At 38.3% G+C, this 62,553-nt stretch overlaps 1 long non-coding RNA gene and 1 pseudogene across 1 annotated transcript; one reads left to right on the forward strand and one right to left on the reverse strand.

The window, feature by feature from the left end:
- Positions 1 to 42,691: 42,691 nt before the first annotated feature.
- LOC130138382 (uncharacterized) lies at positions 42,692 to 45,770 on the reverse strand. The gene is made up of 3 exons (XR_008816786.1): positions 45,577 to 45,770; positions 44,245 to 44,807; positions 42,692 to 43,782 (listed from the first exon to the last, which is right to left on the reverse strand). It is a non-coding gene; the product is annotated as an uncharacterized LOC130138382 (long non-coding RNA).
- On the forward strand, positions 44,269 to 55,397 carry LOC115683022 (disease resistance protein L6-like; annotated as a pseudogene).
- The last annotated feature ends 7,156 nt before the right edge of the window (positions 55,398 to 62,553 follow it).

Genomic DNA, 62,553 nt, shown 5'->3' on the forward strand with positions numbered 1-62,553 from the left:
TATGTGCATGTATAAACATATATTCACATGTGTCTATTAATAATTTAATTGGTGGTAGCCTTGCATTACAATATATTATGCCATCCTCTAGCAATGAAGTAGATAATCTTATGCAACATTGTTCATTGATTTTCATTGGCATATTATGATTGGAAGTATAGTGAATTTATCCATTCAATTGCTTCTTATAGCATTGTTTTGTACTCATCTTAATTTAGCATTGTTTTGTGGATACTAGGTTAAGTGGTAAGATCTTCTTCTATCTTATACTTAGATATTTCAGTTACTGGGCTTTGACTCATCCCTTATTTTTTAGATTTGTAGGATGGATCACCCTCCACCATTGCGGTTTGGAGTTTTTGTATATTTTGACTATTATCAAGACGTGTTAGTACCTAAATCGGCGGTAGTTTATATTAAGTGTAGTTCTGTGGTATGGATCGACGTAGGGATACCGGAGTGTATCCCTCATTGATTTTTTGCTTGGTACTTCAATATCAACGAGGAGTTGGTTGGACTACTTAGAGGCTTTGATGGTCCCCCTGGTGTATAGATAAGTTTTTGGGTGCCGAAGTATGGGGTAGAACCGACCAAGACCGGACCTTTTTCCCAGGGTTAATGTGTTGTATTCTATTTCTTTTTGTACTTGTAACAATACTTGGAAAAGGGAAGATGAAGTCAAGTAGGTACATATAAATTATTCAAACTTGGCAAACTCATATTTCTTGTGCAATGTGATTTTTGTGCTTCCACGTGCCTAATACTAATAATAGTTTTAACAAAGGATCACATGACACACGTGACGTTTCTGTGGCATCACAATTTTCATCTTGATTAGATTCACCATCGGACTCGTATCTTTCCATTAAAATCACGTTTTGTGTAAAGTTTTTATGTGGCACTTTATCTCTATCTTTAAGTAGTTTCTTATTCTTAGACACACTCGTTGCCAATTAAAATAAACTGGCAAAGTCTTCGGCTTCAAATCTTTTTCTTATGTTGAATTTTAATCCATCGAAAGCCACATTAGCGAACTCTTTTTTCTAATAGTGAAGTGAGGCATCTATTTTTTGCCTTCTTAAATCGAGCAACAAATTGATCAACTGACTCATTATTGTAATTATAAAGTCTAGCCAAATAAGCGATTGTTACCTCAGGTATCATTCTATAAAATTGAGAGTGGAATTGTTTTTTCATCTTAGCCGAAGTATGGATCGAATGAGAAGTAAATTTGTATACCATGTAAAGGAAATTTTCGATAAAGATAAAGGAAGTAACCTTAGTCTTAAAAACTCATTTGTCCCTACTTCACCACATTGGGCTATGAATCAACCAACATGCTTGACAGTCGATTGTTCATCTTCGCTAGTAAAAATGGCAAAGTCGAGGGTTTGAAGCCACTAGAAAGAGGTTAATTGTTGACCCATTTGGGATAACGTTTCTGGTATGAACGTCTAATAATACCTCTATCCATATCAAAGTGTTGTGAACTGCTTCAGCATACTGCTATGGGGTTAATCGTGGATTTGGTTGGTCATCTTGCCTTTTAAGTGGTGATGTTGGTCTTGTCGGATTTTCTACATTGATCGGCATATTAGCCCCTTTTAAAGGATATTTCCTAATGCTTCTGATAGTTCACCTTCAGTTCCTTTTCCGCTTGTTGAAGTTACATAATCGTTACTATGGGACTTATATCGTTTTCTTTTTTCTAGCGTCCTGCTCTTATTCCATTCCATGCGTCGGAATTACGGCTTATCGACGGTGAGGGTAACTGGGAACTGCGCCTAATCAAGCAATGATTTAAATAATCAAAGGTGGCATGTGCTGTTCGAGGAGGTATATCCCTGCGTCCTTAAAAAATAACGAGGACCACAGCCATCTTTGGAGGACTCGCATAGTTTTGATGCATACTTAAGCCGCGTTAGCTCGTCCGTACATGTCACGCCGGATGGGAACGTAGCTAATAGCCTCGTCTTGAATGGATGGAAATAGATGAAGATGAAGGTGGTATACATAACTCAAATAAGACGAGCCAAAAACCTGCTATGTACAGTATTTCTTCTTCCTTCTCTATCATTATCATAGCCATGGTTTCTTTAGCTTAGTCCTGTTCATTCAAGATCAGTTTTCTGATTGATGTTAGATGAACACATGATTATATTAAATTAACCCCAATAAATAAGCCAGCTGGCGGGGAAATCTTTAATCCCCCTTTCTTTATATGCCTAATGTAGCTATTGAGATGATGTGTTCTTTTCATTCCGGTCAGTCCTTTCTGGATCAGCCGCGGCCTAAATCGAATGAGGAAAAAATTCTTATGCTTAAGCCTTCGATGAATGTGATTGTAGTCTTTGCCGTATGAGCGATTCTCTTGCTAAAGAGATGAGTTCAATTGGAAGTTCTCATGCTAAACCTATGTATTTTGCCGAAAGATTTCGAAAAAGACCGACATTTATTTGTATTTCCAAAATTACCAGCTGTTTTTATAATCTACTAACATTTATTTGTGTTTTTTTTACACGCATATACCAACACTTTTGAAATTTTGTTAATATTTTAATGATGTTATCAATATTTATTTGCGGGGATTAAATTACCATTATTTTGTCAAATTATTAGCTTGCATTCACCGGGTTAATATCCAACTTTTAAATAACTATCAACTCTTTTCCAATATGTCGCCAATATTAATCTGTGGAGTTTAAATTGTCAATTATAAAATGAATTATCAACTCTTATTTCACTACTTACTACTTTAATTCGATCACTATTAAAATAGGCATCCATTTTAATAATTTACCAATTTTTATATGTGCAACTTCCGGGCTGTGTTAAACATGCCAACTCTTATTCAACTCCATTGATCAATTAATTGTAGTAAACTATCGGAATAGTTGGTAAATTGGATGAACGTTGATATTAATAGTTGACTCAAATTAAGGTTGGTAATTTCGTATAAAAACTAATAACTTTACACGCTAGTTACTAAACGAAAATAAATGTAGGTAAGTGTCCGGAATGATTGGTAATTTTAAAAAGATTATATAATATTGATATTTTTCTAAAAGTGTCGATAAGTTACTTATATTTGACGGGCTTAGCAAGTTGTTAGTGAACCTTTCGTTGCAAACGAGATTTAACAGTTACCAATGCTTTCGAGTGTTGGTGCTTCCTTTCTGGATCTGCTCCGGCCTACGATTCTATGCGAAAATTCAAAGACGCATGAGCTTTCGATTAATGCAATTGTCGTCCATTGTCTGTACGTTGTTACTACGCATCGTCGTGAACGAAAACCGTCGCATGTTCTCTTATTTCGACACATACAAACTGCGAAGGGACTGATGATAGGTGAAGAAGGCCCATCCATTCCTTTAAACCTCTCTTGCCAAAGAGATGGCTTCCATTGGATGTTCTCGTCCATTTCATTCTTCAGTCTTCCTTCGTTTCTCAGCATTTGCAGAGAGAATCGATTCTTATAGCACCACCAAAATTTATAGTGAAGGAGTGGAGAAACTTTAAATTCTTCCGATTTGAAAATTCACTTCTATGAATAAGGATTTCATAATACAAAAAGTCCTAAATTGGTACGCGTGTGCCACATTTACCCCAAACTAATATTCGTGTTACAAAAAATTCCAACCTAATGCACTCGTGTCTTATGTACCCCAAATTAATTTTCGTGCCACAAAAAATCACAATCTGATATGCTCGTGCCACAATTACCCCCATTTTGTCCTAAGATTTTGGTAAATTTGTAAGAGATATACCTTAAATGGGAGTTTTTGTGACACATAAATTAGTTTGGGTTAATGTGGGATTAATGTACCGGTTTGAGGTATTTCATAAGACGAAAACTAGCTTAGGTTAAATGCAGCACGAGTTTGCTAGTTTGAGATTTTTGGTGGTATTAGTCCCATGTAAAATGCACAAACTCTATGCTTTCAAGCTCCATTTCTCTTGGTGAATAATAATACCATCGCATCGTCACATAGTTTTAATCGTACGTTTTCTAGAAATTGTACGATCAAACATGTCTCCAACCTGTCTCTAAAAAATCGCAGGCATGTGGACACTTAGGTTTCACCATTACGATTGACTAGAATATCGCTCTTTATCTAAACTTATACATTCTAATTAACTTTTACATAAGAAAACTATTCCATCGGAATTTGCCTCGACGACGAAGTACCTTTCACTGAAAGTCCTTCTTCAGTTTTTTATTAAAAGAGACATGTTCAATGTCGATTTTGAACAGGAAATATTACAAGTACACAAGGAGTCCGATAAATATACTTTAACGAAATTTAATCGACGTTAAAGTACACAAGATAAATGTACCACGTCGGAATTTAATAGATGATGAAGCACCTAGAAACTATAGCAAAGATATACGTCGAAATTTAATCGACGATGAGATATTTGGACACTACAGTTAAGATACACGCCGAAATTTAATTGACGACATGTATCTTTGTTGTAGTTTTTGGGTGCTTCGCCGTTTATTTAAATTCCAACGTTGTACCTTGATCTTGTGTACTTTAATGTTGATTAAATTCCGTTAAATTATATTTTTCAATTTCCTTGTGTACCTGCGATATTTCTTGTTCGGAGTTTCTACAAAACCTATCTCTTTTTAATAAAAAATCAAAGAGCAACTTTCGGTGAAAGGTATTTTGTTATCGAGATAAATTCCAGTGAAACATCTTTTTGGTACGCCCGGTGGGACTAGTATGGTTGATTTGAGAAAATATAATGGTTAGAGCAAGGAACTAGTTCGATCCTAGCAATGGCATCGGTAACAACCAGTCACCGAAGCATGACAATGACAGGGTAGGACGTGTTGGAGAAACATCTCAAGGAAATTTTGATGATCCCAAAACTATCCTTAGTGTAATATTTACTACGATGTTTACGAATGTTCATGATAATGTAGAAATGATAGAAGTGATATCCATGAAGGAGAAAGATCACAAGATTGTTCTATTTGTAAATAGCACCAACGGATCTAAAGATCAACTAGTGATGATGTTTAGTCGAAGCTGAAGATATCAGGCCATTGGTAATGTTAGAGCAACGAATCTTTGAGTATGTTCTTTGGCTCACTATTATAGCCGTTGTCAAAGTGGATATTCACGGCAGAAGAATTGAAAGTCACGTAGAGAATTAGAAATCGGGCTGTTTAATAGGTCTGTCAGAGCCGTAGTGACAGGACAACAGCAGAAGCTATTTTGGGTAGCCTACAAATGTTCAAGAAAATGACTGTATGGGCAGTTCTATTTTTGGACAGCAGCACCAAGAGTCATCTAACGGCTCCCTGCTTCTCTAAGACATCTCCAACAGGGAGATTGAAGATGATTATAAAAGAGAAGATCATTGAAGCCAAAATGTTAGACATGCACAATACAAAATCCTAAAATCTGCTCAAAGCTGTGTTCTTAGCTAAAAGCTTTTATTCGTTTGTTACTTTCATTATTGGATTCTTGTTGCCTTGTAATAATGTAAAACATCAAGTGTGCCAATTGAGAGCATCACATAATTCTTGATAGTGTGATATATTGTCTAAAAGGATTGGTGTGTGCTGAGTGTAACTTGTTCAGTAGATTATTATTGCTTTCTCACACGATTTGTGGCTTTTAGTGGTGAAAGTAGATGTAGGCTTGGAATAAAGCCAAACCAGTATATATTATTGTATGCTACCGTTTTTCTCTTGTTTACTTGCACAAGCACACAATTCGCTTAAGATCTTTGAAACATTAACTTGACCTAATCTTAGCCTATTGAACTAGGGTTGATTTTTATTTTGTGTGGACATATGAATTGTTGAGAGTGTAGAATTTGGTTTTTTATTTCATGAAATTACAAAAGATGGAGAGGAAAAAGTGAAAGAAGAAAGAACAATTATATTGAATGAAACCAGAAAAAAAAAAGAATGGCTTTGTGGATTCTTGACTATAATACGATAGTTTAATTTCACTTTTCTTCGAATCGTACTTATGTAGTTGGTTTGGTTTGACATCCAAATATCACCAACCGCCTTGCTCACCTTAGGGGTGCTAAGATGCCAATTAAGGAAGACGAAGACAAGTCTTGTGGCAGGTATGCTATCCCATGCACAAATGGCTCTTCAGGCCTTTATAAAGAGACTAGTTCTTAGCCACCAAGCTCCTCTTCGAATTTTGATTAGCACCTTGGAAATGCTTTATAGTAGTAGAATTCTAATGCACCGGTTCCATATCATGGCAAGTGTAGAGCATACTACCAGGACTAATAAGCACACATATGTTTGTTTGAAGAATTATACCAGGTAGGAAGGTAAAGGCGAAGATTTAGGGACTCAAAATGCACATAGGTTTTTATTTCTCAAGGCTTTTCTAGGGAGCAGATCTTACCTCCAAACCTTACAAGCATTACCTTATATAGGCACAAAAGTAGACAAACAATCAATTATCGGTGAAGTTCTGGATGTCACCAATAATTTAACACTCTTCGACTGACTACAAAGACTTTTACAACTAACAGGTGACTGATAGACTCGTAATACCTTCTCAGACGACAGTTTTTCTTCTTGATTGCACATTTTTCTTCTTGCTACAATGTTGCTACAACACTGCTACAGTGGTGAACAGTGACTGCTACAGTGATGAATAGTACATTGCTATAGTACTTCCTGACAACGAGCCACTTTTTTAACCGCGCTTGGTACGTCTTCAAAGGTTATATTTATGAATCGGTTTTTTGGTATTATCGTCATCATAGCTGTCCGAACTACCTTCGTCCTTTTGTCTCCTGTATTCTCTAAGGAGTCTTTCCACTTCTGTGATCTCTAGGTCCACGTCCTCATGAAGTTCTAATCACTTTTGTCTTTTTTGTGGAGACTCATAGGAAGTACCTGGAACGTCTGCAGAACTTGAGTCGATATCAGCTGGACATGATGGAATAGCTAGCTGGGGAAAGTTTTCTAATTCAAGTGACGAATTGTTTTTGTCAAGACCTAAATTGAGTGCAAGTTATAGCTCACTATAATCATACGGGTCTTGCGATAATGGACTTCTCCATAGATCCTGTGATTGAGGGGCTTGAGACGAGGATGAGGCAGCAGCATCTGAGGCAGCTTCATCCATATCAGTTTGCATAACTATGACATAATATTGTCCCAACATTATCTCAATCACTGTCTAATACCTGTGATAAGCTAGATGATCCCAAGACACGTTGCTAGAACCAGTTGGCCATACCTCTAGTGGTATCACTTGGTTGTATTGACATAGAAATCTCTGGAGCTCTCTATATTCCTGGGAAAGTGCCGAGATTTTGCACGGAAGAGTTTTGAAGAATTTATCTGGAATTGGCTTAGGCTCATACGTAGTTACTCCTATATCAGCTGGAGTTTTACTCACGTCTCCATTTGGACGAATAAAAAACCACGGCCTGTGAAACAGGACTATTGTATGCAACTCCGGATTGGGTCGACAAGCTCTAAGTTGTTCTTGAAACATGCATTTCCAAGCTTCCAATGATTTGAACCAATTAAGCATATCACCCAAATTCTTAAACTTCTTTTCTCCAAAAAGAATTCTGCCAATAATGAAAATAATTCTGGTTGTTGGGAATCTAATGGCTATGGTATAAAGATTGAACAAATATCAATAAAATCACTTGAATTCTTCTGCGAACTCGTCTTCAAGATTGAGGGAGATAGGATGGATGAAAGGATAATCTGGATACAGCCCACTGGGCATGAGACTTAATCCTCTGTATATGCTAAAAATCAGCAGTTGATATTTCCACATTAGTGATGGTAGATTTTTCAAATAGGGTGTTGTTTTAGATGTATGTAGGAACTTTCGACGGGTACTATCTACTGGGCCAAGAAGGTTTCATCTTGGTGGGTTTAAATCCTCCGAATGGATTTCGAGACACATACATGTTTATGGATGTAATTGGTGCAGCAAGTTCTTTTGGCCGCGATAAGAAATCTGCAAGCACATTCTTCTTTCCTGCTATATGCTTGGTTTCAAAAGAATAATTTGAAAACCATTCTGCCCATCTGAGGAGTTAAGGATGAGGAATTTGCTCTTGTTTGAACTTCAACATTTGAGAGAAAGAGGACATATCTAGTTCAACTAGAAAATGATGTCCAAGAAGATGAAATTCAAACTTCTTGACGCCATACCTTACCGCCAAGATTTCCTTGAAAGTAAAATGATAATGCATCTCGCTTTGCGTAAATCTTTCACTTTTATGTCCACAGATTTTATGCTTTCCATTAATTTCTTTAAAAAGAACAGCCGCCCAATATTCATCACTAGCATCTGTCTGTAAAATTCTCTTCCCAGTAGAAGGGATTTATAGAGGGGGAAGATATTGCAAAACTTCTTTGAGACGTGTAATTGATTTAGTCTGTTGAAGTCCCCAAGGAGGAGCATCTTTTTTAAGTATCTATTGCAGTGGACTCACCAATTTGGTGATTTTGGGAACGAAGTCTTTGATGTAATTGACTATCCCAAGAAACTGTTAAATCTGTTTGAGAGAAAGATTCTCATTAGGAAATTTTTACAATTCTTTGGCAATGTGGGGACCGGGATAATATGACCCGTCCTTAAGATGCATTCCAAGAAAGTCAATTTCTTGCTGGGCAATAATCATCTTTTTTGGGATAGCATAATGCCATATTTCCGGACCAATTCAGCAAATTGGCTTAGTAGTTTACAATGAGAATTCTCATCAGGACTGTGGAGGAAGATATCATCAATGTAAATTTGAGCATTAGCCAAAATAGGCTGGAAGATTCTGCACATGGCCTTTTGGAACAATGAAGGAGCAGTTTTAAGATCGAAGGAAAATACTGTCCACTGAAAATGTTTGGGGATGCAAGATCTAGTCTTGTGTCTATCATCTGGGTGAATTTCCAATTGCCAGAATCCAGCTTTAAGGTCAAATTTGGAATAGACTTTAGCTTGAGCTAGGCTGGAGAATAACGATTTTTGATGGGGTAATGAAAACTTATCGTCTTGGAGGAACTGATTGAGAGGTTGGTAATTGATGACCAGCCTCATTTTTCCCTTGTTCTACTCAGAACGCTTATTCACGTAAAATGCTTTACAGGACCATTGAGAATCAGACGGCTCGATTAATCCTTGATGGAGTAAGTCTAAACATTCTTTGTGTGCCAAGATCAAATAGTCTGAATTCATCTCTGAATGAGTTGCCTTGGTGGGATTGATATCTTCATTTTTCTTAAACGACAGATATATGAAAAAGTCAGGATTTTTCCACAAAGGATTTGGACATTTAAGGACAAATTTTGAATGGGATTTTACACATGCACCAAGAAGGGTTTACATGATAGGATCTAGTATAGTCATTTGGATAGCAAAAAATCGTTGGATGTCCACAAACTCTTTGAATTGTCCATTGAACCGAAGTCCATTAGACAAAATTCTAAGTTTGGCAATCTAGGTCAGGATATCCCATCCAATTATGATATCTTTATTTGATGAGTTAGAACCAAGGATTTTAGTGGTGAGAGAACATTGTGGGAAGAACTGAAGGGTAATGGGTTTGCTTCGAACTCTTGTGGCAAAAGTATCTCTAGAAGCATAATTAAAATACCAGGTGTATGAATTCCAGTATTCTTCTGGAAGAATTTTGGGGTCAAGCATCGAAGCGCTGGCTCCAGTATCTATAAGCGCTATAAGAGAAATAGGTTTAGCATATTTGGAAAGATAGATTTTGATAGGAAAATGTTGAAGGGTGGAAGGAGTGTATGCACAAAGATCTTAGATTGTGGGAGGTTTTGGATTTTCGGAAGAGAAGGAGTAAACTCCTTTTACCATTTCTTCAGTTGAGTCTTCAGTGTCATTGGACTGAGACCATGTCTGGATAGCACATATGGTGTGCATTTTTTGTTCATCTTTTAAAGAGAAGACAAATTCAACATCATCATCCTGAAGAGAAATTCCAGTTTCTTTTTCAAGCTCCTGGATTGGATGAGAGTTTCTTCTCTGGGCATTCGGACAATTCTTTGCAAAGTGGCCTCTTTTGTTACAGATGTAACATCTGTCGGATTTCTTACGTCTTCCATACTGGTTGCGTCTGGATCGTTTTCTTCTCAAGAAATGTCATTTACGTCTTCTTTGTAGACCGAAGGAGAATCATTTGAAGTGCTTTTTCTTTTTACACCAATCTCCGCAAGAATGGTCATCACATGACTCTTCATTTGGACACTTGATTCTTAACTGTGGCCTTCGGCAAGCTCAATCAAGCTCTTTATTACTCTTAAGATAACTTCTGAATGCCTTTTGGCGTATACAAAGGTCATCAAGAGTCAAATGTATCTCCTGCTACAGTTCTCTTATCGGGACATTAGCAATTTTTTGCTGCATATTCTGAAGGGATCTTTCTACAACTTAGCCAATTTCTTTTGGAATAGAAGATAGAAATACCCGCTTCAGATTCGAATCGGCTCCAAGGGAATAAAACAATTTAAGCATTTCATGAAAATGCTTATTCAGGTGTTTTCGACGTAGAGAGCAGTATCTTCTATAAAAAAAAAACTCTCCTTTTGAATTCAAGAAAATCTTTTGGTTTACCAATAAAGATATGGTGAATGACACGGATCACATAGTGAAAATCTGTTTGGAGTAACAACATCATATCATCTTAGTCAGAAACTATTTTCCATCAATCCTTGAGGCTACCAGTAAATCTGCTAATGAATTCAATCAGGATATCATACCTACTTTCAACAATAAGGGCTCTGGTGCTGAGCCAAGCATGGAACTCCTATAATCTTTCTGACCATTTAGTATATGGAATATTATCAAGAGTGAAATAGTATTTGGAGGTTGAAGTTCCAGATCGAGAGTTCTGATTATGGATATTTACTATTTCCGGCTCAGATGAGTTTGATTCCACATTTGCCTCAGGGGGATCGGCCATAAGAATAGCCGATTTGGGAAAATTTGGTAACTCAGGGTCAGGGTCAGAAGGTGAGGTTTCTTCTGAAGAAAAGGAGGTTGTTTCAAAGCTGGAAGAGGTATTTTGCTGGGATGAATCAATTGTAGCAATAATTGACAGCTTCTGTTGGCATTGATCTCGCAAAAAAGCCTTTAATGGATTTAAAACCATGTGGGAAGAAAGAAGTTCCTGGGAAGGTTAAGGAACGTCTGTCTTGTTTTCCTGCTGCATCTTCTTTTGTCTTTCCATTTCACGGATGCGATTTTGAAGTGTAACAATATCACTCCGATCTTCTTTTGGGGCTTTTGCGATGATTGAGACAACTGAAGTGACATTTGGAGGAGAGATTTCCATCTGGGTTAAATGCCAAGGTGGAGAAAATGGGTCTAGCGTAGGAACAAATTTTCCTTCTTGAAGGAGTTTAATTTGCCTACGTAGCTTTTTCATTTCAGCAGTATGATCTTCCAAATAATTATGGGAAATATATTTATCCGATTCCATTTGCTGCAATTTCTTCTAGAACGTCTCAAGCAATTTGTTTGTGACCAAAGCCGTTTGATCAACCTTCTGATCGACATGATCAAGGCGAACTTGGACAGTTAAAAGTTTTGTATCAATTGTCTTAAGAATATTATTTTGTGCAAGAGCATTTTCTGACTGCCAATTCAGAACAGTTTCGGCAGCAGTAACTTTCTTTTATCTCTCATGATCATCAACATCCGTAGAATTTGGAATTTTTGGCATGTGTCGGAACCGATGACGTGCGTTTGTAAATTCTTCTAATGCTGAAAAAGGAGCACTAGAATTTGTCCTTTCCAAGGGCAGAAAGTTCGAGGGTTGGAACATACAGACAGTTGGGAGTACTGGCGGTAATTCAAACTTTGAGACACATGAAAGTTGGGGTGCTTTAGGTAATGCAAAGGATAGGAATTTTTCCTAACCCATTTTTGGATGGGTTTATAGAAGGGTGAAACAACTAGCTTTTATGGTGGAGTTTTTATAGGTGGTGTTTGTGGAGGTGAAGGAGGTTCACAAGATTGAAGAACTGAAGTAGGAGTTTGTGGCTGAGGTGGTCCATATGAAACCATAAATTGGTATTTTCCTCCATCTTCACCGAGTAGTCCTATGGTAAGATCTCCATCAAGATATCTCTAGTAGAAACTATCTTTGGGCCAGTTCTTTTTCTTTTTAGATGGTCTGTCATCTACTTCGTCATCAGGAGGGCTTGTGCAAAGGGAGCATTGACAATCTAGATCCTAGAAACAGTGTCTTGCTCAAGGATCTTTGTGAAAATGAATAGGTCATCCCTCTTGATCAAAAGACTCGATTATGGTCTTCGGATCTAAGTCACCTTCCTCAATAGGAACATCAGCATGACATGGTTGCATCATAAAAATAGTACGAAAAATAGAAGAAGAAGTTTCTTCCTTTTCCTTACTAAATTTAATGACAACTATACAATCCTTCTTTTTTATGAACTGAGATTCCATGGATTTGATAGGCCTGGAATTCTAATGGAGGTTTTCATAATTAGTTACCCAAGTGTCAGCGAGTAACTTAACTAATTGATCCCGAGAAATTTGTCGTGGTATATGGACGCAAGAAGTTTGATCATTATCCACTGAGATGAAAAGAACATCCTCAGTGCCAGGAAAATTAAGATCAATAGCATGGCTATGGACCCGATATACCATTTGGTAGCGTAAAGTTGCAGCTATAGAATCAAGAGTCTGGGGGGCTCCGGTGAGCTGTAGTTAGACTTTAAGAGCATAAAGGAGTCTTGGGTTCGTAAAGGTCATGTTGAAATTTGGAAATAGTGTAACAAGCATTGTTCCAGCATTGAGGGTGGTTTGGATTGTGCTAATACAAGCATGTTGGTAATCCAAGAAACGAGTGTCTAAAAGGGCAATGCGAGCAACAACAGACAATCCTTTTCGACCATGAAAAGAGCGAGCAAGACGGATAGCACCAAAGCGAAAATGCGTATACCCTTGTTGTACCCATTGAAGTGGAAAATCAAAAGGCATATGGAGGGTACCAAGATGTTCTTGCTGGGTAGTAGGAATAGGATGATGGAATCAGGATGACTGGACATATTCCTTAACTTCTCGGGGTGTATGTTTGATGAGTTGTTTGATGGAAACGGAGAGGGGAAAAAGAATGAGGTTTTGCGAAAGCAGAATACAGATTAACAAGTGGAAGATGAGTTTTAGAAATTTTACTATCTTCATTAAAGCATGAGACCTCATAAAAATAGTCAATTTTAGAACAATTGAAGTGCGAAGATCTAAAGAGGCATTTATAGTGACTGGTGGACAAGAATCAATAGAATCACTCATAGTGGAACAGGTCTACCTTTTCTACCTGGTAATTCATCTAAAAAAAAAATAGGTATGCTTAATAGGGCGCTAGCTCTGATACCAGTAAAAGGGTGCTAAGATACCAATAAGAGAAAACGAAGACAAGGCTTGTGACAGGTATGCTATCCCACGCACAAATGACTCTTCAGACCTTTATAAAAGGGATTGCCTTTTAACCACCAAGCCCCTCTTCGAATTTTGATTAGCACCTTAGAACTACTTTATAGTAGTAGAATTCTGATATACAGGTTCCATATCATGGCAAGTGCAGAGCATACTACTAGAACTAATCAGCACATATATGTTTGTTTGAAGAATTATACCAGCTAGGAAGTAAGTGTAGTAAAAGAACGTCAAGATAACTTGACATGTATATATGCAGTTCTGTTCATAACAATTATGAAGGGATAAGTACAGCGCAAGTGCCATAACTTTTGTATGGAGGATACTTAAGTGCCATAACTTTTTTTTGGCTCACTTGAGTGCCATAACTTTAAAAAAAAATGATCACCTAAGTGCCACTTACGAGCTGATTGTGAGGGCTCGAAACCGCGGCTTTTTCGACCGAACGGTGACCTTCCCGGCGAGGCGAACACCACCAGCTTGAAGAGGGGATGTCGGTGAATCATTCCATGGCCTCCGTTCGTCTCGAAATTTTTGTTTTAGCCTCCGTTGACGAAGGTAAAAATGCTTCGTAGTCACACATTTATCGAGCCGATTTGTGTGACTACGAAGCATTTTTACCTTCGTCAACGGAGGCTAAAACGGAAATTTCGAGACGAACGGAGGCCATGGAATGATTCACCGACACCCCCTCTTCAATCTGGTGGTGCTCGCCTCACCGGAAAGGTCACCGTTTGGCCGGAAAAGCCGCGGTTTCGGGTCCTCACGACCAACCCCTCTGACAAGCTGGTCGTGAGGGCCCGAAACCGCGGCTTTTCCGGTCGAACGGTGACCTTCCCGGCGAGGCGAGCACCACCAGCTTGAAGAGGGGGTGTCGGTGAATCATTCCATGGCCTCCGTTCGTCTCGAAATTTCCGTTTTAGCCTCCGTTAACGAAGGTAAAAATGCTTCGTAGTCACACAAATCGGCTCGATAAATTGTGTGACTACGAAGCATTTTTACCTTCGTCAACGGAGGCTAAAACGGAAATTTCGAGACGAACGGAGGCCATGGAATGATTCACCGACACCCTCTCTTCAAGCTGGTGGTGCTCGCCTTGCCGGGAAGGTCACCATTCGACCGGAAAAGCCGCGGTTTCGGGCCCTCACGATCAGCTCGTAAGTGGCACTTAGGTGATCATTTTTTTGAAAGTTATGACACTCAAGTGAGCCAAAAAAAAGTTATGGCACTTAAGTGTCTTATGTATAAAAGTTATGGTACTTGCGCTGTACTTACCCCCAATTATGAGTATATTAAGGCTCTGTTTGTTTCGTGAAAAATATGACATTTTTGGAAAAAAATTTCCGGGACGTCATTTTCAAGGAAAATTATATTATTTTCTGATGTTTGGCTGAAACCTGAAATAAACTGGAAAATATTTTTCCATCGTTTGGTAAGAAAAATCTCATTTGATTTTTCTAAATAGACATAAACTATTTGAGCGCTAATGACTTGCGCATGAATATCTAAGAAACCCGACACCAAGGTCGCTGACACAATCACAATGGACCCTGGCCCAGTCATAGTACACCTGGGCCTAGGAGTGGAGGTCCCGGCTTGACATCGATGGACCGAGGCGCTGGTGTAGGGGACCGAGCTTGGAAATTGAGGAGCTAAGCATGGGCGAGCTAGGCATGGGCATTGGTGTCCGGGGCCCGACGTCGATGGACCCGAGCATGGGTATCCAGGATCCAGGCCTAGCCTCAGTGTTATCGGGCCCAACCTCTATGGACCCAGGTGCGACAACCGGGGTCTCGAGCACAGCCTCGATGGACCTATGTCCAGGTGTCGAGGACCTGGCGCAGTTGCCAAGGGCTTGGGAATGAGCCTTGGGGTTCCCATGCCCAAGCGCAGAGTTTCCAGTCCAAGTACCGATACCTAGTCATACTTTGAAAAATGATTTTCGATACTTTAAAGAGGAAGCAGGAAAATATTTTCCTGAATTTATGCTGTCGCGACCGACATCTCCCCGTTTTTTATCGGCAACATCCAAAAAAGGGAGGGTTCGCCTGGTACGTGCTAAGTCTAGGTTCAGGACTTAACTCGGGCCCTCCCAAGCCCATACCATATCGCGACTTAGGGTTTAAGTATTTAACATGCAAGTGGTTTATACCAAGGAGTCGCCACTAATCGATTTGGGATGGGTCGATTAGAAACCCAAATAAGGTGATGGGAGAATCACCATATTCCTACGAACCAGAGATTAACTGAGTTCGGGGACTTGGTTACACTAGTTGGATAACTAATGCCCTTTCGGTACCTTTTTTCCTGTTTATTTTTGAAAACATTTGTCAGGCAATTTAGATTGATTTTAGGACCTTTCTCCTAACATGTGAGGTGATCAAGCGAGTGCATAATCAAAAACGGTTAGCAGTCAAAAACACAACAATTCATGCAGCCTAAGGTTCTAATCTTAACTAAGTCAGATGACATTCAAAAACACAACAGTTCATACAATCGTATTAAAAACATGCATAATAACACAACGGTAATAAAAATAACATGCAAAATACTACCGCGCAACCTCATAGGTTTGTCTAATTTAAACAAGACAATAGCATGCATAATAATACAGCAATAAATTAAAACACTTAGGTATACCACATAATTTTAAAAAAGGATCCTTTCTTCTTCTTTAAAAAAAAATTTCGAAAAAAGAAAAAGAAAATAATAATAATAATAATACAGAAGAAGAAAAGAAAAAAAATAAATTTTTTTAAAACTTTTTAAATTTTTTTTAAAAATAAAATAAAAAATAATATTAATATAATATTAAAAACGGGTCGGGTCGGAGGATCCGACCCGTGTCAACAGACCCGACCCATTGCGTTGACTCGGGTCGGATTTCCGGATCCGACCCGGGTCAAAGGGTCAACCCGGGTCTGGACCGGATCGGGCCCGGTTGGGTCCCGGTCCGGTGGAAAGAGACGAAATAGGGCCGGTTCGACCAGGTCGAACCGGCCCTATTTGCTTGCAGACCGGTTGAACCGGTCTAGGGACGGCTCCCGTGTGTCTAGGCACGCGGGAGCTTCGCCGGCGAAATCCGGCGATCTCGCCGGACGACCCAGGCCACCCATGGCCTGGGTCTTCACCCCACAAGCCCCACTTACCTTTTCCGACGACCGGGATCACCGTCCGATCGCTCACTCGCCAGCCGGTGAGCAACAACTATCCGGTCTCATTGGGGTATTTTATCAAACAGGTGGGGGGTATAGAAAAAATCCAGGGATTTTGGCCTCCTCCGGCGACTCGGTCGACTTCGACAACCACGGCTCGTCTCCAATAGTGAGTGAGGGCCAGGAACGACGTCGGTATGGGCCGGGATTCGCGCGAAACGGCCGGCGCGAGTCCTGGCCAAACCGAGCCAAAAAACAGGGGAGCTTCTCGGCCGAGGGGGGGCTCACCGGTCGACGGCGCGTCTGGGTGGCTTCCGGCTGGTCTGGCGGCGTCGATGACCGCTGCTGATTCTTCTTTAGTTCCGGCGAACTCTCGGCTCCCTCTCTCTCTCTATTCTCTCTCTGTTCTCTCTCTCTCGGCTTTTCTCTCAAAATGGCCGACCGGCCTCTCTCTCTCTGGCTATGTATAGCCGGCGACGACGGTGCCCCCACTGCTCCGTTGTGTCTACATGACGACGGCCTGCACCGGCCTACCTGCCCCGCGACTTTCGCGGCCATTAGGCCGGTGCAGAGGGGGGGCCGGTTCTGTGAGTGTGCAAAGGAAGAAGAAGAGAGAGAGAGAGCCCGGGAAATGGGGAAGACGGGACTGGCCTTAATGGCTAGTCCCAGTGGCGTGCTGCCCTGGCCCTGCTCTGGCCAGATAGGGACGGGGTGAGGCCGCTCCGCCGCTCGTCGAGGCGACGTCAGAAACAGAGGAGAACAGGGGTGAGAGAGCGACGTCCGGCGAGGGGGAAGAAGGAAGAGGAAGGGGCTGGGCCGGGCCAGGCCCAGCCACGCGCGGGAAAGAAAAAGAAAAAGAAAAGCGGGCTGGGCCCGCGCGGGGAAAAGAAAAAGAAAAGAAAAAGAGAATGGGCTGGGCCCGTGCGGGGGGAAAGAAAAAATAAAAAAGAAAAAAGAAAAGGGCCGGGTCGGCCCAGGCCCGGCCCGACTCGGTTTTTTTTTTGTTTTTTAATTTCTCTAATAGACCCTATTAATGCAAATGTGTCTAAATTCTATATGTAATGCATTTAAATAGAAATATTTTTTTGTTTTAGGAATTAAAGAAAATTAATTCCTAAATTTTGTGTAATTAATTTCGGGCAAATCAAAAATAGGTGTCAACATATGCTTTGGCAGGAAAATATTTTTCATCGCCCCATTTTCCTAAGCAATCCGAAGATCTGTAAATAAAGAAAATATTTTCGCGAAATAAGTGAAGCTTAAGAGAAAAAGTCATATCAGGTTATTTGTAATGAAATTTATTCACTTATTTACACAAGAGGAGCTCCCTGGGCCTCATTTCTTGAAGAGATTCTTCCCGGTGGTCTGTTGGAGGACCCAAAAACCAAGAATCAACAGCAATTCCTGCTGGTACGACAAGTAGGGTCTCCGATTGTACCTCCCCATGCTCATCGTTGGGAGATCTACCGTGTGTTGTGAATTGTGTTTGTGCTTTGAAATGTGGGCCAAAACGTTTGTCGTTATACGGCGCTTTTACCTATTGCTTCGGAATCTTGACGAACAATAACAGTAAAAAGACATGAAATATATCGGGAGCGCTTTAGTTGTTGCATTGGAATCTTAACTAATAATGACGTGGAAAGATACGAAATGTATCGTGAATGGGGCGCAGGGATTTTGGTCGAGCAAAGGAGGATTTATCCATTAGGACAAGCTATCCTTTTGACCAACAAAAGGTGATAGGACTTCCTTATAGAAAGAAAAAGAAGAAGAAAAACAGGCACTAGCACATTAGATCTTGTAAACTTATTCTCCTTTTGATAAGCCTCAGTTAAACTCGACATGATTTTTGACCTGATAACATGAAATACATCAATTATTTCTTTTCTTTTTCTAATGTCATTTGAAAATAAAGAATATATATATTCTTTTCAGCTATCCAAAATATTCACAATTAAAGTAGGTTTCCCACCAGCTTCATGTTGATCATCGGACCAAATTTCTTATTATACAATTAGGCAAACACAACTTAACTGCACATGAGATCACAATGGAATTCCAATTTCCAATTTCGTTATGATATTTTCTAAGTCCTCCTTCCTTGAAGTCCTAATCACCTTTTTTGTATTTTTTTTCCAATATAGATATCGTAACCCTAAATAGTTGTTCTTTAAACTTAATCTGCTAATCCTTTTATAAAGATTATATTGTGTTACATGGCTGCTTTTTCATGTGATTGCGACATTTCATTTATTTTTCTGGTTTATGGTTCCGGAGAACATCTTATTGGACATCGACTATCTTGGAGTCATCCAGTTGAAGCCGACACATCCCAATGATCCCATTAGACACGTTCCAATAATTTTGCCTTTAAGAAAAGCCCTTTTGGCTTTTGGTTTGAATGAACGTGGCTCCGTGAAAATTTGTGTATTCCCTCTTTCGAGTACAATCCAAAGTTTCATACCTTTTTCTTTTGGAAAAAATCGAAATTGTGACATTTATCTTTAACTCTTTTTGCAACATGAAAAACCGCAAATTATACCCGTTGTAACGCATTTACCCTCCGTCAAGATTTTGTTAAATGATTTTTCAGTCAAAACAACACCATTTTTATTTCACTTGAGTTACATGGGCTCTATGTCAACACTATTTACTTTATAGCTTTCATGTAGGCAGATTTTTAACGGTTCTCATTTATAGAACTTTGACAGAGAGTAAATGTGTTACATAGCTACAGGTTTGAGATTTTTGGTGTCAAAGAAAAAAGTTTAGAGTAAATGTGTCACAGTTGACATTACTTAGGGTTTTTTTTATGACTTTTATCATTTTCTTTTATTTTATCTTGTTACCTTTTCACTCGATTTCAACCTCAAAGTTCAATGCGACTGTCTACGAGGGATCACTTCTCTCACGTCTGACAAATAATTGCTTAATCTTGCAGGCCATTGGAGTTGAAAATAAATTATTTGATCTAGCAAAAATCAGTGTGGCAAGTTCCAATGAGACCACCTATTATGATTCCGATGAGTTTGGGGTTAAACATAATCATCAAAGACCATTCTTAGCATGGCTACAAGTTAACCTATTGCCCCAAAAAGAGATTTTCTCCATTTCGGAATGATTTAAATCCTACTATTCTTTAATATTGCAAATTTATCTACTCATTTTAAAAATTACCACTCTTAATTAAAGTGGATCAAAAGATTTTCGTCGAGCAAAGGATGAATTGTTCATAAGGACAAGCTGTCATTTAAAAAGACTCTTTTTAACTAAGGAAGAACATAAGGTGATATTTGAACATCAGGGAAGAAAAGGTTGTTTTTTTTCCCCTTTTGGATAGGAGTTCCAATAGAAAAAAGAAGAAGAAAAACAGGCTCTAGCACATTAAATCGTGTAAACTTATTCTCCTTTTGATAAGCCTAGGCTAAGCTTGGCATGATTTTTGGACCCTGATAACATTAACATGAATGAAATACATCAATTCTTTCATCTCTTTCCTTAATTTCGTTTGAAAATAAAGTTGTAGGCTTCTAACATTAGATGAATTTTTTTTGGGTTTTACAAAATGTTCAGAATTAGAGAAGGTTTCCTTACCAGCTTCTTGTTAATCGTTTGACCAAATTTCTTATTTTACAATTAAGCAAACACTTAATCATTTGACAATGGAATTTCTAATTTTGTTATGATGTTTGATGAAGTATATTTATGGAGATTAGAGATTTCCTTGTTAGAGAATATCATTAGAGATATTATTAGATATTAGGTATATTATTTAATATTTCGTAATTCTCTATAATAGCTAATTTCCTTTCCTATGCATACTGTTTGGGTATAAGTAACCTCATGTAATAACTTGTAAAGACAAGCCAATTGAGTAAAGATGTAAATCTTTATAGATTCTCTTTCTCCCTCTCTCTTGAAGATCCTAAAATATTTACACGGTATCATAGCTGGAGGTCCTGAGTTTGAATCTTTCCAGATCACATTTGCCTCTTCAATTAAATATTTCCACGCTTAATACTAGTAAAAAAAAGAATTACTCACGTCTCCATTTGGACGAATAAAACACCATGGCCTATGAAACATGACTATTGTATGCAACTTCGGATTAGGTCGACAAGCTCTAAGTTGTTCATGAAACATGAATTTCCAAGCTTCCAATGGTTTGAACCAATTAAGCATATCACCCAAATGCTTAAAATTCTTTTCTCCCGAGAGAATTATGCAAATAATGAAAATAATTATGGTTGTTGGGAATTCAATGGCTATGGTATAAAGATTAAACAAATATCAATAAAACCACTTGAATTCTTCTAGGAACTCGTCTTCAAGAATGAGGGAGATAGGATGGATGAAAGGATAATCTAGATACAGTCCACTGGGCCTGAGACTTAATCCTTCGTATATGCTGAAAATCAGCAGTTGATATTTTCATATTAGTGATGGCAGATTTTTCAAATAGGGTGTTGTTTTGGATGTATGTAGGAACTTCCGATGGGTACTATCTGCTAGGCCAAGAAGGTTTCATCTTGGTGAGTTTAAATCCTCCGAATGATTTTCGAGACACATGCATGTTTATGGATGTAATTGGTGTAGCAAATTCTTTTGGCCGTGATAAGAAATCAGCAAGCACATTCTTCTTTTCTGCTATATGCTTGGTTTCAAAGGAATACTTTGAAAACCATTCTGCCCATCCGAGGAGTTGAGGATGAAGAATTTGCTTTTGTTTGAACTTCAACATTTGAGAGAAAGAGGACATATCTAGTTCAACTAGAAAATGATGTCCAAGAAGATGAAATTCAAACTTCTTGACGCCATACCTTACCGCTAAGATTTCCTTGAAAGTAAAATGATAATGCATCTCGCTTTGCGTAAATCTTCCACTTTTTGTGTCCACAGATTTTACGCCTTCCATTAACTTCTTCAAAAAGAACAGCAGCCCTGTATTCATCACCAGCATCTATCTGTAAAATTCTCTTCCCAGTAGAAGGGATTTGTAGAGGGAGAAGATGTTGTAAAACTTCTTTGAGACGTGTAATTGATTTAGTCTGTTGAAGTCCCCATGAAGGAGCATCTTTTTTGAGTATCTGTTGGAGTGGACTCACCAATTTGGTGATTTTGGGAACGAAGTCTGCGATGTAATTGACTATCCCAAGAAATTGTTGAATCTGTTTGAGAGAAAGATTCTCATTAGGAAATTTTTACAATTCTTCAGCAATGTGGGGACCAGGATAATATGACCCATCCTTAAGATGCATTATGAGAAAGTCAATTTCTCGCTGGGCAATAATCATCTTTTTTCTGGGATAGCATAATGCCATATTTCTGGACCAATTCAGTAAATTGGCCTAGCAGTTTACAATGAGAATTCTCATCAGGACTGTAGAGGAAGATATCATCAATGTAAATTTGAGCATTAGCCAAAATAGGCTGGAAGATTCTGGACATGGCCTTTTGGAACAATGAAGGAGCAGTTTTAAGATCAAAGGGGAGCACTGTCCACTGAAAATGCTGATTGGGGATGCAAAAGCCAATATTGTGTCTATCATCTGGATGAATTTTCAATTGCCAAAATCCAGCTTTAAGGTCAAATTTAGAATAGACCTTAGCTTGAGTTAGGCTGGAGAATAACGAATTCCGATGGGGTAATGGAAACTTATCGTCTTGGTGGAACTGATTGAGAGGTTGGTAATTGATGACCAGCCTCATTTTTCCCTTGTTCTGCTCATAACACTTATTCACGTAGAATGCTTCACAGGACCATTGAGAGTCAAATGGCTCGATTTATCCTTGATGGAGTAAGTCTGAACATTCTTTTTGTGCCAAGATCAAATGGTTTGGATTCATCCCTGAATGAGTTACCTTGGTGGGATTGATATCTTCATTTTTCTTAAACGACATATATATGAAAAAGTCAGGATTTTTCCACAAAGGGTTTGAACATTTAAGGACAAATTCTGAATGGGATTCTGCACATGCACCAAGAAGGGTTTGCATGATAGGATCTAGTATATTCATTTGGATAGCAAAAAACCGTCGGATGTCCACAAACTCTTTGAATTGTCCATTGAACCAGAGTCCATTAGACAAAATTCTAAGTTTAGGAATCTAGGTCAGGATATCCCATCCAATGATGATACCTTTATCTGGTGAGTTGTAACCAAGGATTTTAGTGGTGAGAGAACATTGTGGGAAGAACTGAAGGGTAATGGGTTTGCTTCGAACTCTTATGGCAAAAGTATCTCCAGAAGCAGATTTAAAATATCGGATGTATGAATTCCAGTATTCTTCTGGAAGAATTTAGGTGTCAAGCATCGAAGCGCTGGCTCCAGTATCTATAAGGGCTATAAGAGAAATAGGTTTTTTCATATTTGGAAAGATAGATTTTGATAGGAAAATGTGGAAGGGTGGAAAGAGTGTATGCACAAAGATCTTAGATTGTAGGAGGTTTTGGATTTTCGGAAGAGAATGAGTAAACTCCTTTTACCATTTCTTAAGTTGAGTCTTCAGTGTCACTGGACTGGGACCATGTCTAGATAGCGCATATGGTGTGCATTTTTTGTTCATCTTTTAAAGAGAAGACGGATTCAACATCATCATCTTGAAGAGAAATTCCAGTTTCTTTTTTAAGCTCCTGGATTGGATGAGAGTTTCTTCTCTGGGCATTCGGACAATTCTTTGCAAAGTGGCCTCTTTTGTTACAGATGTAACATCTGTCGGATTTCTTACATCTTCCATACTGGTCGCGTCTGGATCATCTTCTTCTCAAGAAATGTCATTTACGTCTTCTTTGTAGACCGAAGGAGAATCGTTTGAAGTGCTTTTTCTTTTTACGCCAATCTCCACAAGAAGGGTCATCACATAACTCTTCATTTGGACACTTGATTCTTAACTCTAGCCTTCGGCAAGCTCAATCAAGCTCTTTATTGCTCTTAAGATAACTTCTGAATGCCTTTCGGCATATACAGAGGTCATCAAGAGCCAAATGTATCTCCTGCTGCAATTCTCCTATCGGGACATCAACAATTTTTTGCTGCTTATTCTAAAAGGATCTTTCTACAACTTGGCCAATTTATTTTGGAATAGAAGATAGAAATACCTGCTTCGGATTTGGATCGGCTTCAAGGGCATAAAATAATTTAAGCATTTCATGAAAATGTTTATTCTAGTGTTTTCGACATAGAGAGCGGCATCTTCTATAAAAAAAAACTCTCTCCTTTTGAATTCAAGAAGGTCTTCTGGTTTACTAATAAAGAGCTGGTGAATGACGCGGATCACATAGTGAAAATCTATTTGGAGTAAGAACATCATTTGATCTTGGTTAGAAATAGTTTTTCACCAATCCTTGAAGCTACCAGTAAATCTACTGATGAACTCAATCAGGATATCATACTGACTTTCAACAATAAGGGCTCTAGTGCTGAGCCAAGCATGGAACTCCTATAATCTTTCTGGCCATTTAGTATATGGAATATCATCAAGAGTGAAATAGTATTTGGAGGTTGAAGTTCCGGATTGAGAGTTCTGATTATGGATATTTACTATTTCTAACTCAGATGAGTTTGATTTCATATCCGTCTCAAGGGGATCGGCCATAAGAATAGTCGATTTGGGAAAATTTGGTAACTCGGGGTCAGGTTCAGAAGGTGAGGTTTCTTCTAAGGAAAAGGAGACTATTTCAGAGCTAGAAGAGGTATTTTGCTGAGATGGATCAATTGTAGCAATAATTGGCAGCTTCTATTGGCATTGATCTCGCAAAAAAGCCTCTAATGGATTTGAAATCATATGGGAAGAATGAGGTTCCTAGGAAGGTTGAGGAACGTCTGGCTTCTTTTCCTACTACATCTTCTTTTGTCTTTCTATTTCATGGATGTGATTTCGAAGTGTAACAATATCACTCCGATCTTCTTTTGGGGCTTCTGCGATGATTGAGGCTGTTAGGGCTAGTGCTATCACCTAGAGGGGGGTGAATAGGTGATTTTACAAATTAAATAATTTAAACGTGCGGAATGAATATAAATGAGGTTAACAACTCGTATGATTAATATCAAATGGATGCATAAGACAAACTTATATATAAATTATCGTCAGATGATTGCGTCTGATAACTAAGACGATGTTCTGACGAACTTGTTTAATAGTTATGTATGCAGTATAATATCAGCAACAATAAATAAAAGTTTAGGGATAGAGAATACTGCACACAGATCTTTATAGTGGTTCGGCTTTATTAAGCCTACGTCCACTCTCCGCGCTGGCAGCCTGTTGGCTGTGTTTCACTATTAAATCACTAGAAGATTACAAGAGTAGTGTTTCTCAGATGATAGACTATACTATCACGTACACTCTTCACTCAAGTAATTTTCTTTCTATAAACACAACGTGGAAAACAGTAATCACAAGTGTGTAAGATTGAAGCTCTATTCAGACTTTGGAATTCTCGATTCTGGTCCTTATTTCTTGTACAACGTTTGCACTTCTTTTATAATCCTCTACTTCCAATCTATCCGTTGGACAGTCTTCAGAGGATTGATCTCCAAATCAACCTGTTGGAGATTCTTCCCAAAATAGGATGCATAGCCATTAGAAGAAGAACCATTATCTCCGCGTGATTTGATCGCCCATACAATCAAATCAAGGTTTCCATAAGTGTAGTTCTTTGTATTTGAGGAACGATCTTGTGATTACCAATTTAGATATATTAAAATATCAATTTGATTATCCTGCATAAACTTGCCAAAAATAACACTCATTGAGTCTGACGAGTAATTTTGAGTCTGATGACAAAGTCCTTTCATCGACTAAGTTTGATGACTCGGTATTTACCTGCATCAAATAACTTAAGTGTAATTTTGGTCAGTAATAGATTGTTTTGTCATTCCTCAAAACTCATTAGGGATTTTGCTCAATATTCTCCCCCTTTTTGATAATGACAAAAATATCTATATGTGATGTAAACAAAATATAGTCTATTCAGATGATATAACTTTCGAATCATATAAAACATTGTTAAGCTCTGAAATATAGCAATTCATACAGCAGTTCATATTCTGCCAGCAGTTCATATTCTACCGTTCCTATACTTCATATTCACGTCCATCCTTTATAATACTTCTCCCCCTTTTTGACATCAGTAGAAAGGATAAACATCATAATCAATAAAAATGCAATAAGAGATCAGTATTCAAAGTTGATAGACAAAGTTCACATCATAACCAAAAGTCAGACAACCATTATCTAATCATAAGGTAATATTCAGAGTTCACACCAATTCAAACACATAACAAAAACCAATATTGAAATTTGAAACAGATAGTTCAGGAATGATAAGATAGGAAGAGATGTAATCAATTTTGTGGATTTTCTGGAGGGGCTGAGGGTCCTGCGGGTTCAGATGAAGAAGTTCCAAATGGTACAGATAGGAAAGGCACTTAGACAAGATGGAAACTAGAAATTTGGCTTAATCGTTGCTCAATATGTGATGAGAGCTGATGAATCTGGCCTGCAGTGTTAATTCCTGCAATTTGTACATCAATTCTAACTTGAGCCTTCAAATTGTTGAATCTGGCTGCCATCAAGTCCTTGATCTCTTGAATTCCTTCTTTGAGTTCATTGCGGAGTTCCCGAACTTCATTCTGAAATGCAACTTATCTCCATCTTAGATTGGTAATGGCTGCATGGTCTGACATGGATGAGGAAATATTGTATCCAGAAGGAGTATGAGTGATATGAATGTCAATAGATGCTGCTTCCTTCCCTTTGCCTCTTGGTTGAGCTTCAAATGGACTGTTTTCACAGTTATTGCTTTCAAGAGGAAAGTCCGCAGAAGTTGCTGCTGAAGGAGCTGCTTCTTGTGCATTCTGATTGTGGTCATTGTCCTCAACATCTGGAGCTTTTTCTTCTTCAAACACCTCCTGCATTTCAGCTAGAGTAATGTTATTTTCCTCATAATTGTGAGCATTTTCTTGCTCAAACTCTTTATGCATTTCTGCTTCATGATCATGTTCAAACTCCCCCTGTCTTCTAGAGGGTTCTTTCTCAGCCTCTTTCTCAGTAGTGGCCATTGTCTCTTGCTGATTTTTCATGACTACTTTGTTGATAATTTCACTAAGTGAATTTATCAAGTATTCCTCCTCTTCTCGTAGTCTCTGAATTTCAAGCTGAGTGACAGCATATCTATCTGCACGGGCTTTGTATTTGGCATCTTGAATAGTCAACCATTGCATAAACCTTGACTCCTTAGGGCTTCGTTCATCAGCTTAAGACTATTCAGCAGATTGGCCACTGGATATCTGCATCTCATGAGAATTACTGCCTACGGCTTGAGTTCTTTTGGCTGGTCTGTCAGTTCTGGAGGTTGTCGGCTGTACTTTTCTCTTTCTTACTAAGGGTTCAATTGATTCCTCCTCATCAGAATCATGAAAAATGTTAACGGAGCCCTTGTTTTGTGCACTCATTACTTCTGCAGGAATAATCTTACCCTTTTTATCCTTCCAATTTTCACCATCAAATCTGTATCCCATCTTAGTCATTATGAGTTCTCCAACAGTCATAGTTTGAAAAGGTTTACCTTTGAGTTTTGCTGGAATGGAGATTTTCAAATACTCAAAGATAGCGGTGATCAAAGTTCCATAAGGGAGTTGACCTTTACTCTTCTTAACAGTTCTATGCATTTGAAAGAGAATCATATATGACAGAAAAATAGGAAAGGAGATTTGAATTGCCCAAATCAACTTGGCCTCATAGCGAGAGACATCAGTTTTGGAAGAACCTTTGGGTCTGAGATAATTGATGATGATTTTGTGCAGGACAATTGAATTTAGAGGAAAAAGAGAGTGAGACACATGAGATGTGGAGCCTCTGATGAAAGAAGAATCACCAGACAGAGATCGATATGCCAAATTTGAAGTGATAGGAATAAGAGAAAATTCGGTATATTTTACTCCTAGAATGGCAGCGAGATCAAAGGCTGATAACTTGTAATCCTGTTGAAAAATAGAGAACTCAATTTCAGAAGGAGAAATGAATGACAAATTTGAATAAAAGTAAGCCATAAGTTCTGGGTAGACTTGTGAGGGAGAGAGCACATTCTTTGAAAATCAAGATTTTCAATCAGACACTGAATTTTGATATTGAAATTTTCAAAGAAGCTGAAGTCTACAATTCTGCTATTCATTATTCCTCTTCCTAGAAGAGAGTTGTAAACAACTTGATGAGTTTTGTTTCTAAACAAGCTATCACCTTTCTTGTCATCAACAAGAATTCCAGAAATGGGCAAAAACTCAGCAAATAATTTTTCATCATTATCCTCCTTCCTACTATCAATGTTTCTATTTTTCTCCAAAGTCTGCCGTTCCTCTTCACCAACGAATTTTTCTCTTTCAACATTCGAAAGTTCTCCTACTTTCTCTTTTCCTTTTCGAGAAACTCCTTTCTTTATGGTCATAGGGGTTTCCTCAACATTAGAGGATTCTCTAAGAACTATCCCTTTTTTAGCAACAGGCGATCTTCCAATTCTTATACCCTTCTTATATTCCTCCATAACTTCACGCTCAGACAGAAAACCTAAGGTTTTACATACGGCATTTACCGTACTTTGGTCACTCCGATTTTCTCGAAGTACTCTAAGGGTTTTTACTACTAATTGTCTTGCCATAACAAAACGATCACGTTCTCAAACAGGAATACGTGGAGATTTATTACCTGCAGACGACTCTTGCTCAGAGCTCGAGTCAGATATATCGATTTTCTCTGCTTCTCCACTTTTGTTTGCTCTGGTAAACATTCCTGCGATTCTGTTCGATCATCGGGAACCCTTGATTCCTTTCTTTGATTCAGTGGTCGATTTCGGTGCCATTGAAGAGATTTTTGAGTTTCCGAAGTGAAAGATGAGATCTTTTAAGGTAAAATCGTGTTTTTGGAGATCTTTAGGGTTTCAGAGAGTAGAATGTGTGTTCGGAGAGAGTGTGAGAGTGAAAGAGAAGATGAAAAAGGTTTTAAACCGAGGAGTACAATATATCGGTTTTTATAAAACTCTTTTTGGAAACTGTCAATTGACAGTTATGGGAAATTTCGGAAATTATATTCCGAAAATTTTGGGATTATAATTCTCAAACGGTATCAATCAAAGCAACTAATTTCAAACAATCACGATATTTAAAATATATGATATATACATACCTTTTATAAGATGAGTTGCGCGCCAAAATCAAACACTTCAAATATATGCTTGATCAAATAAGTCATCAGATGCAATGAGAGTTTATTCTGCATATCTCAATAAAGTGGGTTAATGATGTTTAATTTATCTCTAATAAGGTCAAAACTTTTCTTCTCTAACGGTTTTGTGAAAATGTCAGCTAATTGCTGTTTAGTGTCTATAAATTGAACAATTATATCTCCTTTTAAAACATGATCACGGATAAAATGATGCTTAATATCAATATGCTTAGCTCTGGATTGCAGAATAGAGTTTTTGGTCAGATTGATGGTGCTAGTATTGTCACACTTGATCTCCACAGTTGAGTCTTTAACATTGAAGTCTCTCAATTGTTGTTTCATCCAAAGAATTTGAGCACAGCAACTACCAAGTGAGACATATTCTGCTTCTGCTGTTAAAAGAGCTACAGTTTGTTGCTTCTTTGAATACCATGAAACAAGTATGTGTCCTAATAATTGACACGTTCCTGAGGTGTTTTTCCTGTCTATTTTGCAATCAGCATAATCAGCATCAGAATATCCAATAAAAGTAAAGTTTAATCCCTTAGGATACCACAACCCAAGTGTAGGATTGATGCTAACATATTTGATCATTCTTTTGACTGCAGTAAGATGAGATTCTTTTGGTTCTGATTGAAATTTTGCACACAAACAAACATTGAACAGAATATCTGATCATGAAGTAGTTAAATATAAGAGAGAACCAATCATGAACCAGTTAAATATCTACTGGTTTTTCTTTTTCATCCTTGTCTAATTTAATGGAATATAACATTGGAGTATCAGTCTTTTTGCAATTTACCAAACCAAACTTTTTCGTAATTTCCCTGGCATACTTTTCTTGACAAAGAAATGTGTCATTTTTTGTTTGTTTAATCTGTAATTCAAGGAAGAAAGTTAACTCTCCCATCATGCTCATTTCAAATTCACTTTGCATCATTTTAGAGAAATTTTTACACAATTTTTCATCTGTAGAACCAAAAATGATATCGTCTACATAGATTTGAACAATTAAAATATCTTTATCTTTTCTTTTGATGAATAGGGTAGTGTCTACATTACCTTTTGTGAAACTATTTTGTTCCAGAAAGCTGCTCAGTCTTTCGTACCAAGCACGTGGTGCTTGTTTGAGACCATATAATACTTTCTTGAGAGTATATACCTGATCAGACTTGTGAGGATCTTCAAAACCTGGAGGTTGTTTTACATATACTTCTTTTTTGATGTAGCCATTTCAAAATGAGTTTTTTACGTCCATCTGAAACAGTTTAAAATCACAGAAATAAGCATAAGCCAGTAAAATTCTTATTGCTTCTAACCTGGCCATCAGAGTATAGGTTTCATCATAATCTATTCCTTCCTCTTGTGAATATCCTTTGGCCACAAGTCTTGCTTTGTTTCTGACGAGTTTTTCTTGATCATTCAGTTTATTACGAAATACCCATTTTGTTTTAATAACTGAATGATTTTTGGGTCTAGGACCAAGTTCCCATACTTGATTGATCTGGAATTGTAAAAGTTCCTCTTGCATAGCTTCAATCCAGCTTTCATCTTTTAATGCATCTTCAACATTCTTTGATTCAACTTCAAAGATGAGAGCCATTGTATTTATGACTTCTTTTGCTTTTGCTCTGATTTTGATTCCATCATCTAAATTTCCAATGATAAGGTCCTTGGGATGACTGGATTTTTGTTTCCAGTTTTTGTTGAGTCTTTCATCGTTTTCATCATTGAGATTTGATGATTCTTCATTGTCTTGTTGGTTTGATGATTCCTGAGCTTCATCAGATCTTTGATTCTGATCATTTTCACTTGCCGTCAATTCATCAAATGCTACGTCCGGTTCTTCAGATGCTAAGTTTTCAGTGTCAGAATCATCTTGTTGAGTCTGAATTGTGTCTTCAAATTTGACATTTAACGATTCTTCCACTGTTTGAGTATTTTTATTATATACTCTGTAGGCCTTGCTTGTTGTTGAGTATCCAAGAAATATTCCTTCATCTGACTTTTCATCAAACTTACCAACACGATCATTAGGATTTTTAAGAATAAAACATTTACATCCAAAAATCCGAAAGTATGAAACATTGAGAATTTTACCTTTGAACAATTCATAAGGGGTCTTTTCAAGAATTTTTCTTGGAAAAATTCTATTTGGAGTATAGCAAGCTGTTGAAACAGCTTCAGCCCAAAAATGTGCTGGAGTTTTGTTTTCAAATAGAAGAGTTCTAGCCATTTCTTGCAAAGTTCTATTCTTTCTTTCAACTACTCCATTTTGTTCATGAGTACAAGGTGAAGAAAAAATATGTTGAATACCATTTTCATCACAGAAATAAGAAAAATTTTGATTTTCAAATTCTCTTCCATGATCAGATTTAATGTTCGAAATAGTGTAACCTTTTTCATTTTGTACCTTTTTGGCAAATTTTGAGAAATATTCAAATGTTTCACTTTTATGAGTAAAAAAGAATACCCAAGTATATCTTGAATAATCGTCTACAATAACTAAACAGTAATTCTTACCTCCAAGACTTATAGTTTGAGTAGGTCCGAAAATGTCCATATGAAGCAACTGCAAAGCTTGGTTAGTGCTTACATAATTTATTGATTTAAATGAACTTCTTACTTACTTACCTTTAGAGCAAGCTGAATATAATTATGTGCTTTTAAAATTTCGTTCTGGCAATCCTTTGACAAGTTTCTTGAAAGCTATTTTAGAAATTAACTTGACACTGACGTGTCCGAGCTTCCTGTGTCACTGATCAGATTCTTCTTTTATGGAAACGAGACATTGTAAGTCATCAGACTTTGTATCTAGTAGGTAGATGTTTCCATGTCTTCGACCCGTAAATGATTGCTTGTTGTCTTTGCTTGGAAAATAATTCTATAACCAATATCACATAATTGACTAATGCTAATTAAATTGAAATTCAAACCTTTAACAAGTGAGACTTCATTGACGATGAGATTGTCGATTCTGACAGTTGCTTTGTCAATTATTTTTCCTTTGTTGTTGCCTCCAAAGGATACACTTCCTCCTTTAATTCTTTCTAACTTAATGAATTTTAAAGGATCTCCGGTCATGTGTCTTGAGCAACCACTGTCAAGGTACCACTTGTTCTTTCTTTTCTTTGGTACCTGCAAAAGATAAGTAACTCATTTTTTCTTTGGTACCCATATTTTCTTGGGCCCATTTTGATTAGCATCAGTCATTCTCAGACTATCTCTCTGAATAGGTCTCCAAACCTTTGAACAGTCACTATTAAAGTGATTTGAATCACCGCAATTTATACATTTTTGTGAAGTTTGACCATTGAATTTTACAAACTGCTTTTGAAAGTGATTTCTGTAATCAAATTTAGAAGGTTTTTTCTTTAGTCTTTCTTTGACATTCGGAAAAGAATTTTTCAATTCAGTATTTTTATCAAAACCCAAACTTGATTTATTATAATAAGGAATTTGAATTGACAAAATATGTTGAAGATTTTTAGAACCCATTGAGAATTTCTTGGTTATATTAGAAATGTCATTTTTCAAAAGTTCTTTTTCATTAGAGATGCAATCAAAACTTTCCTTAGAAATATTTTTCAGATCAGAAATTTCCTTTTTCAGTGAATCATTTTCCTTTTCAAAAAAATCTTTATTTTTCTTGATAAGATTAAACTCTTTTTCCAAGAAATCAATCTTATCCTTTTGCGAAATATCTTGCTGTTTTAAAAGATTGTTTTCCTTTTTTAAACATTCAATTGACTCATCAATTTCCTTGTTTTGAGTCGTACTTCTTAGAGACATAATCTCCTTCTTCAATATAGAAATCTTTTTTATGGCGGTTTTATTAACAGAAATTAATTCATCAATATAATTTGCAACTGCTTCAAGAATATTTGAATTACTTACCTCATCTTCTTCATCAGAACTTGATTTTGAGTCTGATTTTGCCATCAAACAAATATTGGCAAACTCTTGTTCGCTTTCTTCATCCTCTGAATCACTCCATGTTTCAGCTTTGAAAGCCTTCTTATATCGTTCATATTTTCCTTTATTCTTTTTGAGAAGGGGACGTTTGGGCTTTATGTGTCCGTTCTTTTTGCAGTGGAAACATATCACATCTTTGTTTTCTTCGTTTTCGGCACTGGATTTCTTCTGAAAATTTAGCTTTTTGGCTTTTGATGGGTCAGAATTCTTGAATTGCTTCTTTGACTTATTCATCTTTACCTTCTTTGCCATCTTTCTCAGCTTCTTGACCATTAGAGCCAACTCTTCATCTGAATCTTCATCTGAATCTATATCTGTGTCATCAGAATCAATGTTAGTTTTTAAAGCAATGGACTTTTTACCTTTGGGTTCTTCAATTTCTAAAAACTTTTCAGTTTCATAGGATTGAAGAGTTCCGATAAGTTCGTCCACCGTGAGTGGTCTGATCCCTTGAGTTTCTCGAATAGAAACTTTAATGTTGTTCCATTCTTTTGAAAGAGCTCTCAGCAACTTGTTCATTCATAAGTTCTGAGATGGGATTTTTTTGGAATTCAAGCCCATTTACTATCTCAGTGAATCTGCTCTGCATCTCAGAGATTGTTTCATTTGGTTTCTGAGAGAAGGACTTGTACTGCCTAAGGAGAATGTTGAGATTTGTCTCCTTGACTCTTTCTGTTCCTTCATGGACAAGCTTGAGATGATCCCAAATTTCTTTCGCGGTTTTGAGATTTGCAATTCGTTTGTATTCAACATTTGCCAGACCATTGTATATGGCCGTTCTGAGTTTTGCATCCAGATGGATTCTTCTGGAAATTTCCTTGGCCGAGAGAGGTAAAGCTTGAGGTCTTATTTGCTCTCTAACTCCATCAGAAGACGGTGTTTCATTTTGTCCTTTTGAAGTTTCTAGGGATTTTATTTCGTTTGGGATGATTCCATGTTCAACAATATCCCATATGTCATGATCTATTCCCAAGATGAATGTCTTCATGTTGTTTTCCCAGACACTGTACTCAGTTCCATTGAAATAAGGTGGTCTGTTGTTATGACCTGACTCAGCATTACTAGCCATCAAGAATCGTTAACTCAGAAGTTAGATAACACTTCAAAGAAAAATGAGCACTAGGCTTTGATACCAATTGTTAGGGCAAGTGCTATCACCTAGAGGGGGTGAATAGGTGATTTTACAAATTAAATGATTTAAACGTGCGGAATGAATATAGTTGAGGTCAACAACTCTATGATTAATATCAAATGGATGCATATGACAAACTTATATATAAATTATCGTCGAATGATTGCGTCTGATAACTAAGACGATGTTCTGACGAACTTATTTAACAGATATATATGTAGTATAATATCAGCAACAATAAATAAAAGTTTAGGGATAGAGAATACTGCACACAGATCTTTATAGTAGTTCGGCTTTATCAAGCCTACGTCCACTCTTCACGCTGGCTACCTGTTGGCTGTGTTTCACTATTAAATCACTAGAAAATTACAAGAGTAGTGTTTCTCAGATGATAGACTATACTATCACGTACACTCTTCACTCAAGTAATTTTCTTTCTATAAACACAACGTGGAAAACAGTAATCACAAGTGTGTAAGATTGAAGCTCTATTCAGACTTTGGAATTCTTGATTCTAATTCTTATTTCTTATACGACGTTTGCACTCCTTTTATACTCCTCTATGTCCAATCTATCCGTTGGACAGTCTTCAGAGGATTGATCTCCAAATCAGCCCATTGGAGATTCTTCCGAAAATAGGATGCATAGCCGTTAGAAGAAGAACTATTATTTCCGAGTGATTTAATCGCCCATACAATCAAATCAAGATTTCAATAAGTGTAGTTCTTCATATTTGAGGATCGATCTTGTGATTACCAATTTGGATATCTCAAAATATCAATTTGATTATCCTGCATAAACTTGCCAAAAATAACACTCATTGAGTCTGACGAGTAATTTTGAGTCTGATGACAAAGTCCTTTCATCGACTAAGTTTGATGACTCAGTATTTACCTGCATCAAATAACTTAAGTGTAATTTTGATCAGTAATAGATTGTTTTGTCATTCCTCAAAATTCATTAGAGATTTTGCTCAACAGAGGCAACTGAAGTGACTTTTGGACGAGAGATTTCCATTCGGGTTGAATGCTAAGGTGAAGAAAATGGGTCTAGCGTAGGAACAAATTTTCCTTCTTGAAGGAGTTTAATTTACCTATGTAGCTTTTTCATTTTAGCAGTCTGGTCTTCCAAATAATTATGGGAAATATATTAACCCGATTCCATTTGCTGCAATTTCTTCTAGAACGTCTCAAGCAATTTATTTATGACCAAAGCCGTTTGATCAACCTTTTGATCGACTTGATCAAGGCAGGCTTAGAAAGTTAAATATTTTGTATCAATTGTCTTGAGAACATTATTTTGTGCCAGAGCATTTTCTGACTGCCAACTCAGAACAGCTTCGGCAGCAGTAACTTTCTTTTGTCTCCCATGATCATCAACATCCGTAGGCTTTGGAATTTTTGGCATGTGTCAAAACCGATGGTATCGTCTGTAAATTCTTCTAATGCTGGAAAAGGAGCACTAGAATTTGTCCTTTCCAAGGGCGGAAAGTCCGAGGGTTGGAACATATAGATAGCTGGGAGTACTGGCGGTGATTTAGGCTTTGAGACACATGAAAGTTGGGGTGCTTTGGGTAACTGCAAAGGATAGGAATTTTTCCAAACCCATTTTTTAGTGGGTTTATAAAAGGGTGAAATAACTGGCTTTTGTGGAGGAGTTTTTCTGGGTGGTGTTTGTGGAGGTGAAGGAGGTTCACAACATTGAGGAACTAGAGGAGAAGTTTGTGGCTGAGGTGGTCCATATGAAACTATAAATTGGTATTTTCCTCCATCTTCACCGAGTAGTCCTATAGTAGGATCTTCATCAAGATATCTCCGGTAGAAACTATCTTTGGGCCGATTCTTTTTCTTTTTGGATAGTCTGTCATCTTCTTTGCCATCAGGAGGGCTTGTGCAAAGGGAGCATTGACAATCTAGATCCCAAAAACAGTGTCTTGTTCAAGGATCTTTGTAAAAATGAATAGGTCGTCCCTCTTGATCAAAAGACTCGATCATAGTCTTTGGATCTGAGTCACCGTCCTCAATAGGAACATCAGCATGGCATGGTTGCATCATAAAAATTGTAGGAAAAATAGAAGAAGAGGTTTCTTCATTTTCCTTACTAAATTTAACGACAATAGTACCATCCTTCTTTTTTGTGAACTGAGATTCCATGGATTTGATAGGCCTGGAATTCTGATGGAGTTTTTCATAGTTAGTTACCCAAGTGTCATGGAGTAACTTAACTAATTGATCCCAAGAAATTTGTCTTGGTACATGGACACAAGAAGTTTGATCATTATCCACTGAGATGAAAAGAGCATCCTCAGTGGCAGGAAAATTAAGATCAATAGCATGGTTCTGGACCCGATATACCATTTAGTAGTGTAAAGTTGTAGCTATAGAATCATGAGTATGCGAGGCTCCGGTGAGCTGTAGTTGGACTTTAAGAGCAAAATGGAGTCTTGGGTTCGTAAGGGCCATGTTGAAATTTGGAAATAGTGTAACAAGCACTGTACCAGCATTGAGGGTGGTTTGGATTGTGCCAATACAAGCATGTTGGTAATCCAAGAAATGAGTGTCTAAAAGGGCCGTGTGAGCAACAACAAGCAATCCTTTACGGTCATGAAAAGAGAGAGCAAGATGGATAGCACCAAAGTGGAGATGCGTATACCCTTGTTATACCCATTGACGTGGAAAATCAGAAGGTATTTGGAGGGTAACAAAATATTCTTGCTAGGTAGCAGGAATAGGATGTTGATCGAATCGGGATGACTGGACATATTCCTTAACTTCTCGAGGTGTATGTTTGATGAGCTGTTTGATGGAAATGGAGAGGATAAAAAGAATGAGGTTTTGCGAAAGCAGAATACGGATTAATAAGTGGAAGATGAGTTTTCGAAATTTTACTATCTTCATTAAGGTATGAGATCTCATAAAGATAGTCAATTTTAGAAACATTTGAAGTACGAAGATCTAAAAGAGCATTTATAGTGACTGATGGACTAGAATTAGTAGAATCACTCATGGTGGAACAGGTCTACGTTTTCTACCTGATAATTCATCTAAAAACAAACAGGTATGTTGAATAGGGCGCTAGCTCTGATACCAGTAAAGGGTGCTAAGATGCCAATCAGGGAAGACGAAGACAAGGCTTTGTGGCATGTATGCTATCCCACGCACAAACAGCTCTTCAGGACTTTATAAAAGGGACTACCTTTTAGCCACCAAGCCCCTCTTCCAATTTTGATTAGCACTTTAGAACTGCTTTATAGTAGCAGAATTCTGATATACAGGTTCCATATCATGGCAAATGCAGAGCATACTACTAAGACTAATTAGCACACATATGTTTATTTGAAGAATTATACTAGGTAGGAACTAAGTGTTGTAAAAGAACGTCGAGATAACTTGACATGTATATATGCAGTTCTGTTCATAACAATTATAAGTATATTAAGGCTCCGTTTGTTTCGTGGAAAATATGACATTTTTAATAAATGTTTTTCGGGAAGTCATTTTCAAGGAAATTACATTATTTTCCGATATTTGGTTGAAACCTGAAATAAACTGGAAAATATTTTTCATCGTTTGGTATGAAAAATCTCATTTGATTTTCTAAATATACATAAACTATTTGAGCGCTAATGACTTGCGCATGGATATCTAAAAAACCCGACACCAAGGTCGTTGGCACAATTACAACGGACCCTGGCCCGGTCATAGTACACCTGGGCCTGGGAGCCGAGGTCCTGGTCCGGCATCGATGGACCGAGGCGCTGGTGTAGGGGACCCGAGCTTGGAAATTGAGGAGATAGGCATAGGCATCGGCGTCCGGGGCCTGACCTCGATGGACCCGAGCATGGGCGTCGAGGACCCAGGCCTAGCCTCAATATTATCGGGCCCAGCCTCTATGGACCCAGGTGCGACAACCTGGGCCTCGGGCAAAGCCTCGATGGACATGGGTCCAGGCACCGAGGACCTAGCCCCGCTGCCAAGGGCTCGAGAATGAGCCTTGGGGTTCCCATACCCAAGCTCAGAGTTTCCAGTCCAAGTACCGATACCTAGTCATATTTTGGAAAATGATTTTCGATACTTTAAAGAGGAAATCATTTTCCTGAATTTAAGCTTTTGCAGGAAAATATTTTCCATCGCCTCATTTTTCTAAGCAATTCGAAAATTGGAAAATAAAGAAAATATTTTTCGCGAAATAAATGGAGCTTAAAAGAGAAAATCATATCATGTTATTTGTAATGAAATTTATTCACTTATTTACACAAGAGGAGCTCCCTGAGCCTCATTTCTTGAAGAGATTCTTCCCGGTGGTCTGTTGGAGGACCCAAAAACCAAGAATCAAGAGCAATTCCTGCTGGTACGACGAGTAGGGTCTCCAATTGTACCTCCCCCATGCTCATCGCTGGGATCCACCGTGTGTTGTGAATTGTGATTGTGCTTTGAAATGTGGGCCAAAACGTTTGTCGTTATACGGCGCTTTTACCTGTTGCTTTGGAATCTTGATGAGCAATTACAGTGAAGACATGAAATATATGGGGAGCGCTTTGGTTGTTGCGTTGGAATCGTGACTAATAATGACGCGGTAAGATATGAAATGTATCGTGAATGGGGCGCAGGTATTTTGGTCAAGCAAAGGAGGGTTTATCCATAAGGACAAGCTATCCTTTTGACCAAGGAAGAACAGAAGGTGATAGGACTTCCTTACAGAAAGAAAAAGTAGAAGAAAAACAGGCACTAGCACATTAGATCTTGTAAACTTATTCTCCTTTTGATAAGCCTCAGTTAAACTCGACATGATTTTTGGCATGATAACATGAAATACATCAATTATTTCTTTTCTTTTTCTAATTTCATTTGAAAATAAAGAATATATATATTCTTTTCAGCTATCCAAAATATTCACAATTAAAGTAGGTTTCCAACCAGATTCTTGTTGATCGTCGGACCAAATTTCTTATTATACAATTAGGCAAACACAACTTAAATGCACATTAGATCACAATGGAATTCCAATTTCCAATTTCGTTATGATGTTTTCTTAGTCCTCCTTCCTTGAAGTCCTAATCACCTTTTTTGTATTTTTTTTTCGATATAAATATCATAACCCTAAATAGTTGTTCTTTAAACTTAATCTGCCAATCCTTTTATAAAGATTATACTGTGTTACTTTGCTACTTTTCCATGTGATTGCGACATTTCATTTATTGTTTTCTGGTTTATGGTCCCAGAGAACATCTTATTGGACATCGACTATCTTGGAGTCATCCAGTTGAAGCCGACACATCCCAATGATCCCATTATACACGTTCCAATAATTTTGCCTTTAAGAAAAGCCCTTTTGGCTTTTGGTTTGAATAAACGTGGTGGCGTGAAACTTTGTGTATTCCCTCTTTCGAGTACAATCCAAAGTTTCATACCTTTTTCTTTTGGAAAAAATCGAAATTGTGACATTTTTATCTTTAACTTTTTTGCAACATCAAAAACCTCAAATTATACCCGCTGTGACGCATTTATCATCAGTCAAGATTTCGTTAGATGATTTTTCACTCAAAATAACACCAATTTTATTTCACTTGAATTACATGGGCTCTATATCAATACTGTTTGCTTTCTACCGTTCATGTAGGCAGATTTTTAACGATTCTCATTTACAGAACTTTGACAGAGAGTAAATGTGTTACACAGCTATAGGTTTGGGATTTTTGGTGTTAAAGAAAAAAGTTTAAAGTATATGTGTCACAGTTGGCATAACCTAGGGTTTTTTTATGACTTTTATCATTTTGTTTTATTTTATCTTGTTCCCTTTTCACTCGATTTCAACCTCAAAATTCAATTCGACTGTCTACGAAGGATCACTTCTCTCACGTCTGACAAATAATTGCTTAATCTTGTAGGCCATTGGAGTTGAAAATAAATTATTTGATCTAGCAAAAATCAGTGTGGTAAGCTCCAATTAGACCACCTACTATGATTCCGATGATTTTGGGGTTAAACATAATCATCAAAGACCATTCTTAGCATGGCTACAAGTTAACCCATTGCCCCAAAAAGAGATTTTCTCCATTTCGGAATGATTTAAATCCTAGTATTCTTTAATATTGCAAATTTATCTACTCACTTTAAAAATTACCACTCTTAATTAAAGTGGATCATAAGATTTTCGTTGAGCAAAGGACGAATTGTTCATAAGGACAAGCTGTCATTTAAAAAGACTCTTTTTAACTAAGGAAGAACATAAGGTGATATTTGAACATCAGGGAAGAAAAGTTTGTTTTTTTTTTCCTTTTTGGATAGGAGTTCCAATAGAAAAAAGAAGAAGAAAAATAAGCTCTAGCACATTAAATCGTGTAAACTTATTCTCCTTTTGATAAGCCTAAGTTAAGCTTGACATGATTTTTGGACCCTGATAACATTAACATGAATGAAATACATCAATTATTTCATCTCTTTCCTTAATTTCGTTTGAAAATAAAGTTGTTGGTTTCTAACATTAGAGGAATTTTTTTTGGGTTTTACAAAATATTCAGAATTAGAGAAGGTTTCCTTACCAGCTTCTTGTTAATCGTCTGACCAAATTTCTTATTATACAATTAAGCAAACACTTAATCATCTAACAATGGAATTTCTAATTTCGTTATGATGTTTGATGAAGTATATTTATGGAGATTATAGATTTCCTTGTTAGAGAATATCGTTAGAGATATTATTAGATATTAGGTATATTATTTAATATTTCGTAATTCTCTATTATAGCAAATTTTCTTTCCTATGCATACTGTTTGGGTATAAGTACCCTCATCTAATAACTTGTAAAGATAAGCCAATTGAGTAAAGTTGTAAATGTTTATAGATTCTCTTTTTCTCTCTCTCTTGAAGATCCTAAAATATTTACATGGCATCATAGCTGGAAGTCCTGAGTTCGAATCTTTTCGGGTCACATTTGCCTCCTCAATTAAATATTTCCACGCTTAATATTAGTTAAAAAAAAGAAGACCAGACTAAACATGAGGGGGAGTGTCAAAATAATTAAATATTAAACTACATATTCATCTAACAGTTTAAACTTTTAGAACAGTTAATAGTGGTCTTGGTATCAGAGCCACCAAGAGAGAAGGAATTAAATCAAACCTTAGCGTTTTCTTCCTTTATGCTAGCTTTAGTTGTTTTAGTCGTCTCATCTTCAGTAACTTCCCGATTTTGTCAACACTCAACAACGCTTATTCGTTGTGGTACTCTCTTCTAATCGCGAGCATCATCGACGAGCGAAGTCGCCGTCAAATATCCAAGTAGCTGTGAGCACCGGAGTCGAGCACACCTTCATTGAGCAACCGAAGATGAGCACTGTGGGGTGGGTGATGTCATCAAGTATCTAGGTAGCTGTTAGCGCCGGAGTCGAGCACACCTTCATCAAGTAGCCAAAGAGGAGCACTATGGGGTGATGCAGTTTAGTTTGCCGCAATTCAAGTTGGTTTCCACACGATTCTATCATGGTTATATGAGAAAGATACGTCAACTTTCTAAACATGTGTTGCTTTAGTGCTTGTCGTTTAGTGTAAGGCCCATCTTACACAGTGCTTCATCTTTATCACATACTTTTGAAGAAAGTTGCACCAATTATATGCAAACTAAATGCTCCAGCTTGAGGGGGAGTGATAGAGTATATTTATGGAGGTTAAAAATTTCCTTGCTAGAGAATATCGTTAGGGATAATATTAGATATTAGGCATATTATTTAATTCGTGATTCTCTAGTACAGTTAATTTCCTTTCCTATGCATATTGTTCAAGTATAAATACACTCCTCTAATAACTTGTTAAGACAAGCCAATTGAGTAAAGATGTAAATCTTTATAGATTCTCTCTCTCCCTTTCTCTTAAAGATCATAAAATATTTATAATGTTATCTTAGTCCTCCTTCCTCGAAGTCCTAATCATCTTTTTTTTTCTTGATATAAATATCGTAACTCTAATTAATTGTTCTTTAAATTTAATCTGCGAACTTTTATAAGGATAGAGATATATTCAGTTAATTGGCAATGTTTCCATGTGATCGCGGCATTTCATTTTATTGATTTTTTCTGCTTTATCGTCCGAGAGAACATCACTTTGGACATCGACAGTCGTGGAGTTATGTAGATAAAGCCGACACATCTCTTTTATGCCCGTGAAACTTTGTGTCAATTCGCTCTTTCGAGTCCAATCAAAGTTTCAGCCCACTTTATTAATTCTTTAATCTTGCACGCCAATGGAGTTGGAAATAAAATATTAGTTGTTTAATCTAGAAAAAATAAACGTGGCAAGTGCCAATTAGACCACCAAATACGATTCTGATATTTTTTGGGTTAAACATAATCATCAAGGACCACATTTTGCACGGCTACTAATTAAATGATTGTCTTAAAAAAGGATTTTCTCCATTTCGAAATTTAATGAATCGCAATTTAAAATGGTGGCCTAAACTTGTTTACTTTCCTTCTTTTTTTAGTTTTTCTATTATTATATAAGATATAGTTGCCATAATTAAGATTTCATATATTTTGTTTTTTCTTTCTTGTGGGTATTCCATGTATATTAAAGGTTCTATGATTTCAATTTATTGTTCGATTTTATTTATGTAGAAATTTGTTTTGTCGAAAAGAGAAATTTTCGAGAAACATAATTCTTTTCAACGTCATCTAACAAATTTGTAGATTAATTGACAAATTTGTGATTTTCAATTTATTGTTTTACAATTCTTTGACGATTTCCCATCCTTCTGCTACGCATTTCCGGTCAACAACGGCTATATTTGATTATCCAACGAACATCCTCAAATGGTTGTTGTTCAAACATAATTAATGGCATGATATCTTCAGCAATGACATAAACATCATCACCTGTTGATCTTTAAGTCCGTTTGTGATGTTCATGAACAGGACAGATTCATTCACGGATATCACTTCTTTCTTTAATTTAATGTCACGATCTGCAAATATCATAGTAAACATTATACCAAAAAGAGTTTTGAGATTGTCAAAATATTTTGAGATGTTTCTCCAACAGGATCTTCCTCATGTGTTCAACGCTGCAGCCCAAGACCTGGCCATGCTCATTTTCGAAAGAATTTTGTTTGGGTGCGGTGTCGGTTTCGCTGATTTGTCCAAACCTATACATGTGCGCATATTAAAAATTCGCAATAATTATATCTAGCTTGTGCATTGTGAATGTGCTTTGAAATGTGATCCAAAAAGGGTGGCGCGATATGGCGCCTTAGTTGTCGCATTGGAATCTTGATTAAAGATGAGGTGGAAAGATGTGAATTATATCATACATGAGATCACAATGGAATTCCAAATTCCAATTTCTTATGATGTTTTCTAAGTCCTCTTTCCTCGAAGTCCTAATCACCTTTTTTTTTCTCTGGTCTAGATATCGTAACCCTAAATAATTGTTCTTTAAACTTATGCTTCATTCATTTCACAGAAAACAACTTTTAGGAAAACTTTTTCTTGATTTTCGGGCGTTCGTTTCATGAAAAATAAACTAGTCATGGAAAATATTTTCCACCAATGGAAAAAACACCTTCAAAAGTGAGGAAAAGCGGAAAACATTTTCCATATCTTCTTTCACCTCACTTTCTTTCACAAAACACATTTTACTTTTATTTTTCTTTTCTTGATTTTTTTAAAAAAATCGAATTTTTTTATTATTTTTAATCCTTTTTCTTTCTTTTTTCTCTTTTCTTTTCCTCTGCTGGTCGCCGGCCATGGCAACGACTAGCGAGGCTCAAGCTCATCGGCCTCGCCGGCCTTGGGCGAGGCTCAAGCTCATCGGCCCTGGCTTAACAAAATGCTTCAAATTATAAACTTGGCGTTGCCATGGCATGTCCTATCCATAAGCAAATGTTTCAGATATTTTCGAAGAAGGCCAGTTTTCTAATAAGCCAGAAGAATAAACGTTGGTATAATATTAAAGTAGTTAGAAATTTTGAAAGGATAAATAATTGTTGGTACTTTTCAAAACCAAACAGGATAAAAAGTTGCGTAGTGACTAAAGTTAATTGCTATTTAACGTGACAAATGTTAATATATCAGTCAAATTAAGTTTGATGATATCAAATAATAGTAACTTTAAAAGAGTTGGTAAGCCACGAGAATAAGTATTAGTAGATTATTAAACTAATTGCCAATCTTCTACGTATAAACAAATGTTCGTACTTTTCAAAATCAAGCAAAAAAGAGCATAAAAGTATGTCAACAATATCTCCTGTTCGTCCGAAATTTCTTATACCCAGTTCAACGTACTAGATGGAAAACGCCTATATAATAGAGAGAAAGAGAGGGGGGTGACCTGCTAAGTGCAAAGTGAGCTCCTATGGCAAACTCAGAGACAGGAATGAGCACCACCAATCCATTAGGAGGTGAGTACCAGGTGTTCCTGAGTTTTAGAGGGCCCGATACTCGTCGGGGAATCACCAATAGCCTCTACCACGCCTTGGTAGATGTCGGGATTCGCGTTTTTATCGATGACGAAGAGCTTCGACCAGGAGAAAGAATTAGTGGCAACCTTCTGTTAGCGATCGACGACTCCAAGCTTTACATACCCATCTTCTCCATGAAATATGCTTCGAGTCACTGGTGCCTCCGAGAGCTTGCAAAGATGGTGGAGAACACCTCTCAATCTGAAGAGGGGAATGAGAAGGTGATATTGCCCATCTTTTATGACGTGAAACCTGCTGATGTGAAGCTGAAAACCTCGTTATACCGTGATGCCATATTGACTTTGGAGCAAAAGATGGAGGATGAGAAGAAGAAGTTCAGCTCCGAGGAAATAAAGACGTGGCGTCAGGCTCTCAGCGAAGTTGATGACACCAAGGGGTGGGAACTGAAGAAATATCCAGGGTAATCATCTAACTGTGAATGTCAAAATTATATTTTACAATCAGGCTATAAATTTGATAAAAATTCATTAATTATATTCCAACTCCAATTTTCCTCAAGTGAAATGGAAAGTCTCAATTTGTTCTTTTACTTTTTTCTAAATCATGAGATATCCAAATTTATTCGGACCTAGTAGGATTATTACATTTTCTTTTTTGACTATGTTCCATTGTATAAGAATTTGGCTTTGCTTCATCTTTTTTATACCAAATTGATCCGTGAATGTATTACAATTCCTAAGGTTTGCTAGAGAACTTGATTATGGAACTGTATGGAGTTGCATTTGTAAAGTTCTTTTCCACGTCAAAAGAAATAAGTAGATCTAATATTGCCATAATTCATCATACATTTATATTTTCATTCTTCCAAATTTTTTTACCAGAAATCTCGATTCTTCTACTTGATTTAATAATGGAAAAAGTGCTCTAGAACTCTTAAAATTTGTCACGAAAGTACGATTGAGTCATTAACTGTCAAAAAGTGCAAACAAGTCCTAAAACTTGTCAAATTTATGCAATCAAATCTCTCTATTAAGTCCATCTAACTTGGTTAAAGGAAAATGCTAACATGATTTTTATGTTATTTTCTTATAACATGTGGCGCCGATGTGGCACTTCCCAAGCGCCATATTAGAAAAAACTTGAAAAATTAAAAAGAAAAAATGATTAAAAGATTCTAATAATAGAAATGAGGAAGGATAAGGATAAAAAAAAAATTCACTTCATTAAGCCGCTCCACTTACACCATTTTCATCAGTCAGATCGCCGCTATCGACGCTTGTTGATCAACAGTAGTGCTGCTGGTCATTGAAGCTGTCCATGGTCGCCGGCAGCCGTTGCCTAAACACCTGCTGCTAGACTCGAACAACATCACCACCTACTGCCTTGCCGGCTACCCTAGCGATTAAAGACAACCACCACGGAATCAAACACCACCTCCACCACGACCAAGATTCAGCCTCCACAACCAACTCCACACTTAAAACACCACCAAACTCATCCCCCACCACCACCTAGCACCACAAGAACTCGACCACCATTGCTGAACTCGTCCACCACCATCACCAGATCAGTTCGCCGCCGCCACCATTATGGTTTGCCACCATTAAAATCGTGCACCACATCACCGCACACGAATAGACTCGGGTTTCAGTTTGGGCCTCAAACCAAGCGCGAAACCTTGTATGTGTGGTCACACGACCTCCATTTTGAGGTTGTGCGACCTTAGCCACCATTAAGAACTCCGTTGGAGGCCGCTTGCCTTGGCCTAAGCCCGGAGGGAGAGACTTGGCGCTTGCAACCATGGCAGCTGGAGAGTCTTTGAGCTCACGGCCACGGCCACAGCTTCTTGAGCTTCATCGAGTTTGACCATGGTGGCTAGAGCTTCGTTGAGCTTGGGGCAAGGATCGCTCGATCTTCGTTGAACTCAATCATTCGGCCATGGTGGTTGGAGTTTCTTCTAGCTCGCAGCCATGGCCAGTAGTGTCCAGTAGTGCTTCCATGTAGTATTTCAAACTCCTATCTCAAGAACTCATTCAAAGCAACCATGAAAAGTTTTAATGAAGAATCAACAAATGATCAGGTTGAAGAAAAAAATTACTGGAGATGGAGCAAGCAAGATTTCTTTCCACTGTCCTTTGTGCCCCTTTATTTATTCATAGTTTTTTTTAGTTTTTTGGCCTATTCTTTAATGCCAGGTCAATAGTTTTCATTTAAATCCATCAATTTGGACGGAGCTAACGAAACTATTTGATTATATCATTTTAACAAGTTTTAGTATTTGATTACACTTTTGAAAATTTTAGCACTTAATGACATTTTCGCAATAAGTTTTAAGACTTTTGGTGCATTTATCCTTTTAATAATCAAACATTTCTCTTTCTCTATTCCTTTAACATAAACTTGTGATGGATGTTCAGGTCTGTAAATTCATCATGTTCCTGAAGTTTTGAGTGTAACGTAATCCATCTTGGTCCTGTCCCGTTTGTTTCGTGCCCTTTTCCATTGAATACTTCTAGTTGCCTCCCGACCCCCAAAAAGAAATTCTAGTTGCCTCACGATGATAAAGACAAATGTCTATATATATTGACATCATACATGTGATAACCCATAACTAATAAGTAGAGTGACCATGAAAATAAATTGCTGGTAAACCTCGCACAAGAACATGCAACATGAAAAGAAATTCAATTAAGTTATATATATTACTTAAGACAATTGATGGAAATTAAGTTTTCTTGTTTCAAGTGATATAATAATGTAGAGCTAAAGTTTTGACCTCGCGTTCCCACCCGGTTACTACGTAGATGGTTGGTCAACATGCAATTAAACGAATTTGTTATCTTTTATCAATTGAAACTGTTCAACTTTGTGGCAGCGATGGGGATCTTATCGAGGCTGTTGTTAGCGAGGTTGTGGTTAGGCTCAAGACAAGACAAAGAAAAGTGACCGGAGATTTAGTTGGAATGGAGGATCGAATAGCAGCCATAAATAGTTTATTAGACACCCAATCTGGTGGTGCACGGCTTATTGGAATTTACGGGATGGGTGGCATCGGTAAATCAACACTTGCCAAGATTGTCTATAACCAACTATGTCCTCGCTTTGGGAAAAACTGCAGCTTTCTTGATGGCGTAGGGGAAATGGCAAAAACCAAGGGCTTAGTCAAGCTGCAAGAACAATTGTTGTCTGATATCTCTAATTCTAGAGTGGCTCGCAACATTGATAACATTGATCATGGGATCAATACGATTAGAGAAACAATTTGCAACAAGAAGGTACTAGTTGTATTGGATGATGTTAACGAGGGAAACCAGATTGAATACCTTATTGGAATTAATCCTTTGTTCGTTGGCACTAGGATACTTGTTACCACTAGGGATAAAAGTGTTCTGAAAATCAGAGGATTGAAGTATGAAATCGTGCCTTATGAAATGGAGGTGTTGAGCGACAAAGACGCACTTCAACTTTTTAGCAGGCATGCCTTCGATGCCGACATTCCTCCAGACGGTTATGACACTTTTTCAAAAGACATCGTCTCTACAACGGGCGGACTACCTTCAGCTCTTCGAGCAATAGGTTCATTGCTTTTTCTTCAGGAAGAGAAAAAAATATGGCAAGAGATGCTAGAGAAGTTAAGGAAAACACCTAATAGTGATGTCTTGGGAAAGCTAAGGATCACCTACGATGCCTTAGAAATGGATCAACAACAGATATTTCTCGATGTTGCGTGCTTTTTCATCGGTAAAGATAAGACTAATCCAGTCTTGGCATGGAAAGATTGTGGGTTTAGCCCAGAGTATGCTATTGATGTCCTTATTAACAGGTGCACAATAAAGGTTTTAGAGGGTAATAAGTTTTGGATGCATGATCAATTTAGAGATCTTGGAAGGGCAGTTGCTAATCAAGAGCATTCTAGGCTGTGGGCTACAGACGACATCATTCGCGAATTAAGATCAACAGAGGTAAAGTATGACCAAATTTAATTTGAATAGAAAATTACTTACCGTGTTCATAATTGAGGATTCACATTTCTGAATTGGGAGCGACTCTCCTATTTCATTTTTCCTTCTCTTTCACGAAATAAAATTGTATGATACTGACAAATTCCTGCAACTGCTCCTCAATGTCATTAGCAGATCAAGAGTAGCGTTCAAGCACTGGATTTGACAAATTGGTCAGGGACCGATGATCACATAATTGTCACTGCTGAGCAAATTAAGCGGTTCCCACGTCTTCGGCTGCTATGGTTGCATAACATTACCTGCCAAGGCGACTTTGCGGGCTGTCTTTCAGAGTTGAAATGGATCAGTTTGTTTTACCCTGATGGAAGTTCTGAACGTCATCCACGTTTTGAGGCAACCAATTTGCATCTAGAAAACGTGGTTGTGGGGAATCTTGTTGGCCATGGGTTCACGGATGACCATATCAGGAGCCTAATCCAGGTATGTCAGTTTCCCTCTTAGTCTAACTTTCTCAATTAATGAAGGACAAATTTCAATGGACTTAATAGTCTAATTTTCTCATTTAGTGAGAGGATCAAAGGACAAATGATCCATGTTGGGAACCTAAATCCCTATGTAACAGACATCCTGTTGTCCGTTCTGATGTTTCATTGGCTTTTGTAGGAGGGGAGGAAATTGAAGGTTCTCACTCTTGAAAATAATATGTCGATATACAGGACACCAACCTTTTCCGAATACTCAGTTTTAGAGAAGTTGACCATTTTTGAATGTTCAGCTTTGATGGAAATTGACTGCTCTATTGGAAAATCCAATACTGAGGTGGCTGACTGAATTGAGTATTGAGTCATGTCGGAATCTTGGAAAATTGCCTGAACAAATTGGAGAGTTACCAAATCTTCAGCACCTCTCTCTTAGGAATTGTGATAGCTTGAGTGAACTCCCGGAATCAGTTTCGAAATTAGAGTCATTGATGAAGTTGGATGTATCACACACGCCTATTACAGTATTACAGGATTCCATTGGTAGACTGCCAAGCTTGTCATCTCTCAATGTATCGTCCACACCAATTGCGAAAGTGCCCAGTACAATGAGCGAGCTTAGTCGCCTTGAAACACTAGACTTAGAGCATTGTCATAAGATCCAAGAGTTGCCGGAGCTCCCCAAAAGTTTGACAACTCTACGGCTGAGATCTACTTCGTTGCAAACCGTCCCTAACCTCTCAAACCTTACTAATCTAGTAGAACTGCTCCTATCTGATGGCTCTGAATCTAAGGCCACATCAAATATAATTCAAACTTGTGACTTGCAGTGGATTGGGAGGTTATCCAAACTGAGGAAGCAGCAGTTGTGCCTTTTAAATGTCCACGCACCGCCTACAGAGTTGGGCTCCCTTTCTCTGCTGAAAGAACTTACTATGTATGGACTAGACTTCCTATCCCTGGAACAACTTCCATCAAACTTGACAGTTCTAGAGCTCGATCGCACTCAAGTGAAACAAGTACAGCTCGATGGGCTTCCTCAGTTGGAACGTTTGACTATCAAAAGGTGCGAACTCGTCAAAAGATTATCCATTCCATCAAGTTTAAGAAAACTGAGGGAAGCCGAGGTGTCTTCTTGCACTGACTTAGTCGAAGTTCAATTTCTCGGTGACTTAATATCATTGGAGGGATTATGTATTGAGGACTGCAAATCTTTAGAGAGGCTGGTTAATCTGTCGGAGGAGCCCGGGTTCAATGAGCGACAAGCTCCCGAGTTGACTAATGGTGGCAGGAGAGTGTCCCTTGTCTCAAGCTCCCTAAAGATGCTTCAAGTATTCAAGCTGTCAAGGTGCCCAGAGCTACATGAGATTCAATTTGCTTCTACGTTCAAACCACTCGGAGTATTTTCTGTCGAAGAGTGCACTTCGTTAAAAAAGATAGGCGGTTTGTCAAACTTGAAGAACTTGATGTGGTTAGGTATTGTAGGGTGCCAGAGCCTGCAGGTTGTCGACGGCATGGACGAATTAGAGCGTTTGGAGCAGTTGAAAGTTTATAGGTGCAGATCAATGGAAATGATTATTGATGCATCGAGCTCAAAAATACCAAAGGAGTGCCAGATACAGATGAGGGATTGTGGGGAGTTACTCGACACTGGTCCAGATGGTTCAAGCATCACTTGGGAGTCTTACAGAGAGAAGTTTCTAAATCCATCAACACAAGCATCAGACTCTGAAGTTGAAACAACTTTTTACGACTGTGAAGCAGAAATAGGGGATCCTCTAATGGAACAGGTGCGCCTTGTTTCTATTCATATTCATCAATGTTTCGTCTACTTTATTCGCTTTCCATTTTTGTTCTATTCTAGTGAAGAGAGACAATAAAATGATTCTAAAATGTGCAACCATGGACAATCTCATTAAAAATCCCCATCTTACTAGGAATTTTCATTTTTTATATGTGTGTCAACTTAGGAAGTAAGGTCAGGTATCTTACATCACTCACCATCTGACTGAGAATTCATACTCTCCTTCTTCCTATTTGTGCCTTTACTTCATTCTGTGCTATCACAATCACTCAAAGGACATGGAGCCTATTTTTACCCCCCAAAAATTGAGTATGCAACTTCATATCTTCTTTTTTCACTTGATAAATTCGATATTGTGGAATAGGATCATGCGATGTACCAAAATCACAAGATATCCGACAATTAAATAGGAAATTGATTCAACACACCACGGTTTGCGTAGTTCAGTTCAAAAAGTGATCTAGATCCACCGAAGAGTGACAATAATAAATCCACTACAAACTAGGAGATTCTAACATAAAAAAATAATTTCCCAATTCCAACCTCGATTCCACCCAATCCTCATCCCGTATTTCGCTCAATCTCTAATACCATTTTTCTTAAACTAAAACTCGCAAGACAACCTAAAATAAGGGTGGTGCTATTTCCACCCCCAATATGACGAAATCCACCCTATCTACACAAAAAAGAAAAATTGTCCTCAATCGTTCAATTACGAAGTGATGGCCAAATTCTTTCTTTTTCTATTTTTTCTATTTCTATTTAGAATCTAGTTGCCATAATTAATAGTATATTAAAGAATTTTTTAATGTATTCTTACATAATTATATTACTTTTTATATATACAATACAAAAGTATCTCGCTAATAGTAATGAAAAAAAAAAAACAAATTCTTTGATATAGTAAAAAACTTAGAAGTCTCTTCTACATCATTGCTCTTATAATAACTTATCTATAATTTATCTCTCTTTTTTTTTTGTTTGTCAACTTTGTCTCTCTTATCTCAAAAACTAACTTTCTCGGTGAATTTTTTATTTTTAATTTCATTAGTCTAAAATATATTAAGTCTCTTTACTAACTATATTAAAGATTTTATTTATTTTCCTTACTATTGGCGGGATACTTTTACATAAAGCATATAAGACGTTATAGAAATATCCAAAAATACTCTAAAAACATTATTCACGATGACACATCTTGATATATTTTCATTAACACTTTATAGATAATATCAATCTTTGTTAATCCAAAATAATAAGATTTCATTGGCATTTTACAAAAAAAAATTCTTATTTTATACACTGTTCTGATTTAATTAACTTTCATCTTTAAAGTTTCATGTTGGAGAATGTAATTGTGATTTTAATTTGGAAAATCTTCAAAGAGGATTTTTTTTTTCTTCAACTGATCATCCATGTCTACAGGAATCTCTGCCCCAAGAATCTTCTCACACATGTTAGCACTGATGCAAAACTGCCAATCAGCATCGGTCATTACTGTGCTCAATTTCCGCGCCAAAATCACTAGCCAAGTCCCATTACCATGTCTGGAGGACCCATTCATGTGTACACAGGCTGATAATATAAATTACCAATAGCGTGTGAAAGATCAAACCTAATACTACACCCACACATGGCATACCTCTAACAATCAACGGTACTAGCATGTGAAACATGAGATATATGCTCCGCCTCCTTCCAGATGCACAGTGACAACTTAAATGATGCTGTAAACGTGCAGCAAGAGGGGTATTTACAAATCTTATGAGCTACATGTTGTGGTGCTTCGGACTTTTCTCACATAACTCCTCTTAGTCATTCTTTAAATTCCAATTTCCCTCTCTCTTCGCATCTCTATATGCGACACCTTCTCCACTTCTCGCAAATTCCCCAGCTAGACGTTCACATTCAACTAACACACCAACTCATCCACCTTAACTGACACTGCAAAGCCTCAAGTCTGCGCTCACCACCAAGTATCAATAAGTTGCTATACAATACCGCCACTCTACAAATCTATCACCTCATCGGCACTCTGCTAATATTTGGGCTCTTTTTGCAACTCCACCTATTTATATGTACACCAATTAGATCTGTCTTTACAAGTGGTTACTCTCTCCTATCATAAGATAGAGCATACTCGTTAAAGGTAACGTCTTTGCTTATCATAAATCTGGGTAAAACCTCATATGTGCATCATGTGCATAGTTTACGAATATGTGTCTCCTTGCCCTTAGCTTCAGTGTGCCATCTTTCACATGAGTATAACTAGGGCAATTACAACATCTCAATCCAGTGTAATCAGCAACTTGCTCGATCACATTTTCTCATATTACCACAATCAATTGATATTGATGGCTATACTACATGTTGTATTCATGGCCAAAATTGGAGACTAAAGAGTGAGCTCTCTCTAGCAAAATTATGTTCATCTTTCCTTCAAGTTTGCTGAAGTGTGATGTGCTGGTAGTAGTGTGGTGTCTCATTAAGCCTTACTCAGTGCAAATCAGTTAGAAAAAAAAATACAAAAAATTAGGGGAAAAAAGGGGGTAAAAGACAAGAGAATATGAATTAAAAGAATTACAAAGATAAAAATTTATTTTTGAAAAAGAAGGTAAGACCATCGGACTGCGTCGGTGAGGGCCCATGACCCTCGTTGGGTATCGGTGAGGGCGGTCGGCCCTTGTTGCTCACAGGCGAGGGCTTGCGAACCCTTGTATGTATCAAACGGCAGTGGCACCACTATCGCCACAGACAATCTACCGGCCATTAATCAAGCGAGCATCATCCCCGGCCACCACCTTTGTTGAGGGCTAACACATCAAGCTATGACACCAACCTGACGCCATTTCCGACAACTATCATACCAGTACATGATCCTGCAAAAATCCACTTTTGTCTCCAAAATCAAATTTCCTTCTTTTCCTCATATGTGTCAAGTCTTGGGAAAGTCATGAAGAAGTAGCTCCAAGCCTAACGGTTGCTCTGTTCGAAGTTTGAGGGAATGAAGATATGCGAATTTGTGAATGCTGCTTGATTCTAATAGATTTATGTTCGATTGATGCTTTAGAAAGCGTTCTTAGGGTGATTAAGTACGAGAAAACCCTTTTATGTTGATTCTTGCTAGGTGTTTGCATTTGGGTGTTCAAACTGAGGATTATAATCATATGATATTTGGGCAATCTGTTTTCATCTTTAAGATGTTTAATCCACATTAGATATGATATTTTCGAATCTCCCTGTCTCAGCAAGATGATGGTGACGAGCTTGAGGACAATGACGAGGACGACGGCAGGGAGGATGACGAGGACGAGGACGAGAACGAGGACGAGGACGAGGACGATGGTAGGGAGGATGACGATGACGAGAACGAAGGCAAGGAGGATGACGACAATGACAACGATGTGCATGAGGACAATGAGGATGAGTACGGCGAGGATGACAAGAACGACGATGTGCATTCGTCTCGCGGGCCTTCACCGGTTTGTTCCATGGATGATAACGATGAGAACGACGATGTCGGCAAGGAAGGTGAAGGCGATGGCAACAGCGATAGCAAGGACGACGAGGATGAGGAGGAGGACGGCGAGGATGACGAGGACAACAGTGTGCATGAGGTTTCGCAGTCATCTCGCTTGCCTTCGCCGATTTGTTCCGTGGACGATAACGTTGAGAACAATGATGTCAACGAGGAAGGCGAAGGTGATGGCTATGGCGACGGCGATGACGATGAGGAAGAGAGGGACAATGAAGAAGCCGAAGAGGAGGTAAGAGACGACAACCACATAAAATTCAGCTGAAATCTGTTCTCTGTTCAAAACTCGTGCTGATTTTTTGAAAAGCTGAAATTAAATCTAGCGATAGTTATTGCTCTAGATCGCCAGCTTGCTGCAACTAAAAAGTGTGATTGAAGAAATTGACATTGAAACTATCGGTCTTCAATCAAAAGAAGGGCTTTCGGCACATCATAGTCCCCTGCTTTGCCTTACTTTCTTCAAATCCAAGTACCTACCGATTGAGAAAAAAAGTAATAAAAAAAGTTAAGTCGGCATTTCTATTAGTCAACTTGGACGAAATTAAGAGATTCTGTTGATTCTTGCTAGTTGCTTGCGTTTGGGTGTTTAAACTAGGGATTATTGATAAACCTTTTCTTCTTAAGATGTTTAATCCACCTTAAACATGATATTTTCAAACCTCCCTCTCCTCAGCAAGATGACGGTGATGATTACGACAACGAATACGACAACAACAAGGAAGACAATGGTGATGAATATGACGACGATGGTGAATACAATGGCGAGGACGATGATGGCAACTAAGACGACAATGCGTAAGAGGTTCTGTAGTCATCTCGTGGGCCTTTGGGGGTTCATTCCGTGGACGATGATGATGAGAAGGAGGAAGGCAAAAGGCGAAGGCGAATGCAATGGCAACAACGAGGACGAGAAAGAGAGCGATGATGAAGAGGCCGAGTACTTTGCTTCTTTTTTCCTTCGAAACATGTGGCAAGATGACTATGACTCGCAGTTGAAAGAGTGTTAATGCCCATATCCTTCTGGTCTCAAGAGCTGATTGGCGAAACAACCTCAGCTTCTCGTCTCTTTCGGTTCTTATCGGGTTTTATTCTTTTCCTTTTCAATCAATCATTCAATCCTTTTTTTTTCTCCACAAAAAGACGATGGTGTGCAAGTGCCCTATTTATATCACGAATTTGTTTGGATTCTACTTGTTAATCTGTTCCAATTCAGGGTATGCATCTCATTATGTCGAGATGTCCCCCCGTAGAAACATGCTTCATGAATCTGTCTTTGCTGCTATTGTCCGAGACTCATCGGTTAACCACTCTATGACACTCAATAAACATAAAAACAATATTCATGTTTTTTTCCTAGACCATATCCTTCGTCCTTTGCCTTTCAGGCAAACAGGTGACTCCCAGAATTCTTTTCCTTTAAGGCTTTTTCCATTGTTGATCCAGGCGTCTTGTCCATCACGAATTGTAATTTCACTACCACCATTCATACTCGTCTTTAAAGTATATAAACAGAAACAGGTCCATCTCATTGGGAAAGAAATTAACGAATTCAATCAATCTCGTGTACAATTTGTCCAAGTTGATGTGATGGCCTTTTGAAGGACCAATTTGACTTACTAAAACAACAAACCCAAATCCATGCACGACGGCTTTTAGGCAAAAGAGAAGACATGAATATTCAATGACTTAAGCAAGAACTTATGCAGAAGAAAAAGAAAGATCAAAGAGCCCATGGCGACAGAAACATAGTTTACTTTGCACTTCTTTTTGCGTCCTCCTTTGATACAATCTTAGATAGTGGATTAAATTAACATAAACGAAGAGTTTCAAGAACAAGACTATATATGATCAGATAGAAGAGATTTCATTCAAAATCGTAACGGACAACAGTGTTGTCCCAAGTGATATGTATTTCGCGCTTGCTCTTCAACTGGCGGGATTGATCCAATTACCCACCCGAGTAGCAAATAGCACGCCATCGGTAGAGTGGTTAGGGAAATCGCCCGATATCTTCGGGTAGACGTAGATCCTCGTAGGATTACTACAATAGTCCCCGCTGCGCACTCCCACCGTCGGTGACTCGGATTTTCTCCCCTTCAATCAATGCACAGACGGTGTTGTACTTACGGCCTGTTTGGTCCTTCTTTTATTAAAGGTGAAAGTTACTTAATGACATTGAAGCGAAAACATAACTATTTTAAATTCAATTTGAAAAATAATCAAATGATTTCAAATGACCTATGCGTCCACATAGATAGATTTTTTAATTCTGTTGTTAAATATAGAGTCAAAGGTTTAACTGCTAAAAAAGCAAAAATAAAAAAGTCATTCAAACATACCCTACAATGTGAAATATGGAGGAGCATGTACACTTTGAAATTTAATCGCTTGGAGTCAGATGCATTAAGATTAAAGTGATAGATGTTGACATGTACGTTAATGGTGTAGAGTGTCTATAATTGATTTACCACCATATTAATAGTAGAAGGGGACTAATATTATCTGAATTACATATTTGATTATTTTCAAGTTTTAAATTTACTGAGTTGAGATTTTCCCAGCATTCATTATGTTTCACTGATAATTTTCGTAGGTTAAAAATATTTTTCTTATTTATTAAAGTTTAGAAGAGACGCTAATTTCCTTGTTTACGTACTAATATACTGAGATCTTTGGAACTTTTCAAAATATCTATTTTGTAACCATATTTAAGACAATAGTGACTCGTTGATTTGTACACCTCTCTCTATTCTCCACCAAGTGTTTTTAACCTCAATATCATCATACTTTTAATATTGATTATTTAATCTTATCCTTTGGTAACTCTTGAGTAGACTCCAAATACATTCCCCTTTGTCATGTAATTCCATTCCCAAACATTTCAAGTCTTCAAGCTTCAAAGATTGGAGTCCTTACTTCAGTAACTTCTAATCTCTAACTTTCCTCTTTGATTTTCGTTTTCTAATCTTGTGAGTAAAAGCGAAGATCCCACACTTGTGTTATTAAAGCTTCTATCTCAATCTTTCAAGTGTTGATAGGGTGAATTGTTGGACTTCACCACATTTTTGTCAATGGATTTTGTCGTTTTAAAGACCAAGAATTGTTTATTCCTTGTTCTTGTTTATTTTACTTGAAGGTGACCAAAACTTTAAGTTGTTCAAATCTTTTTCCAAGGTAAATGAAACTCTAGGGGCTAAGTTAGATTGATCTACTTAATACTTTTGACTTAGTTATTTGATGATTGTTAATTTTGGTTGAACTTTGATGTCCAGTGCGTGAAAGTTCTGTTGATAGTGTGTTGAATCGTTGTGTTCTTGTGCCTTGAATAGATGAGTCTCTATATAGCAAGGTTGTGATTAATCAATTTCCATATAGACTCGGTGACATGTTATGTGAAAATATGGAAACAATGAAAGTAAACCTGAAAGTGATATTTTTGTAACTCGACTAAGTTAAGTGTTGCCAATTAATTATGTGGTCGTTGTCAATATTCACATTGTCGATTATTTGAGTTATAGATGTTCACGTTATCGATTATTTGAGTTGTCGATATTCATGTTGTCAATTCTCTGTTGATTCTCTGAGTGGCCAAACATATAACTTGTTGATTTCTATACGAATTTACTTATCTCTGAATATGTTATCATTGCTTGCATGAGAAATGAAAGGAGGAAAGCATGTCATCATCATTATCTGCGTTTGTGATCATTGAAAGGGCAAGATAATTGTATTTCGGAAATGATTGGCATGAAAGATATTAGGTATTGAATGACAATTCTTGAGAATAAGTGTTGATTTCGTTGTTGAAGCAAGAGAGATCTATAGATTATGATATTATCATGTGCACTGCTATTATATGATTATATATGGAAATTATTATGTTGTATTCGTCGCCCATTTAGTAGTAGTGACAATGCTGTCACGCCCCGAACCCCAACGGGCTAGCGACACCCTTCCGACGGTCGTAATGAACGCGACGTCTCAGGACGCGTCGCCGACCCAAACGAAACACCCAAATTAAATCACAAGCGGAAGCGAATTTAAATCAACCCAGACAGTAAACAATGACGACGGGATAGCACTTGCATAAATCAAACAGTTGCTTACAACGGTCATAAACATAACATTAAATCACGTTCATCAAAAAGGGGCAGTGGTTGGGTAACCTAATTCACTATACAAAAAGGGGACATCCACAAAAGGGATGAAGCATCAATATTCAACACTACTCCCGGTCTCCGAATCGCACGTGACGACTGTTCGTTACTCCAAACGTGAAAATATTTAACAACGGGGGATGAGATAAATCTTAATAAGTAGACAACCTAAACCCCACGTAGGCCAATGCTTACCCAGACGAGTCTAACATGCAATCCACCAGCCAACACAATCAATTTTCACACAACATACTTACCTCATCTCGAACTACGTGCCAACTCTGCATATTAGTCAATTCACCATAAAGCAATAATAATTCAAGAACATAACATCACCACTCAAACGCCATAACCACATATATTCAATCAATTCAATCACACTCAATTCGCATTCGTGGCCGAGCAACTTTCCATGACTTAGGTCAACACCCCACAGGTCAGCCCTCCGATTAAACCGGGCTCCGTCCCTCACTGGACCTTTCACACTTTCCCACGACCCCCGTAAACACGCCTCAGGTCGGCCCTCCGATCAATCCGGGCTCCGTCCCTCACTGGGCATTTCACACTTTCACACGACCCGCATCAACACGCCTCAAGTCAGTCCTCCGATCAATCCGGGCTCCGTCCCTCACTGGACATTTCACATGCACATGCACCACATCACAATTCGCCATTCTCACACGTATATTCAATCAATTCAATCACACTCAATTCGCATTCGTGGCCGAGCAACTTTCCACGACCCGGGTCAACACCCCACAGGTCAGCCCTCCGATCAAGCCGGGCTCCATCCCTCACTGGACATTTCACACTTTCACACGACCCGCGTCAACACGCCTCAGGTCATCCCTCTGATCAATCCGGGCTCCGTCCATCACTGGACATTTCGCATGCACATACACCACATCACAATTCGCCATTCTCACACGTCGTACAAATCTAATTCTAATCACAAACTCATCACACTAGCCCACCAATTCAACACTCAAGTCGGCCCAATTACACATCAATTTCACCCATAAACGCCACAACAATCCGGTCATCGCACCCACATAAATCAGCCACATAATCATTGCAATTCAATCTACCAATTAACCACATTCATAAATTGGCCCTAACCTAAGTTTAACCACTAAACCGGTACTAATCACACCCTAAAAAAGTCTAAAAATACATATTATACTAAGTAGGGTTTAGGAAGTCACTTACCTAAGTTTGGCCCGGGAAAAATCCACACGGCTCAAAATGGCCCGGATGAACAGTAACGGGCTCGGCACGGGCGAGGGCGCGGGGCTCGGCCACGGCTCGGCACACGGCCCGGGCGACTCGGCCACGGCAGGGCAATGGACTAGGCTGTCTGGCCACGGCTGGGCAGCGGCCTGGGCTGGCTGGCCGGCGGAGCTGCTGGCTGGCCGGTGGGCTGGCTGGCCGGCTGGTGGGCTGGCTGGCCGGCGAGCTGGCTGCGACGGCGACGCGGCGGCGAGCTGGCTCGGCCAGAACAGGGGGCAGCTGCGTCGTCGTCGGGCAGCAGGGACGACGGCGGCGGCGAGCTGGTCCCGGCGAGCTGGCACTGACGAGCGGCGACGGTGACAGGGACGGCGACGGTGCGGAAGGGGAGAGGGAGGTCAGCTGGGGGCGGTGGTGGCGAGAGAGGAAGAACTGGGGGCTGAGGGGGGCGAACCGGCGGTGGTCGGGGCGACACGGTGAGACGACTGGATGGGCGGCGGCGCCAGGGGAGCGGCCGGACGAGCTAGCCGACGGCTCGGCGGAGCCTGGCCGCGGCATACGCAGCGGTGAGCTGCTGCTCGCGTGTAGCGTGGGCAGGCCGGCGACAGGCGGTCGCACGGCGGTCGGGCTGGCTGGACGGACGGTGCGGCGGCTCAAGGCGGACGGCACGGCGGCGGTCGGGCGCGGTGAGCAGCAAGCAGGAAGCAGGAACAGAAGAAGCAGGAGTCGGGGGCGGAAGAAGATCCAGCGAGGAAGAAGAAGAAGAAGAAGAGAGGAAGAAGTCGAGAAAAGGAGGAGAGAGAGGGGGCAGGGGGGAAACGTGCGCACGGAGGGCACGTTGCATGGGGGAGGAGAGAGAGAGAGAGAGAGAGAGAGGACAGGCGTAGGGGGCGGAGAGGTGCGCGAGGGGACGTGCGCAGGCGCGGCAGAGGGAGAGGAGAGAGAGAGGAGACAAAAGTCAAAATTTATCCTCGAGTGCGATCCAACGGTCACGATTCGAATTCGAAAACGATCTAACGGTCCACGAAAATCCTAATTAATAATTTAGAAAAAAGACCAAAAGAAAATAACTAAAACACACTACGAGGGAGGTCTAGTAGTCCAAATCCGCACCCGGTCAAAATTTCACTTTTCACATATCCCGGGCAATATCGAGGCTGGCCACAATAATATCGACACCGTCCAATTAAATTCGTCCCGGAACTTCAAGAAATTCGACACCAAAGTTTGGGCTCTAAATAACGGCCAAATTCGATCAAGTGCGATCCTAGCGAAATCTCCAATTTAAAAATAATAACCCAAGAGTGATCAGTTCCGGGCGATATTTTATTATAAGCGCACTGATGAAATACACGTTTTATAAATCCCAACTATGGGCCGAAATTCGGAATGTCACAGATGCCCCGTGAGTCGGGATGCTTTGGGAGTGTCTAGGATGCCTCGAGAGGTGAGGTAACCAGTGAGTCGGAATGCTCCAGGAGTGTTCGTGATGCCTCTGAATATAGATGCCCCGGGAATGTTCTAGATGAGACGAGTAACAAATATGATACATGTATATGTGCATATATAAACATATACTCACGTGTGTCTATTAATAATTTAATTGGTGGTGACCGTGCATTACAATATATTATGACATCCTCTTGCGATGAGGTAGATAATCTTAGGCAACATTGTTCATTGATTTTCATTGGCATATTATGATAGGAAGTATAGTGAATTATCCATTCAATTGCTTCTTATAGCTATTTTGTACTCGTCTTAATTTAACATTGTTTTGTGGATACGAGGTTAACTAGTAAGATAATCTCCTACCTTAGACTTAGATATTTCAGTTACTGGACTTTGACTCACCCCTTATTTTTTAGATTTGTAGGATGGATCACTCTCCACCACTACGGTTTGAAGTTTTTGTATATTTTGACTGTGAATATCAAGATGTGTTAGTACCTGAATCAGTGGTTGTTCATACTAAGTGTAGTTCTATGGTATGGATCGAAGTATGGATACTCGGGTGGATCCCTCATCGATTTTTTGCTTGGTACTTCAATATCGACGGGGAGTTGGTTTGACCACTTAGAGGCTTCGATGGTCCCCCTGGTGTACAGACAAGTTTTTCGGTGCTAGAGTATGGGGGTAGAACCAACCAAGATCGGACCTTTTTCACAGGGTTAATATGTTGTATTCTATTTCTTTTTGTATTTGTATTAATACTTGAAAAGGGAGGATGAAGTCAAGTAGGTATATATAAATTATTCAAACTTGGCAGACTTACATTTCTTGTGCGATGTGATTTTTGTGCTTCCACATGCCTAATAATAACAATAGTTTTAACAAAGGACCACATGACACACGTGACATTTCTGTGGCATCACAATTTTCATCTTGATTAGATTCATGATCGGACTTATGTCTTTCCATTAAAATCACATTTTGTGTAAAGTTTTCATGTGGCACTTTATCTCTGTCTTTAAGTAGTTACTTATTCTTAGACACACTCGTTGCCAATTAAAATATATCGGCAAAGTCTTGGGCTTCAAATCTTTTTCTAATTTTGAATTTTAATCCATTGAAAGACACATTAGTAAACTCCATTTTTTTATATAGTGAAGTGAGGCATCTATTTTTTGCCTTCTTAAATTGAGCAACAAATTTATCAACCAACTCATTATTGTAATTATAAAGTCTGGCCAAATAAGTGATTGTTACCTCAGGTATCATTCTATAAAATTGAGAGTGGAATTGTTTTACCATCTTAGCCCAAGTATGGATCGAATGAGAAGTAAATTAGTATACCATGAAAAGGAAATTTTCGATAAAGATAAAGGATGTAACCTTAGTATTAAAAACTCATTTGTCCCTACTTCACCACATTGGGCTATGAATCAACCAACATGCTTGACAATTGATTGTTCATCTTTGCTAGTAAAAATGGCAAAGTCGGGGGTTCCGCTAAAAAAAGGTTAATTGTTGACTCATTTGGGATAAGGTTTCTGTATGAACATCTAATAATACCTCTGTCCATATCAAAGTGTTGTTGAACTGCTTCAACAT

Source organism: Syzygium oleosum, unplaced genomic scaffold (genome assembly GCF_021117445.2).
Source record: "Syzygium oleosum isolate NSW1041296 unplaced genomic scaffold, Sole_v2.1 Sole_v2.06, whole genome shotgun sequence".
In the NCBI taxonomy this organism is placed as follows: Eukaryota; Viridiplantae; Streptophyta; class Magnoliopsida; order Myrtales; family Myrtaceae; genus Syzygium; species Syzygium oleosum.